A 68,135-nucleotide genomic window follows, 5' to 3' on the forward strand; every position below is an offset into this window, starting at 1 on the left:
GAGGACCAGGATCTCTTAGGGGGTGTTGAGGAGAACTTGGGGGGCTGGAGGGACCAAGATCTCTGGGGTGGTTGAGGAGAACTTGGGGGGCTGGAGGGACCAGGATCTCTTAGCGGCTGTTGAGGAGAACTTGGGGGGCTGGAGGGACCAGGATCTCTTAGGGGGTGTTGAGGAGAACTTGGGGGGCTGGAGGGACCTGGATCTCGGGGTGGTTGAGGAGAACTTGGGGGGCTGGAGGGACCAGGATCTCGGGGTGGTTGAGGAGAACTTGGGGGGCTGGAGGGCCAAAATTTTTAGGAGAACTTGGGGGGCTGGTTGCACCAGGATCTCTGTGGGTGGTTGAGGAGAACTTGGGGGGCTGGAGGGACCAAAATTTTTAGGAGAACTTGGGGGGCTGGAGGACCAGGATCTCTTAGGGGGTGTTGAGAACTTGGGGGGCTGGAGGACCAGGATCTCTGTGGGTGGTTGAGGAGAACTTGGGGGGCTGGAGGGACCAGGATCTCTTAGGGGGTGTTGAGGAGAACTTGGGGGGCTGGAGGGACCAGGATCTCTTAGGGGGTGTTGAGGAGAACTTGGGGGGCTGGAGGGACCAGGATCTCTTAGGGGGTGTTGAGGAGAACTTGGGGGGCTGGAGGGACCAGGATCTCGGGGTGGTTGAGGAGAACTTGGGGGTCTGGGGGGACCCCGGTCTCTGGGGAGGTTTTGGGGCCACCCCAGCCTCCAGGAGGGATGTTGGGGGTCCCCCGGTGCTGGGGTGGGGGCGCCCCCCCGGGTTGTCCGCGGGACCCAGGTGTTCTCTGTGGCAGTTGACCCCCATCGAGCGTTACGCCATGAACTTCCTGGAGGCGTCGCTGGAGGACGTCAGCCGGGAGGAGCTGAAGCAGGCCGAGGTGTGGGGGCGCGGGGCACCCATGGGTGGGGAGGAGTGGGGGGGCCACCCCGTTGTCGGGGGCACCCTGGCGACGGGGGTTGGGGAGGTTCTGCTCGGTGGTTGGGGGTTTCAGTGGGCCCCAGGGTGGGTTGGGGGGCACCTGGGGGTCCCAGGATGGGTTGGGGGGCACCCATGGGTGCTCCAGGATGGGTTGGGGGGGACCTGAGGGTCTCGCTATGGGGCAGGGGACACCTGGGGGTCCCGCTATGGGTTGGGGGGCACCCATGGGTGCTCCAGGATGGGTTGGGGGGGACCTGAGGGTCTCGCTATGGGGCAGGGGACACCTGGGGGTCCCAGGATGGGTTGGGGGGCACCCATGGGTGCTCCAGGATGGGTTGGGGGGGACCTGAGGGTCTCGCTATGGGGCAGGGGACACACATGGGTGCCCCAGGATGGGTTGGGGGGCACCTGGGGGTCCTGCTATGGGTTGGGGGCACCCATGGGTGCTCCAGGATGGGTTGGGGGGCACCTGGGTGTCCCAGTATGGGTTGGGGGGCACCCATGGGTCCCGCAGAGCGGGTTGGGGGGCACCTGGGGGTCCCGCTATGGGGCAGGGGACACCCATGGGTGCCCCGGGACGGGTTGTGGGGGCACCCGGGGGTCCCGCTATGGGTCAGCGGGTCCTCAGGGATGGGGGCGGTGTCTGGTTATGGGTCAGGGGCACCCATGGGTGCTGCTGCCCCCCCCCCCCCCAGGAGCAGGTGGAGGCGGCGCGGAAGGACATCGACCAGGCCAAGGGGGGGGGTCGCTTCCGCCTGCCCCCCCAGGAGGAAGAGGAGGAGGAAGCGGCCGCCACCCCGGGAGGGGACGAAGGCCCCGGGGGTCCCCGACGCCCCCGACGGGTGCGGGGTCCCCCCCGTCCCCTCCCGGAACGTCCCGGCACTCGCGCTAGCCAACGGCTACGAGCGGCCGGCACGGCCAACCGGGCGCCGCCGACGTCCCCGCGGGGGACGCCCCCGTCCCCCCGCGCCCCCCCCACCCCGACGTCCCCCCGGGTGACGCCGCCGTCCCCCCGCGTCACCCCCGCCTCCCCCCGCGTCACGCCGACGTCCCCCCGGACGCCGCCGACGTCCCCTCGGGCCGCCGCCACGTCCCCGCGCCCCTCCCCGACCCCCGCGGGGGCTCCGCCGGTGGTGACGACGTCACCGGTGACGTCCCAAGGTCACGCGGTGACGTCACCGGCGGCCCCGGTGACGTCACAAACCAACACGGTGACACCCAACACCCCCCCGGCGACGTCACCCGCCGCCACGCTTCCCCCCGCCGCACAACCGGCCCCGGTTGTCGCCGCCGCGTCGCCGCCGGCCCCGGTTGTCACCGCGTCGCAGCCGCCCCCGCTGACGACGTCGCAGCCACCCCCGGGGACGACGACGACGGTGACAACAACGTCCCCGGGAGCCGCGACGCAACCGCCGGCGGCCGCGGAGACGCCGCCGCCGCCGCAACCGCCGCCGGCACCCGCCACCCCGCCGCCGGTGACGCCGCCATCGCCGGTGACCGTCCCGCCTCCCCAGGTGACACCGGACGCGCCGCCGCCGTCGCCCCCCACGGAGGCGTCGCCGGTAACGCCGGAAGGGCCGGGCGGGGGGACGCCGCCCCCGACGGCGGCGGCGGCGGGAGGGGCGGGGGTCCCCCCCGCACGGGGTCCCCGTCGCCGCCGTAGCGCCGACGTGGAAATTCGGCAAAGTCGGGGGCCGGGACCGGCGGCCAAAGTCTTACGGCAACTCCCGGGGCGTTTGGTGACGGTGTTGGAAACCCCCGTCCCCGGGCGCCCCCGACGGCGGCGACACGACCCCCCCGGCGCCAGCCCCGGCGTCAGCCCCGGCCCCCCCAAACGGCGTCGGGGACGCCCCCCGAAACGTCGCGGCGCAGGGGGGCCGCCGCGGCGCCGTCACCATCACGACCCCCCCAGCAAACGGCGCCGGGGGAGGCCGGCTCGGGGCGGCGGCGGCGGCACCGTGGCCGCGGGGGGGCCCCAAAGCCCCGGGAAACGGCGCCGGGGGAGGCCCCCCAAAAGGGCGTCGCCCGACAGCAGCACCTCGCCCCCCCCGGCGCCCCGCAGCACCCGCCGGCACCCCGGGGCTCCCCTCATGGCCCCCCTGGAGCGGGAGCCGGGGCGGAGGCGGCGGCGTTCGCCGGCGCCTTCCTCGGAGGAAGGCGGGAGCGGGGACGAAGGCGGGGGGCGACGGCGGCCCCCCCCGGCCAAGCGGCGCCGGCGGGCGGGCGGGGGGGCTCCCCGGCATCGGCGGCGGCGCCCCCCGCCGCCGGCGCGGCGGGGACGGCAGCAGCAGCGGCGGCGGCAGCAGCCCCCCCGGCGTTGCGCGGCGCCCCCCGCCGCCAACACCCGTTCGGCTACCGCCGCCCCCACCCCACCCGGGGGTCCCCCGGCGCCCCCCGACACCCCTTCGGCGGCGGCGGCGGCCGTCCGCGGGCGCAAGGCCAAGACGTGACCCCCCCGGCCGCCCCCCTGCGGTCCGAGGGGGCCGGCAAGATGGCCGACCGGGGCCCTACGAAGGGCTGAGTGGGGCGGCGTGGCCGGGGCAGGGGGTGGGGAGGGGGGGGGGAGGGCGGGGTTGGGGGCGGGTCACAAGATGGCCGGCAGGGTGCTCCCGGAGTGTCTGGGTGGATGGGTCCAAAATGGCCGACGGGGAGCGCGCAAAATGGCCGATTGGGCGCCTGCAGGATGGTTGACCGTGCACCCACAAAATGGCCGACGGTGGGCCTGCAGGATGGTTGACCGTGCACCCACAAAATGGCCGACCGAGCCCTTACAAAATGGCCGACGGGGTGCCCCCCAACAAGAGCTGAGCAAGCACATAGCGACTTGCCAACGGGCCGCCCACAAAATGGCCGACGGGTGCGCAAAATGGCGGACTGGGCGATCCTAAAATGGCCGACCCGGCCTCCCCTCCAAATGGCCAATCCCGGCGCTTTTGAAGGAGCCCCCTCAAAATGGCCGACGGGAACCGCCTCAGCAGGGAAGAGCTGACCACGCCCTCAAGATGGCCGACCGGAGGGGAGCCCCCCCCCTCACCTCCCAACAGCCAAGATGGCCGACGAGCCCGTTCAAAATGGCCGACTGGAGCCGCTCCAAAATGGCCACTTGGGTGGCCCCAAGATGGCCGACCTGGCAGGTGGATGATGTCAGAGGTGGCGGCCATCTTGGACGCAGTGATGTCAGAGCTGGCGGCCATCTTGGACCCAGTGATGTCAAGAGGTGGCGGCCATCTTGAACGCAGGTGATGTCAGAACCGGCGGCCATCTTGACCACAGTGATGTCACCGGTGGCCATCTTGACCGCAGTGATGTCACCGGTGGCCATCTTGAGCAGTGAAGTCGGAACCAGCGGCCATCTTGAGCCAAATGATGTCACAGCAAGCAGCCATCTTGATCCCGGCAGGTGTTTTACAAGCCGGCAGCCATCTTGAACCAACTGATGTCGGAGCTGGTGGCCATCTTGTTCTCAGTGGATGTCAGAGCGGGTGGCCATGCTGACCGTGGCAGCCATCTTGACTCCAATGGATGTCGTAACCGGCGGCCATCTTGAAACACAGCGAATGTCGCAGCCAGTAGCCATCTTGGCCCCAGCAGATGTGAGACTCGCGTGGAAATCAAAGCCGGCGGCCATCTTGTTCCTGTCAGACTTGGCACCTGGCAGCCATCTTTGACTCCAGAAGACGCCAGCGCTGGCAGCCATCTTGACCCCGGCAGATGTAGGACCTGGCAGCCATCTTGATCCTGGCAGACCTCTCACCTGGCGGCCATCTTGATCCCGGCAGACCTCTCACCTGGCGGCCATCTTGCCTCCGCTAAACCTCTGACCTGGCGGCCATCTTGACTCCAGTTGACATCCGTGCCGGCGGCCATCTTGACTCCAGCGGACGTCGGAGCCAGCGGTCACCTCGACCCTGGCAGAGATGAAACCCGGCGGCCATTTGACTCCAGTGGCCGTCGGAGCCGGTGGCCATCTTGCCCCTGGCAGCTACACCACCCGGCAGCCCCCTCGCCACCCCTCCCCGCCCCGCGGCCATCCGAACCGGCGGCCATCTTGCAACGGGAGCTGGCAGCCTAGCAGAGTCGGAGGGCTCCAGGGGAAGGGGGGGGGGACCCCGGGGGGTGCCGGGGGGGCGTTTTTTACCCGTGTACATTGGCGGGGGCCCGACCCCCTGTACAGCCCCATGTAAAATAGGTTCCTTTTGAACACGATCTATGCAAAGGTGCTTTGTGCTGGGCTGGGGGGGGGGGGGGGGGGGGACGACACGCGGAGTTTGTGGGGAGGGGGCGTGGGGGGGTATGGTTGGGGAGGGTGGTTTTGGGGTGCCGGTGGTGGGAAGGGGGGAGTCACGGGGGACCCCCCCCACCACCACCCCATCACCCCCCCCCCCCCCAGCGTGGGGCACCGTGTACAGACGGCGGCTGTAAGCTTTCCTGCGGGAGAATGCGATGAATAAAGGGTTGAAAACGGAGAGTTTTGGGGACCCCCCCCCCACCCCACACCCCCCATGAGACGGGGAGGGGGGACACCCCCAGGTTTCTGGGGTGCCCGTGGGGTTAAGGGGGGGGGGGGGGGTATAGAGTTCAGGTGGGTCCCAAGGGGGTTGGGGGGTACCTAGGGGGGGCTGGGGAGGGGTGGGGGGGGGGGTCCGTATGGCATTGAGGGGTCCTCAGGGGGGTCCCCAATGGGTTGGGGGGGGGTCAGAGGAGGATTGGGGGGTCCCCGTGGGGCGGGGGGGGTCACTATAGGGTTTGGGGTGTCCTTTGGGGGAGAATCCCTGGGGTTTGGGGGCGTGGGGGTGTCCCTATGGCACTGAGGGGTGCTCAGGGGGGTCCCCAAGGGGTTGGGGGGGTCGGAGGAGATTTGGGGGGTCCCCGTGGGGCGGGGGGGGTCACTATAGGGTTTGGGGTGTCCTTTGGGGGGGAATCCGTGGGGTTTGGGGGGTCTCTATGGCATTGAGTGCGGCTTCAGGGGGGTCCCCAAGGGGTTGGGGGGGGGGTCAGAAGAGGTTTGGGGAGTCCCCGTGGTGCGGGGGGGGTCACTATAGGGTTTGGGGTGTCCTCTGGGGGGGAGTCCCTGGGGTATGGGGGGTCCCATGGGGCTGGGGGGCTCTTAAAAATTGTTGGGGTGCCCCCCATGGGGCTGAAGGAGCCCCCCTGGGTTGAAGGGGGACCCTAGGGGGGGTCCTAAGGGACTTGGGGGTCGCTATGGGTCTCTGAGAGACGCCCCCAGGGTGCGCGGGGGGGGGGCTCCCCGTGACGGGTTCCCTCGCAGCATCGCCCCTTTAAGAGCGCCCGGCCCCGCCCCCTCGGTTCCTACGGCAACGACGGCGGGGGCGTGTCCTGCGCGGGATCTGCGCCTGCGCGGGAGGCAAGGGGGCGGGGTCTGCGCCTGCGCAGTGGCGCGGGCCGGCGGCGGCGGCGGGTGCGGAAGGGGCTGGGGGGGGGGGCGCGTCCCGATAGAGCCTGGCGGCCCCGATGGGCCCCCCCGGGCCCCCATAGCCCCCCCCCAGCCCCCCCAGCCGCCTTTCCCGCCCCCTGAGCCCCGGTAACCGGCCTTCTCCCGCCGCCTTCCCCCCCCGCGGCCCCCCATATCCCCCCGCGGCCCCCCCGTATCCCTCCACCCCCCCATATCCCCCGGGGACCCCCCTGTGACCCCCCCGTATCCCCCCGCGGCCCCCCCGTATCCCTACACCCCCCATATCCCCCGGGGACCCCCCTGTGACCCCCCCGTATCCCCCCGCGGCCCCCCCGTATCCCTCCACCCCCCCCATATCCCCCGGGGACCCCCCTGTGACCCCCCCGTATCCCCCCGCGGCCCCCCCGTATCCCTCCACCCCCCCCATATCCCCCGGGGACCCCCCTGTGACCCCCCCGCGGCCCCCCCATATCTCCCTTTCACTCCCATATCCCCCCCCCCCTCCGCCGCCCCCCCGTATCCTTCCGCGGCCCCCCCGTATCCCCTCACTGCCCCCCCAATATCCTACCACCACCCCCATATCCCCCCCGTGGCCCCCCCATATCTCTCGTCTGACCCCCCCCCATATCCCCTCACGCCCCCCCATATCCTCCCACCACCCCCCCGTGGCCCCCCCCATATTTCTCCTCTGACCCCCCAATATCCTTCCGCCCCCCCATATCCCTCCGTGACCCCCCCATATCCCCTCACTGCCCCCCAATATCCCCTCCGCCCCCCCATATCCCCTCACTGCCCCCCAATATCCCCTCGTGCCCCCCATATCCCCCACTGCCCCCCCATATCCCTCCGCCCCCCCCCCAGCCCCTATTAAACCCTTTTACCCCCCCCCATAACCCTCACTCACTCCCCCCTCCCTTATTTTTCTCAGCACCCCCAGACCCGACCATGTCAGGAGCGGGGACAAAGCGGGGGGCCAGCGATAGCGGGGGGGGCCCCCCCTGAAAAAAAACCCCCCGCGAGGAGCAGCCCCCACCCACCCTCATCGAGCCCTTGCGCCTCGGCGGCATCTCCTCCACGGTAGTGTGACCCCCCCCCCTCTAAAAAAAAAAAAAAATATCTCTCATCCCACCCCAACAGCACCGAGATGTTGAGGTAGGGGAGACCGGGGGGGGGTTTTCCTAATTTCCTGAGCCCCCCGCCCCCCCCAAAATTGCCGTTTTTTACCCCAAACCAGGAAGAGATGGACCTGAAGGTGCTGCAGTTCAAAAACAAGAAGCTGGCGGAGCGCCTGGAGCAGCGCCAGGCCTGCGAGGACGAGCTCCGCGAGCGCATCGAGAAGCTGGAGAAGCGTCAGGCCACCGACGACGCCACCCTCCTGCTCGTCAACCGCTTCTGGGACAGGTGGGGACACCCCCAAACCCCCCCCCCGCACCCCAAAAACCCGGGGTCACCCCGAGCGCCGCACGGACCCTCCGGCCCACCCGCGACGAGAGGCGAAGGGCTGCCGTGGTTAAAAGGGGGGGAATTGGCTCAAAAATGGCCTTGGGGACCCCAAAAATGGCCTTGGGGACCCCGAAATTGGCCCCGGGGACCCCAAAATGGCCTTAGGGACCCCAAAATTGGTCCTTGGGGACCCCAGAATTGGTCTCAGCACCTAAAAGTTGCCTCGGGGACACTGAGGGGTCGTTTGGGGCGGCGTAGCGTGATAAATGGAGATTAAGTATCTAAAACTACTGAAACTGACCCAAAAATAGCCTCTAGGGACCCCAAAAATGGCCTTAGGGACCCCAAAATTGGTCCTTGGGGACCCCAGAATTGGTCTCAGCACCCTAAAGTTGCCTCGGGGACACTGAGGGGTCGTTTGGGGCGGCGTAGCGTGATAAATGGAGATTAAGTATCTAAAACTACTGAAACTGACCCAAAAATAGCCTTAGGGACCCCAAAAATGGCCTTAGGGACCCCAAAATTGGTCCTTGGGACCCCAGAATTGGTCTCAGCACCCTAAAAGTTGCCTCGGGGACACTGAGGGGTTGTTTGGGGCGGCGTAGTGTGATAAATGGAGATTAAGTATCTAAAACTACTGAAACTGACCCAAAAATAGCTTTAGGGACCCCAAAAATGGCCTTAGGGACCCCAATTGGTCCTTGGGGACCCCAGAATTGGTCTCAGCACCCTAAAAGTTGCCTCGGGGACACTGAGGGGTCGTTTGGGGTGGCGTAGCGTGATAAATGGAGATTAAGTATCTAAAACTAGTGAAACTGACCCAAAAATAGCTTTAGGGACCCCAAAAATGGCCTTGAGGACCCCAAAATTGGCCCCGGGGACCCCAAAATTGGTCCTTGGGGATCCCAAAATTGGTCCCAGCACCCTAGAAGTTGCCTCAGGGACATTGGGGGTTCGTTTGGGGCAGCGTAGCGTGATAAATGGAGATTAAATATCTAAAACTACTGAAAATGACCCAAAATTGGCCCCGGGGACCCCAAAATTGGCCCCAGGGACCCCAAATTGGTCCTTGGGGACCCCGAAATTTGCCTCAGACCCCTAAAAGTTGCCTCAGGGACACTGAGGGGTCGTTTGGGGCGGCGTAGCGTGATAAATGGAGATTAAGTATCTAAAACTACTGAAAATGACCCAAAAATGGCCCCGGGGACCCCAAAAATGGGTTTGGGGACCCCAGAGACCTGTCAGGGGACCCCAAAATCGGCCCCACCGCACCAAAAATGTTCTTGGGGCTGTTTTGGGGGATCCCTGTTCGTTAGATGTAGATGAAGCGTTTGAAAAATATTGAAAGTGCCCCCCCCCCCCAAAAAAATTATCTTCAGGAGCCCCAAAAGTGGGTCTGGAGACCCCAAAAAGTTACAAACGGACCCTAAAATTGAGCCCAGCACCCCAAAAATTGCCTGAGGGACTCTAGGAGCTGGTTTTTTTTTTTGGGGGGGGGGGGGGGGTGGTGTCTGGTGGGGTAGACGTGGGTGGATTGTCTAAAACCACTGGAAATGGCCCCAAAATGGCTCCGGGGACCCCAAAAATTGGCCTCAGAACCCCGAAAATCCTTTGGGGTTCTTTGGGTTCCTTTTTGGGGGGGGGTCCCGGTGTTTAAAAAAAATTGAAAGTTTCCCCCAAAAACGTACCCTGGGGACCCCAAAATCCCCCTGCGCTTCCTCAAGCTCCCTGGGGTGTCCCCCCCCCCCCCCGACCTCAGGGGCGCCCCCCAAATCTCTCCGGGGACCCCCACAAATCCCCCTTGGCCCCCCCCCTCTAGGATTTGGGGGTGTCTTGACCCTCCTGTTTCCTCCAAACCCCCTGGGGTCCCCCCCAAACTTCAAGGAGCCCCCTGTGACCCCCCCCCCGTGGGGTTTGGGGGTGCCCTGAACCCCATTTTTTTTTCTCTGTGTGTGCGTCCCCCCCCCAGCTGGATGCGGAGGTGCAGGCGCTGCTGCGGCGCTATGAGGGCGAGGGGGGGGCACCCCCTGCCCCCCCTGGGGACCCCCCCGAACCCCGACCTGAGGGACCTGACCCCCCCCCCGCCCCCCTTGGTGAGGCTGAAGGTCCTGATAGGAGGGGTGAGTGGCGGGGGGGGGGGGGGGGCAATTGGGGGTAATTTGGGGGTCCTGGGGGGTGATTTGGGGTCCTTAGAGCTATGTGGGGGCACTGGGGGCAGTTTGGGGGGGCAATCGGGGTCCTTAGAGTTATTTGGGGGTCCTGGGGGGCAGTTTGGGGGGGTCCGGGGGGGGCAATTTGAGTCCTTAGAGCTCTTAGGGGGCACTGGGGGCAGTTTGGGGGGGTGATTGGGGTCCTTAAAGTTATTTGGGGGTCCTGGGGGGCAGTTTGAGTCCTTAGAGCTCTTGGGGGGGCACTGCGGGAAATTTGGGGGGGCAATCGGGGTCCTTAGAGTTATTTGGGGGTCCTGGGGGCAGTTTGGGGGGTCCTGGGGGCAATTTGGGTCCTTAGAGCTCTTGGGGGGGGGCACTGGGGAAAATTTGGGGGGGGCAGTCGGGGTCCTTAGAGCTCTTGGGGGGGCACTGGGGGCAGTTTGGGGGGCAGTTGGGGTCCTTAGAGCTCTTGGGGGTGCACTGGGGGCAGTTTGGGGGGGCAGTTGGGGTCCTTAGAGCTCTTGGGGGGGCACTGGGGGCAGTTTGGGGGGCAGTTGGGGTCCTTAGAGCTCTTGGGGGGGCACTGGGGGCAGTTTGGGGGGGCAGTTGGGGTCCTTAGAGCTCTTGGGGGGGCACTTGGGGAAATTTGGGGGGGGCAGTCAGGGTCCTTAGAGTTATTTGGGGTGCTGGGGGCAGTTCGGGGAGTCCTGGGGGGGCAATTTGGGTCCTTAGAGCTACTGGGGGGGGGGCACTGGGGGCAGTTTGGGGGGGTGATTGGGGTCCTTAGAGCTCTTGGGGGGGCACTGGGGGCAGTTTGGGGGGGCAGTCGGGGTCCTTAAAGTTATTTGGGGGTCCTGGGGGGCAGTTTGAGTCCTTAGAGCTCTTGGGGGGGCACTGGGGGAAATTTGGGGGGGCAGTCGGGGTCCTTAGAGTTATTTGGGGGTCCTGGGGGCAGTTTGGGGGGTCCTGGGGGGCAATTTGGGTCCTTAGAGCTCTTGGGGGGGGGGGGCACTGGGGACAGTTTGGGGGGGCAGCTGGGGTCCCTAGAGCTCTTGGGGGGGCACTGGGGTCAGTTTTGGGGTGTCCCGCGGGGGGGGGAGGTCCCTGAGACCCTTCTATGTGTGCTGGCAATTGAGGGGGGGGGACAGCAGGGGGGGCGGGTGCCCCCCAATAAACCTCCATTTCGATTTCTTTTTCATTTCCCTTTTTTTTTTTTTTTCCCCCCGTTTCTCTCCCCTCCCAGAAACATGGGGGGGCCCTTCGGCACCCCCTCCTCCTCCTCCTCCTCCTCCTCCTCCCCTGCTCCGCCCCCCCCGGGAGTTCTCGGGGGGCGTTTGGGGGGGCCGGCGGCCGCTTTCGTGGCGGCGCTGAGCCGCAGCGGCCCCGAGGAGGGGGAGCTCCGCCTGCGCCCCCGCCTCGCCTTCGCCCCCGCCGCCGTCGCCCGCCTGGTCGAGGGCTTGGCGGGGGCCCATCGCCGCGCCCACGAGTTGGGGGCCCGCTTGGCCGCTCGCCGTGAGTCTTTTATTTTTTTCGGGGTGCTGGGGGGGGTCACGCACACACACACGCACGATCTGGGGGCTTTTACCGGGGGCATCTGGACCGCTGGGTTCGTATTGGGGGGGGCGGGGGGGGGGGGGGACTGGGATGCTTTGGGGTTGTCTTTGGGGTGTCGCTGGGTGATTGGGGGTCTTGGAACCCTTTTTTTGGGGGGTCGCTTGGACGTCTGGGACCGTTTTTGGGGTCACCCTGGGTGCCTGGGTCCTGTTTTGGGGGCACCCAAATGTCTAGATCCCGTTTTTGGGGGCACCCAAGTATCTGGATCGCTCTTTTGGGGTCCCCCGGGTCCTGTTTTGGGGCACCCAAGTATCTGGATCCCTATTTTGGGGTTCCCCTGGGTGCCTGGGTCCCGTTTTTGGGGGCACCCAAATGTCTAGATCCCGTTTTTGGGGGTCACTTGGACATCTGGGACCGTTTTTGGGGTCCCCCTGGGTGCCTGGGTCCTGTTTTGGGGCACCCAAATATCTGGATCCCTGTTTTGGGGTCCCCCTGGGTGCCTGGGTCCTGTTTTGGGGCACCCAAATATCTGGATCCCTGTTTTGGGGTCCCCCTGGGTGCCTGGGTCCTGTTTTGGGGGCACCCAAATGTCTAGATCCCGTTTTTGGGGGCACCCAAGTATCTGGATCGCTCTTTTGGGGTCCCCCGGGTCCTGTTTTGGGGCACCCAAATATCTGGATCCCTGTTTTGGGGTCCCCCTGGGTGCCTGGGTCCTGTTTTTTGGGGGCACCCAAATGTCTAGATCCCGTTTTTGGGGGTCACTTGGACATCTGGGACCGTTTTTGGGGTCCCCCTGGGTGCCTGGGTCCTGTTTTGGGGCACCCAAATGTCTAGATCCCGTTTTTGGGGGCACCCAAGTATCTGGATCGCTGTTTTGGGGTCCCCCTGGGTGCCTGGGTCCCGTTTTTGGGGGCACCCAAATGTCTAGATCCCATTTTTGGGGGTCACTTGGATACCTGGGACCCTTTTTTGGGCCCCCCCAGTACCCGAATCCTTTTTTGGGGCCCCCCCCAGTACCCAAATCCTTTTTTTGGGGCCCCCCCCAGTACCCAAATCCTTTTTTTGGGGCCCCCCCAGTACCCAAATCCTTTTTTGGGGCCCCCCCAGTACCCAAATCCTTTTTTGGGGCCCCCCCAGGTGCCCGAATCCTTTTTTGGGGCCCCCCCAGTACCCGAATCCTTTTTTTGGGGCCCCCCCCAGTACCCAAATCCTTTTTTTGGGGCCCCCCCAGGTGCCCGAATCCTTTTTTGGGGCCCCCCCAGTACCCAAATCCTTTTTTTTGGGGCCCCCCCCAGTACCCGAATCCTTTTTTTGGGGCCCCCCCCAGTACCCAAATCCTTTTTTTGGGGCCCCCCCAGTACCCAAATCCTTTTTTGGGGCCCCCCCAGGTGCCCGAATCCTTTTTTGGGGCCCCCCCAGTACCCGAATCCTTTTTTTGGGGCCCCCCCCAGTACCCAAATCCTTTTTTTGGGGCCCCCCCAGGTGCCCGAATCCTTATTTGGGGCCCCCCCCAGTACCCGAATCCTTTTTTTGCCCCCCAGGTGCCCGAATCCTTTTTTGGGGCCCCCCCAGTACCCAAATCCTTTTTTTTGGGGCCCCCCCCAGTACCACCCGAATCCTTTTTTTGGGGCCCCCCCCAGTACCCAAATCCTTTTTTTGGGGCCCCCCCAGTACCCAAATCCTTTTTTGGGGCCCCCCCAGGTGCCCGAATCCTTTTTTGGGGCCCCCCCAGTACCCGAATCCTTTTTTTGGGGCCCCCCCCAGTACCCAAATCCTTTTTTTGGGGCCCCCCCAGGTGCCCGAATCCTTTTTTGGGGCCCCCCCCAGTACCCGAATCCTTTTTTTGGGGCCCCCCCAGGTGCCCGAATCCTTTTTTTGGGGCCCCCCCAGGTGCCCGAATCCTTTTTTGGGGCCCCCCCAGTACCCAAATCCTTTTTTTTGGGGCCCCCCCCAGTACCCAAATCCTTTTTTGGGGCCCCCCCCAGTACCCGAATCCTTTTTTTGGGGCCCCCCCCAGTACCCAAATCCTTTTTTGGGGCCCCCCCCGGTACCCAAATCCTTTTTTTGGGGCCCCCCCCAGTACCCAAATCCTTTTTTGGGGCCCCCCAGTACCCGAATCCTTTTTTGGGGCCCCCCCAGTACCCAAATCCTTTTTTGGGGCCCCCCCAGGTGCCCGAATTCTTTTTTGGGGCCCCCCCAGTACCCAAATCCTTTTTTGGGGCCCCTCCAGTACCCAAATCCTTTTTTGGGGCCCCCCCAGGTGCCCAAATTCTTTTTTGGGACCCCCCGGTACCCAAATCCTTTTTTGGGGCCCCCCCCCAGTACCCAAATCCTTTTTTGGGGCCCCCCCAGGTGCCCGAATCCTTTTTTTGGGGCCCCCCCAGTACCCGAATCCTTTTTTTGGGACCCCCCGGTACCCGAATCCTTTTTTTGGGGCCCCCCCAGTACCCAAATCCTTTTTTGGAGCCCCCCCAGTACCCGAATCCTTTTTTTGGGGCCCCCCCAGTACCCGAATCCTTTTTTGGGGCCCCCCGGTACCCAAATTCTTTTTTGGGGCCCCCCAGTACCCGAATCTTTTTTTTGGGGGCCCCCCAGGTGCCTGGGGTTTTTTTTGGGGTCACCCAAATTTTTTTTTTGGGGGGGGGGGGGTGTCACCCCTTTTTTTTGACGGGGGGCATTTCCCCAACACCGGGGTCCCTGGCGAGGGGGATTAGGAGGGGGGTCATTGGGTTTTGGGGGGCTCAGGGTGCTGGGGGGTGTCAGTGGGTGCTGGGGGGTCCGAGGGGGTTTGGGGTGCCCCCCCCCGGCGCAGTGGGGGGGTCCCCAACGTCGGGGTGTCGCAGCGGAGCTGGCGGAGGCGGGACGGGCGCTGCTGCGGGAGCTGCTGCGGGAGCACCGGCGCCTGCAGGACCTCACCCTGCAGCTGCAGGAGAAACACCACCGCGTCTCCCTGGAGGTACTGGGAGCACTGGGAGGGGATTAGAGGCGACTGGGGGGCACTGGGAGGGGATTAGAGGCGACTGGGGGGCACTGGGAGGGGATTAGAGGCGACTGGGGGGCACTGGGAGGCGACTGGGGGGCACTGGGAGGCGACTGGGGGGCACTGGGAGATGATTGGGGCACTGGGAGGGGATTAGAGGCAACTGGGGGGCACTGGGAGGGATTAGAGGGCACTGGGAGGGGATTGGGGGGCACTGGGAGGGGTTTAGAGGTGACTGGGGGGCACTGGGAGGGGATTAGAGGCGACTGGGGGGCACTGGGAGGGGATTGGGGGCACTGGGAGGGGATTAGAGGTGACTGGGGGGCACTGGGAGGGGATTAGAGGCGACTGGGGGGCACTGGGAGGGGATTAGAGGCGACTGGGGGGCACTGGGAGGGGATTGGGGGCACTGGGAGGGGATTAGAGGCAACTGGGGGGCACTGGGAGGGGATTAGAGGGCACTGGGAGGGGATTGGGGGGCACTGGGAGGGGTTTAGAGGTGACTGGGGGGCACTGGGAGGGGATTAGAGGCGACTGGGGGGCACTGGGAGGGGATTGGGGGCACTGGGAGGGGATGAGAGGCGACTGGGGGGCACTGGGAGGGGATTAGAGGCGACTGGGGGGCACTGGGAGGGGATTGGGGGCACTGGGAGGGGATTAGAGGCAACTGGGGGGCACTGGGAGGGGATTGGGGGCACTGGGAGGGGATTAGAGGCGACTGGGGGGCACTGGGAGGGGATTAGAGGCGACTGGGGGGCACTGGGAGGGGATTAGAGGCGACTGGGGGGCACTGGGAGGGGATTAGAGGCGACTGGGGGGCACTGGGAGGGGATTAGAGGCGACTGGGGGGCACTGGGAGGCGACTGGGGGGCACTGGGAGATGATTGGGGGCACTGGGAGGGGATTAGAGGCAACTGGGGGGCACTGGGAGGGGATTAGAGGGCACTGGGAGGGGATTGGGGGGCACTGGGAGGGGATTAGAGGCGACTGGGGGGCACTGGGAGGGGATTGGGGGCACTGGGAGGGGATTAGAGGCGACTGGGGGGCACTGGGAGGGGATTAGAGGCGACTGGGGGGCACTGGGAGGGGATTGGGGGCACTGGGAGGGGATTAGAGGCGACTGGGGGGCACTGGGAGGGGATTAGAGGGCACTGGGAGGGGATTAGAGGGCACTGGGAGGGGATTGGGGGGCACTGGGAGGGGTTTAGAGGTGACTGGGGGGCACTGGGAGGGGATTAGAGGCGACTGGGGGGCACTGGGAGGGGATTGGGGGCACTGGGAGGGGATTAGAGGGCACTGGGAGGGGATTGGGGGCACTGGGAGGGGATTAGAGGGGACTGGGGAGCACTGGGAGAGGATTAGAGGCCACTGGGAGGCGACTGGGGGGCACTGGGAGGGGATTGGGGGGCACTGGGAGGGGATTAGAGGGGACTGGGGAGCACTGGGAGAGAATTAGAGGTGACTGGGGGGCACTGGGAGGGGATTAGAGGGGACTGGGGAGTACTGGGAGGGGTTTAGAGGCAACTGGGGGGCACTGGGAGGGTATTAGAGGGGACTGGGAGAGCATTGGGGGGCACTGGAAGGGGACTGGGGGGCACTGGGAGAGCATTGGGGGGCACTGGGAGGCCACTGGTGGCACTGGGATGGGACTGGGGGCCACTGCAATGGGACTGGAAGGTGACTGGGGGGCACTGGGAGGGCACTGGTGGCACTGGGTGTCCCCCCTCTGTCCCTGGGCTGTCCCCATGTCCCCAGCGGCGGGTGACAGGGCCCCTGTCCCCAAGGGGGGGGGCGGGGCCTGCGCAGGTGACATCCATGAGGTCCCCGTGGGGTGGGGGCGTGGCCATCGCCCCCAGGGGTGCCACCATGGCGTCCCCACGGGGGAGGTGGCCGATGTCCCCATGAGGTGACACAGTCACGGTCCCCAGGGGGTGACAAGGCCATCGTGTCCGTGGGGTGACATGGCCGATGTCCCCATGAGGTGACACAATGTCCCTATGGGGTCACGTGGCCGATGTCCCTATATGGTGACCCGGTGTCCCCATGGTGTCACGTGGCCGGTGTCCCCGCATGGTGACCCGGTGTCCCCACGGTGTCACGTGGCCGATGTCCCTATATGGTGACCCGGTGTCCCCATGGTGTCACGTGGCCGGTGTCCCTGTATGGTGACACGATGTCCCCACAGGGTCACATGGCCAATGTCCCATGGGGTGACACAATGTCCCCATGGTGTCACGTGGCCAATGTCCCTATATGGTGACCCGATGTCCCCACGTGGTCACGTGGCCGGTGTCCCCGTGGGATGACACAATGTCCTCACGGGTCACGTGGCTGATGTCCCTATATGGTGACACAATGTCCTCACGGGTCACGTGGCTGATGTCCCTACATGGTGACACGATGTCCCCATGGTGTCACGTGGCCGATGTCCCTATATGGTGACCCAGTGTCCCCACGGGGTCACGTGGCCGGTGTCCCCGCATGGTGACCCGGTGTCCCCACGGTGTCACGTGGCCGGTGTCCCCGCATGGTGACACGATGTCCCCACGGTGTCACGTGGCCGGTGTCCCCGCATGGTGACACGATGTCCCCACGGGGTCACGTGGCCGGTGTCCCCGCATGGTGACCCGGTGTCCCCACGGTGTCACGTGGCCGGTGTCCCCGCATGGTGACCCGTTGTCCCCATGATGTCACGTGGCCGGTGTCCCTATATGGTGACCCGTTGTCCCCATGATGTCACGTGGCCGGTGTCCCCGCATGGTGACCCGTTGTCCCCATGATGTCACGTGGCTGGTGTCCCCACGGTGTCACGTGGCCGGTGTCCCCGCATGGTGACCCGTTGTCCCCATGATGTCACGTGGCTGGTGTCCCCACGGTGTCACGTGGCCGGTGTCCCCGCAGCTGGCGGAGCTGCAGGACAAGGCCACCTCGGCCGAGACCAAGGTGCTGGAGATGGGGACGACGGTGGAGGGGCTGCAGTGGGACAGCGCCAAGCTGCGCAAGCGCGAGGGACGCCTCGACCGCCACCTGGCCGAGGCCCTCGAGCAGGTGACACCCCTGTCCCCAAACGTCCCCAAACGTCCCCAACTGTCCCCAGTCGTCCCCGACCATCCCCAGCTCCCCTCCTGTCCTGCTGCTGCGTTCTGAGGGGTGTGTCCCGGCCCCCCCACCCCGTGTCACTTGGGGGTCACCCCCGGTGTCACCTGGGGTCTCTTGATATCACTTGGGGTCCCCCTGTGTCACTTGGGGTCCCCCTGTGTCACTTTGGTGTCACTTGGGGTCTCCTCGTGTCACTTGGGGTCCCCTTGTGTCACTTGAGGTTTCTTTGTGTCCTTGGGGTCCCTTAATGTCACCTGGGGTCCCTTAATGTCACCTGGGGTCCCTTTATGTCACTTGGGGTCCCCCCGTGTCACTTTGGTGTCACTTGGGGTCCCCTTGTGTCACTTGAGGTTTCTTTGTGTCCCTTGGGGTCCCCCCGTGTCACTTTGGTGTTATTTGGGGTCCCTTAATGTCACTTGGGGTCCCTTGGTGTCACCTGGGGTCCCTTTATGTCACTTGGGGTCCCCCCATGTCACTTTGGTGTTATTTGGGGTCCCTTAATGTCACTTGGGGTCACGTAGGGTCCCTTGGTGTCACCTGGGGTCTCTTGATGTCACTTGGTGTCCCCCCGTGTCACTTTGGTGTCACTTGGGGTCTCCTCGTGTCACTTGAGGTTTCTTTGTGTCCCTTGGGGTCCCTTAATGTCACTTGGGGTCCCTTAATGTCACCTGGGGTCCCTTTATGTCACTTGGGGTCCCCCCGTGTCACTTTGGTGTCACTTGGGGTCCCCTTGTGTCACTTGAGGTTTCTTTGTGTCCCTTGGGGTCCCCCCATGTCACTTTGGTGTTATTTGGGGTCCCTTAATGTCACTTGGGGTCCCTTGGTGTCACCTGGGGTCCCTTTATGTCACTTGGGGTCCCCCCATGTCACTTTGGTGTTATTTGGGGTCCCTTAATGTCACTTGGGGTCACGTAGGGTCCCTTGGTGTCACCTGGGGTCTCTTGATGTCACTTGGTGTCCCCCCGTGTCACTTTGGTGTCACTTGGGGTCTCCTCGTGTCACTTGAGGTTTCTTTGTGTCCCTTGGGGTCCCCCCGTGTCACTTCGGTGTTATTTGGGGTCCCTTAATGTCACTTGGGGTCACGGGGTCCCTTGGTGTCACCTGGGGTCCCCTCGTGTCACTTTGGTGTCACTTGGGGTCCCCTCGTGTCAGTTAAGATTTCTTTGTGTCCCTTGGGGTCCCCTCGTGTCACTTTGGTGTTATTTGGCGTCCCTTAATGTCACTTGGGTGTCACTCAGGGTCCCTTTATGTCACCTGGGGTCCCCCCGTGTCACTTGAGGTTCTTCAGCATTACTTGGGGTCCCTTATCGTCACTTGAGGTGTCTCCATGTCACCTGGGGGTCACTTGAGGTCCCTGGGTGTCACCTGGGGTCCCCTCGTGTCACTTGGGTGATACTTGGCATCTCTTTATGTCACTTGGGGTCCCCCCATGTCACTTTGGTGTCACTTGACGTCCCCTGGTGTCACTTGAGATTCCTCTGTGTTACTTGAGATGTCCCCATGTCACTTTGGTGTCACTTTGGTGTCACTTGGGGTCCCCCCGTGTCAGTTGAGATTTCTTTGTGTCCCTTGTGGCCCCCCAGTGTCACTTTGGTGTTATTTGGGGTCCCTTTATGTCACTTGAAGTCCCTTTGTGTCATTTTGGGGTCCCCCCATGTCACTTGGGGTCCCTTTATGTCGCCTGGGATCGCCCCGTGTCACTTAGGTGTCACCTGGGGTCCCCCCATGTCACTTAAGGACCCCTCATGTCACTTTGGTGTCCCTTGGGGTCCCCCTGTGTCACTTTGGTGTCCCTTAGGGTCCCCCCCGTGTCACTTGAGGCTCCTCTGTGTCACTTAAGGTCCCCCCCCATCATTTGGGGTCCCTTTATGTCACTTCAGGTCCTTCCATGTTCCTTGGGGTCCCCCCTTGTCACTCGGGGGTTCACCCCCCCCCCGCCCCGTTGTCACTATGGGATCATTCCGTGTCGCTCAGGGTCACCTCGTGGCACCCCCAGTCACCCCACGTGGCACTTGGGGGTTGTCCCTGATACCCCCAGCGTGTCCCCAACATCTACGGTGACCCCGGGATGTCCCCAGTGTCACTGGTGACCCCCACATTTTCTCCACTGTCCCCAACGTCCCTGGGGGTGTCCCTAAGATCCCTGATGCCCCTGGGGTGTCCCCAACACCCCCCAACATCCTTGGGGTGTCCCCGGTGTCCCCCAACGTCCCCTATGTCCCCAGCTGACCTCGGGCTCCTACGGCTCCGGCAGCTCCGGGGGGTTCCAGGGGGGGCAGATCACCCTCAGCATGCAGAAGGTATTGGGGGGGGCCCTGGAGGAGTTTGGGGGTCCCATGGGGATGTTGGGGGACCCTTGGGGGGGGGAGGGAGGGGGGATGTGAGGGGATTTGGGTCACTGGGGGAAGTTTGGGGGTCCCTCAGGGGGTGGGAGAGGTTTGAGGGGGGGGTCTGGTGGAGGTTGGGGGACCCTGGGAGGGTCCTGAGGGAGTTTGGGGGACTCAAGGGGGTCCCTGGGGTGAGTTTGGGGGTCTCTGAGGGGGTTGGGGGACCCTGGGGGGGGATTTGGGGGACTCAAGGGGGTCCCTGGGGGGAGTTTGGGGGTCCCTGAGGGGGTTGGAGGGCCCTGGGGGGGAATTTGGGGGACTCAGGGGGGTCCCTGGGGGGAGTTTGGGGGTCCCTGAGGGGGTTGGGGGACACTAGGAGGGCCCTGGGGGGGGATTTGGGGGGTCCCTGAGGGAGTTGGGGGTCCCTGTGGGTGGGGGGGGGACATCAAAGAAGTTTGGGGGCTCCTGGGGGGAATTTAGGGGTGTCCTAAAAGTCTCGCGGGACCTTGGGGTGGTTTCGGGGGTCCCTAGGAAAGATTTGGGGGCACTTTGTGGAGGGAGTTGAGGGGGTGAGTGTATTTTGGGGCGTCCCCCGGATTTTGGGGGGGACACACCCCTCAAAAAAAAATTAAAAAAAAAAAAAAAAAAAGTTTGAGATGCTGAACGCGGAGCTGGAGGGGAACCAGGAGTTGGCCAACAGCCGGATGGCGGAGCTGGAGAAGCTGCAGCAGGAGCTCCAGCAGGCCGTGCGCGGGCACGAGCGCCTCAAGGTGACACTGGGGACATCGCCGGGGGGGGTACTGGGGACACTGGGGAGCGCTGGGGACATTGGGGGCGCTGGAGATATCGGGGGCGTTGGGGATGGGGGTGAGACGAGGGGTGTTGGGGACAGGAGGGACGTGGGGGGTGTCGGGGACGTTGGGGACATCGGGGATGTTGGGGACAGGAGGGATGTTGGGGACATTTGGGATGTTGCGGACGTTGGGGACAGGAGGGACGTTGGGGACAGGAGGGACGTTGGGGACAGGAGGGACGTTGGGGACATCGGGGACGTTGGGGACATCGGGGACAGGAGGGACATTCGGGGCATCAGGGACGTTGGGGACATCAGGGATGTTGGGGACATTTGGGGTGTTGGGGACGTTGGGGACAGGAGGAACATTGGGGACATCAGGGTCATTGGGGATGTCAGGGACATTGGGGACAAGTGGCATGTTGGGGACATCAGGGATGTTGGGGACAGGAGGAACATGGGGGACGTTGGGGACATTGGGGACAGGAGGGACGTTGGGGACAGGAGGGATGTTGGGGACGTTGGGGACAGGAGGGACATTGGGGAGGAGGGACATTGGGGACATCAGGGATGTTGGGGACATTGGGGACAGGAGGGACATTTGGGGCATCAGGGATGTTGAGGACATCAGGGATGTTGGGGATGTCAGGGACGTTGGGGACATCAGGGACGTTGGGGACAGGAGGGACATTGGGGACATCAGGGACATTGGGGACAGGAGGGACACGGGAAGGACACATGGAGAACCCTGAGGGACACGAGAGGTGACACTGTGGTGTGACACTGGGGACATTTGACGACAGGAGGGTGACACCCGTGACCCGACGCGACCGTAGAGGCGCAATAAGGGGCCCGTTTGGGGACCTAAAGAAACCGACGAGGACGTGTGGGAGCTCGGGGGCGGGGCGGGGAGGACGGGGACACTGGGGGACACGTTTGGGGACGGTCCCCGCAGGTGGCCCTGCGCTCGCTGCCGGAGGAGGCGGTGAAGGAGACGCTGGAGTACAAGGTGCTGCAGTCCCAGTTCTCCCTCCTCTACCACGAGAGCCTCCAGGTGAAGACGCAACTGGATGAGGCCCGCGCCCTCCTCCTGGCCACCAAGAACAGCCACCTGCGCCACATCGAGCACATGGAGGTGAGGGGACGCGGCCCCGAGGTGGCCCCGGCTGGCCCCGAGGCTCCTGGGGGCTCCCTGGGGTGTCCTGTTGGTGCTGGGGGTCATGGGACATCATGGCGTCCAACTCTTGGCCATCCAAGATGGCCGCCTCCATCGTGGTGAGAATATGGAGGCGGGTCTTGATGTCACCGAAGTGTCCCCGAGGCTCCTGGGGGCTCCCTGGGGTGTCCTGTTGGTGCTGGGGGTCATGGGACATCATGGCGTCCAACTGTTGGCCATCCAAGATGGCTGCCTCCATCGTGGTGAGAATATGGAGGCGGGTCTTGATGTCACCAAAGTGTCCCCGAGGCTCCTGGGGGCTCCCTGGGGTGTCCTGTTGGTGCTGGGGGTCATGGGACATCATGGTGTCCAACTCTTGGCCATCCAAGATGGCCGCCTCCATCGTGGTGAGAACATGGAGGCGGGTCTTGATGTCACCGAAGTGTCCCCGAGGGTCCCTGGGGTGTCCCCGGGGGTCATGGGGGTCATGGGACATCATGGCGTCCAAACTCTTGGCCATCCAAGATGGCCGCCTTCATTTTGTTGACAACATGGAGGCGGGTCTTGATGTCACCAAAGTGTCCCCGAGGCTCCTGGGGGCTCCCTGGGGTGTCCTGTCGGTGCTGGGGGTCATGGGACATCATGGCGTCCAACTGTTGGCCATCCAACATGGCCGCCTCCATCGTGGTGAGAATATGGAGGCGGGTCTTGATGTCACCGAAGTGTCCCCGGGGGTCATGGGACATCATGGCGTCCAAACTCTTGGCCATCCAAGATGGCCGCCTTCATTTTGTTGACAACATGGAGGCGGGTCTTGATGTCACCCAATTGTCCCCATTGGTCCTGGGAGTCACGAGCCATCATGGCGTCCAATCGTTTGCCCATCCAAGATGGCCGCCTCCATCCTGGTGACAACATGGCGGGGGCACTCGATGTCACCCCGGCGTCTCATTGGCTCTGGGGGGTCACATGATGTCACATGAGGGGCCCTGGGACCTCCCAGGCCGCCATCTTGTCCCTGGCGGCCATCTTGTCCCTGGCGGCCATCTTGTCCCTGGCGGCCATCTTGTCCCAGGCCGCCATCTTGTCCCAGGCCGCCATCTTCTCTTTTTTTCTCCCTGTCCTCCATCTTGTCCACATCCTCCATCTTGTCCACGTCCTCCATCTTGTCCACGTCCTCCATCTTGTCCACGTCCTCCATCTTGTCCTCCTTCTCCCTGGTCTCCATCTTCTCCATCTTCTTCCCATCCTCCATCTTGTCCACATCCTCCATCTTCTCTTTTTTCTTCCCATCCTCCATCTTCTCCCTGGCCTCCATCTTCTCCCTGGCCTCCATCTTGTCCACGTCCTCCATCTTCTCCTCCTTCTCCCTGACCTCCATCTTCTCCCCATCCTCCATCTTCTCTTTTTTCTCCCTGACCTCCATCTTCTCCCCGTCCTCCATCTTGTCCCCGTCCTCCATCTTGTCCCCGTCCTCCATCTTCTCTTTTTTTCTCCCTGTCCTCCATCTTGTCCACGTCCTCCATCTTGTCCACATCCTCCATCTTGTCCACGTCCTCCATCTTCTCCTCCTTCTCCCTGGTCTCCATCTTCTCCATCTTCTTCCCATTCTCCATCTTGTCCACATCCTCCATCTTGTCCACATCCTCCATCTTCTCTTTTTTCTTCCCATCCTCCATCTTCTCCCTGTCCTCCATCTTGTCCACGTCCTCCATCTTCTCTTTTTTCTCCCTGTCCTCCATCTTGTCCCCATCCTCCATCTTCTCTTTTTTCTCCCTGTCCTCCATCTTCTCCCTGTCCTCCATCTTCTCCCTGTCCTCCATCTTCTCCCTGTCCTCCATCTTCTCCTTGTCCTCCATCTTGTCCTCCATCTTCTCCCTGTCCTCCATCTTGTCCACGTCCTCCATCTTCTCCTCCTTCTCCCTGACCTCCATCTTCTCCCCGGCCTCCACCTTCCCCCCATCCCCCCCCTTCCGCCCACCCCCTTTCCCCTCACCTCCTCCATTTTCTCCCCGCCCCCCTCCCCCCGCCAGAGCGACGAGCTGGGGGTGCAGAAGCGCCTGCGGACGGAGGTCATCCAGCTGGAGGACACCCTGGCCCAGGTCCGCAAGGAGTACGAGATGCTGCGCATCGAGTTCGAGCAGAACCTGGCGGCCAATGAGCAGGCGGGTGAGCCCCCGGCACCGCCCCCGGCCAACAGACCCCGCCCCCTGCCCCGGGAGGACCTGCCGGGCCACGGGGCCATAGAGTGGGGGAGAGAGGGGCTGCAGGGAGGGGGGCTGGGGGTGCGGAGGAGGGGCTGGGATGGTCCTCCTGCATCTCTATGGTGCTCTGGGATGGTCCTCCTGCATCTCTGTGGTGGGTCTGGGATGGTCCTCCCACATCTCTATGGTGGGTCTGGGATGGTCCTCCCACATCTCTATGGTGGGTCTGGGATGGTCCTCCTGCATCTCTGTGGTGGGTCTGGGATGGTCCTCCTGCATCTCTGTGGTGGGTCTGGGATGGTCCTCCTGCATCTCTGTGGTGGGTCTGGGATGGTCCTCCCGCATCTCTGTGGTGGGTCTGGGATGGTCCTCCTGCATCTCTATGGTGGGTCTGGGATGGTCCTCCTGCATCTCTATGGTGGGTCTGGGATGGTCCTCCTGCATCTCTGTGGTGGGTCGGGGATGGTCCTCCTGCATCTCTATGGTGGGTCTGGGATGGTCCTCCTGCATCTCTGTGGTGGGTCTGGGATGGTCCTCCTGCATCTCTGTGGTGGGTCTGGGATGGTCCTCCCGCATCTCTGTGGTGGGTCTGGGATGGTCCTCCTGCATCTCTGTGGTGGGTCTGGGATGGTCCTCCTGCATCTCTGTGGTGGGTCTGGGATGGTCCTCCTGCATCTCTGTGGTGGGTCTGGGATGGTCCTCCTGCATCTCTGTGGTGGGTCAGGGATGGTCCTCCTGCATCTCTGTGGTGGGTCTGGGATGGTCCTCCTGCATCTCTGTGGTGGGTCAGGGATGGTCCTCCTGCATCTCTGTGGTGGGTCTGGGATGGTCCTCCTGCATCTCTGTGGTGGGTCTGGGATGGTCCTCCTGCATCTCTATGGTGGGTCTGGGATGGTCCTCCTGCATCTCTATGGTGCTCTGGGATGGTCCTCCTGCATCTCTGTGGTGGGTCTGGGATGGTCCTCCTGCATCTCTGTGGTGGGTCTGGGATGGTCCTCCTGCATCTCTGTGGTGGGTCTGGGATGGTCCTCCTGCATCTCTGTGGTGCTCTGGGATGGTCCTCCTGCATCTCTGTGGTGGGTCTAGGATGGTCCTCCTGCATCTCTGTGGTGGGTCTGGGATGGTCCTCCTGCATCTCTATGGTGGGTCTGGGATGGTCCTCCTGCATCTCTGTGGTGGGTCTGGGATGGTCCTCCTGCATCTCTGTGGTGGGTCTGGGATGGTCCTCCTGCATCTCTGTGGTGGGTCTGGGATGGTCCTCCTGCATCTCTATGGTGCTCTGGGATGGTCCTCCTGCATCTCTATGGTGCTGTGGGATGGTCCTCCTGCATCTCTGTGGTGGGTCTGGGATGGTCCTCCTGCATCTCTATGGTGGGTCTGGGATGGTCCTCCTGCATCTCTATGGTGCTCTGGGATGGTCCTCCTGCATCTCTATGGTGGGTCTAGGATGGTCCTCCTGCATCTCTGTGGTGCTGTGGGATGGTCCTCCCACATCTCTATGGTAGTTTGGATGCTCTGGGATGGTTCTCCTAGAGTTCTGTGATGGGTTGGACGCTCTGGCATGGTCCTCCCAGATTTCTATGGTGCTCAGGGATGGTCCTCCCAGATCTCTATGGTGCTTAGGGATGGTCCTCCCAGATCTCTATGGTATTTCGGACACCGTGGTGTGGTCCTAGATCTCTATGGTGGGTTTGTGGGTCTGGGGCTGCTCTGGACCACTCCCCCCCCCCCATCTCTATGGTGCTCCCATCCCCTCAACTCTACGGTCACAGCACCTTAGGTCGCCCTGCAACCCCCTTTCCCCCTGGTCTCTATGACCCTGCGTGAAACTGGAAGGGGTGGGGCTGGACACAAGGTCCCGCCCCCGACTCCCGAGCGTCACCTCCTCAGGACCAATCAACCGGGAGATGCGTCACCTGATCAGCAGCCTCCAGAACCACAACCACCAGCTCAAGGGCGACGTCCAGCGCTACAAGCGGAAGCTGCGGGAGGTGCAGGCGGAGATCAACAAGGTGGGCGGGGCCTCGGGGAAGAGGGCGTGGCCTCGGGGGAGGTGTGGCCTCTTTAAAACCGGGTGCAGCGTAACAACCTTAGCCCCACCCCATCGCTTTGTGAGGACGGGGCGGCGTTGCCCCTTTAAGAAGGCGAGGGCGGGGCCAGCCCCTGGGAGGAGGGGATTGGGCAGCGGTTTCCCGCCTTCCCCGGGAGGGGGCGGGGTCTTGGGGAGCTTTAAAGGGGCGGCGGTGATGGGTGAGCTGGCGGTCCCCACCCATAAGGGGTGTGGCCTTTTTAAGGGGGTGGAGCCACCGCTGCTGCTCGTGGGCTGGCAATTGGCTGTTGCTCCTTTAAGGTGTGAGGGTGGGGCCAGGCCTTAAAAGGGCAATGACAGCGTGCACTGGGATGGGTCTGACTTGGTGGGCGGGGCTTGGGCATTGTTCCCCCTTAAAGGGGCGGAGCCTTAGAAAATGGCCCCTGGGGTCTCTTAAAAGGGCGATGAAATGGCCCCGGGCGGAGGGGGGGGGTGTGTCTGTGTCTTAAAAGGGCAACGCCACCGCCCCCTCAGTAAACTCCGCCCTCCCTCCTCTAGCTCCGCCTCCAAGCCAGCGGCGCCCCGCCCCCTCCATCCAGCGCCCCGCCCCCTCCGCCCCCCCCAGCCGCCGCCACCGCCGCCCCCCCAGAAGACACCACGACCGCCGCCGCCGGGGGGCCGGGCCCCGCCCCTATCAAGGAAGAAGAAGGCGTGGCCCCACCAGGCCCCGCCCCCACAGAAACCAAGCGGGAGGCGGCCATGACACCCGCCCCGCCCGAGGCGGCGGCGCCTCCCCCCCGGCGAGCGGCTGAAGAGGAGGAGCCCCCCCCTCCCGCCGCCCCCCCGGCTCCCGCCGCGCCCCCCCCGGTCCAGCCTCCCCCTCCCCGCCTTAAGGAGCCCCCCCCGGTTCCCCCCCCCCGTCCCGGGGCATCTCGGGGGGGTCCCGAACGGGAACGGGAGCGTCTGCGGGAGCGGGAGCGCCCCAAGGGCCCCCCCGACGAGCCCAAGAAGAAGGACTCGGAGGTGCTGAAGCAGCTGCGGGGGGAGCTCAAGTGAGTGGGGCAATAAGGGGGGGGCGGGGGGGTCACCCCTTGATTTTGGGGGGGGGGGGGGGGCTGGGGCAGTTCTGGGGGGGTTTTGGGGAGGCTGGGGTGGAGCGGGAGGGGGTTTTGCGGGGGCTCGGGGGGGGTTTGGGGAGGGCTGGGGTGGAGTGGGGGGATTTTGGGGGGCTCAGGGGGGGTTGGGGGGCACTCGGGGGGGGTTGGGGGGGGGCCCTGGGGGCAGTTAAAGGGGTTTTGGGGACTCTTGGGGCCGGGGGGGGGGGCAGTTTGGGACACGCCGGAGGGGCAGTTAAAAGGGGTTTCGGGCGGTTATTGGGGCAGTTAGGCGGGGAGGGGGGGGGGGGCAAGTGGTGTCCAGGGGTGTTTTATGCAAATGAGATGCAAACGAGGCGGTGTCATGGCGGCCAGGAAGGCGCAGGAGAGCCAGAAGGAGATGAAGCTGCTGCTGGACATGTACAAGTCGGCGCCCAAGGAGCAGCGGGACAAGGTGCAGCTGATGGCGGCCGAGAGGAAGAGCAAGGCCGAGGTCAGGACACGCTAACGACACGCTAACGACACGCTAACGGCAGACTAATGACATGCTAATGGCAGGCTGACGACACGCTGATGACAGGCTCACGGTGTGCTAAAGGCACGCTGACGGCAGGGTAATGACAGGCTAACGGCACGCTAATGACAGGCTAACAACACGCTAATGACAGGCTAACGGCACGCTAATGACATGCTAACGACACGCTAATGACAGGCTAACGGCAGGTTAACAGCAGGCCAACAACACGCTAATGACACGCTAACAGCACGTGAACAACACGCTAATGACACACTAGTGACATGCTAACATCACGTAAACAGCATGCTAATGATAGGCTAATGACGTGTTAACGGCACATGAGTGACACGCTAATGAGACGACACGCTAACAGCAAGCTAACGACAGGCTAACAGCATGTGAATGACATGCTAATTACACGACATGCTAGCAACATGCTAATGACATGCTAACGACACGCTAACAGCACGTGTATGACACGCTAATGACACGACATGCTAATGACAGGCTGGCGACATGCTAACAACACGTGAACGACACGCTAACAACACGCTAACACATTGCATCACGTGATCGCTTCCTGCCGTCCCTCACATGACCGTTTCCCGCCGCTAGGTCACGTGATCGCTTCCTGCCGCTGTGTCACGTGATCCCCCAGCCCCTTGCGTCACGTGATCGATTTCTGCCATCCCTCACGTGATCGCTTCCCGCCGTCACGTCACGTGATCGCCACGGCCCCCACCCCCCATGTAATCATCACGTGATCGCTTCCCCCCATCGTGTCACATGATCCTCTCCCGCCATTACATCACGTGATCGCTTTCTGCCATTATGTCACGTGATCACTTCCCACTGTTACATCACGTGACCGCTTCCCGCCGTTGCGTCACGTGATCACTTCCTGCTGTTACATCACGTGACCACTTCCCGACATTACGTCACGTGATCCCGCCCCCCCCTTCCCTCATGCTTATTGTGTCCCACCGCCACCTCCCGCTCTTGTCACGTGATCACCTCGCGTGACCCTCCCCCGCCATCACCTCACCCAACCCCCTCGCGCCGTTAACATCACGTGATCTCCTCCCACCACGTGATCATCCCCCCGCCGCTAGGCCACGCCCTCCCACGTGACTTCCCCTCCCGCCCTTTACCTCACAGATTCCCCCCCCCCCCAGTTCCCCGTTCCCTCCCGCCGCCATCTTACCTCCTTCCCTCCCGCCGCGACGTCGCCCCACTGCCCCACCCCGTGACGTCACCGGCCACGCCCCCTCCCTCCCGGCAGGCGGAGGAGCTGCGCGGGCGGGCGCGGGAGCTGGAGGAGCGGGAGCGGCGGGAGAGCAAGAAGCTGGCGGACGAGGAGGCGCTGCGGCGCCTGCGCCAGGCCGAGGAGCAGATCGAGCACCTCCAGCGCAAGCTGGCGGCCACCAAGCAGGTGGGTGGGGCCTCCGCCGGGGAGGGGTGGGGCTTGGGGGCGTGGCCTGAGCTATTTCGGGGGGGCGTTAACGGGCTGGGGTGTGGCCTGGGTGCGGGTGACGGGGGGGTTAGCAGGTTGGTGGTGGGTCAGCGGTGGGTCAGGGGTGGGTCAAGAGGTCAACGGTGGGTCAACGAGTCAACTGTGGGTCAACGGTGGGTCAGGAGCTCAGTGGTGGGTCAGCAGTGGGTCAGCGAGTCAACGGTGGGTCAAGAGGTCAGCCGTGGGTCAATGGTGGGTCAACAATGGTCAATGGTGGGTCAACGAGTCAACAGTGGGTCAATGGTGGGTCAACAGTGGGTCAACGAGTCAACGGTGGGTCAATGGTGGGTCAACAGTGGGTCAACGAGTCAACGGTGGGTCAATGGTGGGTCAACAGTGGGTCAACGAGTCAACGGTGGGTCAATGGCGGGTCAATGGTGGGTCAGTGGTGGGTCAACGAGTCAACTGTGGGTCAATGGTGGGTCAACAGTGGGTCAACGAGTCAACGGTGGGTCAGTGGTGGGTCAAGAGGTCAGCAGTGGGTCAATGGTGGGTCAACGAGTCAACAGTGGGTCGATGGTGGGTCAACAGTGGGTCAACGAGTCAACTGTGGGTCAATGGTGGGTCAACAGTGGGTCAAGAGGTCAGTGGTGGGTCAAGAGTGGGTCAATGAGTCAATGGTGGGTCAACGGTGGGTCAAGAGGTCAACAGTAGGTCAACGGTGGGTCAACAGTGGGTCAGTGGGTCAATGGTGGGTCAACAAGTCAATGGTGGGTCAAAGGTGGGTCAAGAGGTCAACAGTGGGTCAGTGGTGGGTCAACAGTGGGTCAACGAGTCAGTGGTGGGTCAAGAGGTCAACGGTGGGTCAGTGGTGGGTCAGCAAGTCAACTGTGGGTCAACAGGTCAGTGGTGGGTCAGTGGGTCAATTGTGGGTCAGTCACGGGTCAATGGCGGTTCAACGGTAGATGATGAGGTCATGGAGTGCTAGGGCGTGGCCTCACGTCGGCCATCTTGCCCGCGGGGGGCGGGGCAGGAGGAGGAGGCGCTGCCGTCGGAGACGAACGCGACGGGTTCGGGTGAAGGCGGGTCAACGGTGGGCCATGAGATGCGGGGGGGCGGGGTGGGGGGGGGCTGGGGCGTGACCTCACGTCGGCCATCTTGCCCGCGGGGGCGGGGCAGGAGGAGGAGGCGCTGCTGTCGGAGATGGACGTGACGGGCCAGGCCTTCGAGGACATGCAGGAGCAGAACCTGCGCCTGCTGCAGCAGCTGCGGGAGAAGGACGACGCCAACTTCAAGCTGATGTCGGAGAGGATCAAAGCCAATCAGATCCACAAGCTGCTGCGGGAGGAGAAGGACGAGTTGGCCGAGCAGGTTCTCGCCCTCAAGGCTCAGGTGGGAGCCCCGGGGGTCCCCCGATAATCCAGGGGGGTTGGGGGTACCCCGATATTTGGGGTGTGGAGGGATCAAGATATCCGGAAGAAGAACAAGATGGCGGAGCAGGTTCTTGCTATCAAGGCCCAGGTGGGACCCAAGAGTTTGGGGAGGTCCCAGGGGTTCAAGGAGGTTCCAGGGATTCAGGGAGCTCCGGGGGTCCCCCGATAATCCAGGGGGGTTGGGGGTACCCCGATATTTTGGGGTGTGGAGGGACCAGGGTGTCCAGGAGAAGAACGAGATGGTGGAGGAGGTTCTCACCGTTGAGGTCCAAGGAAGAACTTGGGGGTTTGGGGAGCACCCAGAGGTTTGGGGAGCTCTGAGGGGTTTGGGGAGCTTCAGGGGTCCCCCGATAATTCAGGGGGGTTGGGGGTACCCCGATATTTTGGGGTCTGGAGGGATCAAGACGTCCAGAAGAAGAACGAGATGGTGGAGGAGGTTCTCACCGTTGAGGTCCAAGGAAGAACTTGGGGGTTTGGGGAGCACCCAGAGGTTTGGGGAGGTTTCAGGGGTGCAGGGAGCTCCGGGGGTCCCCCGATAATCCAGGGGGGTTGGGGGTACCCTGATATTTTGGGGTCTGGAGGGACCAAGATATCCGGAAGAAGAACAAGATGGCGGAGCAGGTTCTTGCTATCAAGGCCCAGGTGGGAGCCAAGAGTTTGGGGAGGTCCCAGGGGTTCAAGGAGGTTCCAGGGGTGCAGGGAGCTCTGGGGGTCCCCCGATAATCCAGGGGGGTTGGGGGTACCCCGATATTTTGGGGTCTGGAGGGATCAAGACGTCCAGAAGAAGAATGAGATGGTGGAGCAGGTTCTCACCGTTGAGGTCCAAGGAAGAACTTGGGGGTTTGGGGAGCACCCAGAGGTTTGGGGAGCTCTGAGGGGTTTGGGGAGCTCCGGGGGTCCCTCGATAATTCAGGGGGGTTGGGGGTACCCCGATATTTTGGGGTGTGAAGGAACCAAGGTGTCCAGAAGAAGAACGAGACGGTGGAGCAGGTTCTCCCCATCAAGTCCCAGTTTAAACCCAACTAACCGGGGAAGACGCCGGTTGTCCAGAGGAATCCTTAGCTATCTTAGACGGGGGGTTCCCCAAGAATTTTGGGGTGTCCCCATCCACGTCGGGTTGCGCGGGTCTTTATCTTTAGGTGGACGCCCAACTCCTGGTGGTGCAGAAGCTGGAGGAGAAGGAGCGGGGCCTGCAGAGCGGTCTGGCCGCGGTGGAGAAGGAGCTGGCGCTGCGCTCCCAGGCCTTGGAGCTCAACAAAAGGAAGGTGAGGCAAGGCGGGGGGGGGGGAATTTTTATTTTTTGGGGTGCCGTAGAGGATGGTTGGGGGACGCGAGGTGTCGTTCCGGCAGGCGGTGGAAGCGGCGCAGCTGGCGGAGGACCTGCGGGCCCAGGGGGAGCACGTCCAGGCCCGCCTGCGGGAGCTGCAGGCCTGCGCCGCCGAGAACAGGGCGGCCAAGGAGAAGGAGTCGCTCAGCCTCAAACGGGCCCAGGTAACGGCGGGGGGGGGGACACCCCCACACCCCCCCTATGGAATCCATAGGGGAAGGGGAGGGGTCTTGTAGCGGGCTGGGGCGCGGTTGGAAGACGGAAGGGTGTCTGGTGGGGGGGGGGGGGGGATATGGGGTGGTTTGGGGACTCGGTTGGGGGGATGTGGGGGCTGGAGGGGGTGTGTGGGGGGGGACGGGGGGGCTATAGGGGGGACGGGGGGGCTATAGGGGATGTGGGGGGGGACGTGGCAGCTGTAGGGGGTGTGGGGGGGAGATGTGGGGGCTGTAGGGGGTGTGGGGGGGAGATGTGGGGGCTGTAGGGGGTGAGGGGTGGACGGGGGGCCTATAGGGGGTGTGGGGGGGGACGTGGGGGCTGTAGGGGGTGTGGGGGGGGACGTGGGGGCTGGAGGGGGTGCGGGGGGGGACGTGGGGGCTATAGGGGATGTGGGGGGGGACGGGGGGGCTATAGGGGGTGCGGGGGGGGATGTGGGGGCTGTAGGGGGTGAGGGGGGGGACGTGGGGGCTGTAGGGGGTGCGGGGGGGGACGGGGGGGTTGTAGGGGATGTGGGGGGGGGACGGGGGGGCTGTAGGGGGTGCGGGGGGGGACGTGGGGGCTGTAGGGGGGGAGGGGGGGGACATGGGGGCTGTAGGGGGTGCAGGGGGGGACGGGGGGGTTGTAGGGGGTGCGGGGGGGGACGTGGGGGCTGTAGGGGGTGAGGGGGGGGATGTGGGGGCTGTAGGGGGTGCGGGGGGGGATGTGGGGGCTGTAGGGCGTGCGGGGGGGGGATGTGGGGGCTGTAGGGGGTGCGGGGGGGGACGGGGGGGCTGTAGGGGGTGCGGGGGGGGACGGGGGGGCTGTAGGGGGTGCGGGGGGGGGATGTGGGGGCTGTAGGGGGTGAGGGGGGGGATGTGGGGGCTATAGGGGGTGAGGGGGGGGACGTGGGGGCTGTAGGGGGTGAGGGGGGGGACGTGGGGGCTGTAGGGGGTGCGGGGGGGGGATGTGGGGGCTGTAGGGGGTGAGGGGGGGGATGTGGGGGCTATAGGGGGTGAGGGGGGGGACGTGGGGGCTGTAGGGGGTGAGGGGGGGGACGTGGGGGCTGTAGGGGGTGAGGGGGGGGACGTGGGGGCTGTAGGGGGTGAGGGGGGGGATGTGGGGGCTGTAGGGGGTGAGGGGGGGGACGTGGGGGCTGTAGGGGGTGCGGGGGGGGACGTGGGGGCTGTAGGGGGTGAGGGGGGGGATGTGGGGGCTGTAGGGGGTGAGGGGGGGGACGTGGGGGCTGTAGGGGATGTGTGGGGGGACGTGGGGGCTGTAGGGGGTGAGGGGGGGGATGTGGGGGCTGTAGGGGGTGAGGGGGGGGACGTGGGGGCTATAGGGGGTGAGGGGGGGGACGTGGGGGCTGTAGGGGGTGAGGGGGGGGACGTGGGGGCTGTAGGGGGTGAGGGGGGGGACGTGGGGGCTGTAGGGGGTGAGGGGGGGGATGTGGGGGCTGTAGGGGGTGAGGGGGGGGACGTGGGGGCTGTAGGGGGTGCGGGGGGGGACGTGGGGGCTGTAGGGGGTGAGGGGGGGGATGTGGGGGCTGTAGGGGGTGAGGGGGGGGACGTGGGGGCTGTAGGGGATGTGTGGGGGGACGTGGGGGCTGTAGGGGATGTGGGGGGAGATGTGGGGGCTATAGGGGGTGCGGGGGGGGATGGGGGGGGTGTGGGGGGATGGGGGGGCTCTAGGGTGGCTGCTGGGGCCTTTTAGGCTTCTCTGGGGGCTCTGAGGGGTGTTACGGGGGTGCTATAGGGGGTCTCTGAGGATTTATAGGGGATCTTTTACTTCTCATAAGGCGTCTACCTATAGGGGTCTTCAGGGACCTGTGGGGACTCTACGAGGATCCATAGGGGGTCCGTGGGGACCTATGGGGGCTCTGGGGGGATCTATAGAGGCTCTGTGGGGCCCTATAGGGGTTCTGGGGGATCTATAGGGGCTCTGTGGGGATCTATAGGGGTTCTGGGGGCCCTATAGGGGCTCTGTGGGGCCCTATAGGGGCTCTGTGGGGCCCTATAGGTGCTCTGTGGGGATCTATAGGGGTTCTGGGGGATCTATAGGGGCTCTGTGGGGATCTATAGGGGTTCTGGGGGATCTATAGGGGCTCTGTGGGGCCCTATAGGTGCTCTGTGAGGATCTATAGGGGTTCTGGGGGATCTATAGGGGTTCTGTGGGGACCTATAGGTGCTCTGTGGGGATCTATAGGGGTTCTGGGGGATCTATAGGGGCTCTGTGGGGCCCTATAGGTGCTCTGTGAGGATCTAGAGGGGTTCTGGGGGATCTATAGGGGCTCTGTGGGGGTCTATAGGTGCTCTGTGAGGATCTATAGGGGTTCTGGGGGATCTATAGGGGTTCTGTGGGGACCTATAGGTGCTCTGTGGGGATCTATAGGGGTTCTGGGGGATCTATAGGGGCTCTATGGGGCCCTATAGGTGCTCTGTGAGGATCTAGAGGGGTTCTGGGGGATCTATAGGGGCTCTGTGGGGGTCTATAGGGGTTCTGGGGGCCCTATAGGGGCTCTGTGGGGATCTATAGGGGTTCTGGGGGATCTATAGGGGCTCTGTGGGGCCCTATAGGTGCTCTGTGGGGATCTATAGGGGTTCTGGGGGATCTATAGGGGCTCTGTGGGGCCCTATAGGGGTTCTGGGGGATCTATAGGGGCTCTGTGGGGATCTATAGGGGTTCTGGGGGCCCTATAGGGGCTCTGTGGGGCCCTATAGGTGCTCTGTGGGGATCTATAGGGCTTCTGGGGGATCTATAGGGGCTCTGTGGGGATCTATAGGGGTTCTGGGGGATCTATAGGGGCTCTGTGGGGCCCTATAGGTGCTCTGTGAGGATCTATAGGGGTTCTGGGGGATCTATAGGGGTTCTGTGGGGACCTATAGGTGCTCTGTGGGGATCTATAGGGGTTCTGGGGGATCTATAGGGGCTCTGTGGGGCCCTATAGGTGCTCTGTGAGGATCTAGAGGGGTTCTGGGGGATCTATAGGGGCTCTGTGGGGGTCTATAGGTGCTCTGTGAGGATCTATAGGGGTTCTGGGGGATCTATAGGGGTTCTGTGGGGACCTATAGGTGCTCTGTGGGGATCTATAGGGGTTCTGGGGGATCTATAGGGGCTCTGTGGGGCCCTATAGGTGCTCTGTGAGGATCTAGAGGGGTTCTGGGGGATCTATAGGGGCTCTGTGGGGGTCTATAGGTGCTCTGTGAGGATCTATAGGGGTTCTGGGGGATCTATAGGGGTTCTGTGGGGACCTATAGGTGCTCTGTGGGGATCTATAGGGGTTCTGGGGGATCTATAGGGGCTCTGTGGGGCCCTATAGGTGCTCTGTGAGGATCTAGAGGGGTTCTGGGGGCCCTATAGGGGCTCTGTGGGGATCTATAGGGGTTCTGGGGGATCTATAGGGGCTCTGTGGGGCCCTATAGGTGCTCTGTGGGGATCTATAGGGGTTCTGGGGGATCTATAGGGGCTCTGTGGGGCCCTATAGGTGCTCTGTGAGGATCTAGAGGGGTTCTGGAGGATCTATAGGGGCTCTGTGGGGATCTATAGGGGTTTTCTGGGGGTCTATAGGGGTTCTGGGGGATCTATAGGGGCTCTGTGGTTCCCCATAAGCGGTCTACCCATAGGGGTCTTCAGGGACCCTTAGGGTGTGTACGAGGATCTATAGGGGGGGTCCGTGAGGATCTATAGGGGTCCGTGGGGACCTATAGGGGGTCTGTAGGGACCCAGGGGTCACCGCCCCCCCGCCACGGCCGCAGGAGGAGCTGTCGCGGCTGCGGCGGAAGCTGGAGAAGCAGCGGAAGGTGGAGGTTTACGCCGACGCCGACCAGATCCTCCAGGAGGAGATCAAGGAGTATCGGGTATGGGGGGGGGGGGCACCCATGGGTGCTGCAGGGGGTGGGCGGGGCTGCGGGGGGGGCACCCTCACCATCTCCCTGGGCTCCCGGTGGCGGGGCGAGGTGGCTGGAGGATTTTGGGTGGGGTTAGAGGACACTCGGGTGGGGTTGGAGAACCTCAATGGAGAGCTGGAGGACGTTGGGTGGGGTTGGAGGACCTTGGGTGGGTGCTGGAGGGCCTTGGGTGGGGTTGGAGGACCTTGGGCGGGTGCTGGAGGACTTTGGGTGGGGTTGGAAGACCCTTGGGTGACCTTGGAGGACCTTGGGTGGGTGCTGGAGGACTTTGGGTGGGGTTGGAAGACCCTTGGGTGACCTTGGAGGACCTTGGGTGGGTGCTGGAGGACCGTGGGTGGGGTTGGAAGACCCTTGGGTGACCTTGGAGGACCTTGGGTGGGTGCTGGAGGACTTTGGGTGGGGTTGGAAGACCCTTGGGTGACCTTGGAGGACCTTGGGTGGGTGCTGGAGGACTTTGGGTGGGGTTGGAAGACCCTTGGGTGACCTTGGAGGACCTTGGGTGGGGTTAGAAGACCCTTGGGTGGGGTTGGAGAACCTCAATGGAGAGCTGGAGGACGTTGGGTGGGGTTGGAGGACCTTGGGTGGGTGCTGGAGGGCCTTGGGTGGGGTTGGAGGACCTTGGGCGGGTGCTGGAGGACTTTGGGTGGGGTTGGAAGACCCTTGGGTGACCTTGGAGGACCTTGGGTGGGTGCTGGAGGACTTTGGGTGGGGTTGGAAGACCCTTGGGTGACCTTGGAGGACCTTGGGTGGGTGCTGGAGGACTTTGGGTGGGGTTGGAAGACCCTTGGGTGACCTTGGAGGACCTTGGGTGGGTGCTGGAGGACCTTGGGTGGGGTTGGAAGACCCTTGGGTGACCTTGGAGGACCTTGGGTGGGTGCTGGAGGACTTTGGGTGGGGTTGGAAGACCCTTGGGTGACCTTGGAGGACCTTGGGTGGGTGCTGGAGGACTTTGGGTGGGGTTGGAAGACCCTTGGGTGACCTTGGAGGACCTTGGGTGGGTGCTGGAGGACCTTGGGTGGGGTTGGAAGACCCTTGGGTGACCTTGGAGGACCTTGGGTGGGGTTAGAAGACCCTTGGGTGGGGTTGGAGAACCTCAATGGAGAGCTGGAGGACCTTGGGTGGGTGCTGGAGGGCCTTGGGTGGGGTTGGAGGACCTTGGGCGGGTGCTGGAGGACTTTGGGTGGGGTTGGAAGACCCTTGGGTGACCTTGGAGGACCTTGGGTGGGTGCTGGAGGACTTTGGGTGGGGTTGGAAGACCCTTGGGTGACCTTGGAGGACCTTGGGTGGGTGCTGGAGGACTTTGGGTGGGGTTGGAATACCCTTGGGTGACCTTGGAGGACCTTGGGTGGGTGCTGGAGGACTTTGGGTGGGGTTGGAGGACATTGGGTGGGGTTAGAAGACCCTTGGGTGGGGTTGGAGGACCCTTGGAACACCTTGGGCGGGTGCTGGAGGACTTTGGGTGACCTTGGAGGACCTTGGGTGGGTGCTGGAGGACTTTGGGTGACCTTGGAGGACTTTGGGTGACCTTGGAGGACCTTGGGTGACCTTGGAGGACCTTGGATGGGTGCTGGAGGACTTTGGGTGAACTTGGAGGACCTTGGGTGACCTTGGAGGACTTTGGGTGGGTGCTGGAGGACCTTGGATGACCTTGGAGGACCTTGGATGGGTGCTGGAGGACTTTGGGTGACCTTGGAGGACTTTGGGTGACCTTGGAGGACCTTGGGTGGGTGCTGGAGGACCTTGGGTGACTTTGGAGGACCTTGGGTGACTTTGGAGGACCTTGGGTGACCTTGGAGGACTTTGGGTGACCTTGGAGGACCTTGGATGGGTGCTGGAGGACTTTGGGTGACCTTGGAGGACTTTGGGTGACCTTGGAGGACCTTGGGTGACCTTGGAGGACCTTGGATGGGTGCTGGAGGACTTTGGGTGACCTTGGAGGACTTTGGATGACCTTGGAGGACCTTGGGTGACCTTGGAGGACTTTGGATGACCTTGGAGGACCTTGGGTGGGTGCTGGAGTACCTTGGGTGACCTTGGAGGACCTTGGGTGACCTTGGAGGACCTTGGGTGACCTTGGAGGACTTTGGGTGACCTTGGAGGACCTTGGGTGACCTTGGAGGACCTTGGATGGGTGCTGGAGGACCTTGGGTGACCTTGGAGGACCTTGGGTGACCTTGGAGGACTTTGGGTGACCTTGGAGGACCTTGTGTGGGTGCTGGAGGACTTCGCGTGACCTTGGATGACCTTGGGTGGGTGCTGGAGGACTTTGGAGGACCTTGGGTGACCTTGGAGGACCTTGGATGGGTGCTGGAGGACTTTGGGTGACCTTGGAGGACCTTGGGTGACCTTGGAGGACTTTGGGTGACCTTGGAGGACCTTGGGTGGGGTTAGAAGACCCTTAGGTGGGTGCTAGAGAACCTTGGGCGGGGCCAGAGCACCCATGGGTCCTACAGGTCACATGACAGGGCCAGCAGCCATCTTGTCCCACCGTCCCCCATCCCTCTCCACCACCTCCCACAGGGTTTGTAGCTCTTCAGCTCGGGCCTGGAGGACCACAGGTGCTCCTGGAGGACCACGGGTAGTCCCGGAGCACCCATGGGTGCTAGAAGGCGGTGGGGAGGGTGCTGACGGCCATCTTGTCCCGCCCCCTCAGGCCCGCCTGACCTGCCCGTGCTGCAACGCCCGCAAGAAGGACGCCGTCCTCACCAAGTGCTTCCACGTCTTCTGCTTCGAGTGCGTCAAGAGCCGCTACGACACCCGCCAGCGCAAGTGCCCCAAGTGCAACGCCGCCTTCGGCGCCCACGATTTCCACCGTGTCTACATCAGCTGAGCCCCCGCGGCACCCAAGGGTGCCCCGCGGCACCCACGGGTGCTCCTCGGCCGACGGCGGGCGCTGCTTTGCCCAACCGCGGGCCGTGGAAGTGGGTCAAGGCCGCCTCGGAGGACCGTCTTTTGCCCCTTGTGTTTGTGTTAGTTGAACCCCATGGTGATTCTGGGCCACCTGTGGGTGCCACGTGGCACCCATGGGTGCCCCACGGTCAAGCCTGGGTGCCCCATGGTCAACCATAGATGCCCCGTGGTCAACCCTGGGTCTTGGAGGTGGGTCAAGGCCGCCTTGGAGGACCACGTTTTGCCCTGTGTTTGTGTTAGTTGAACTCTATGGTGATCCTGGGCCACCCGTGGGTGCCCTACGAAACCTGCGGGTGCCCCACAGAGCCCCACAGCACCCATGGGTGCTCCTTGGCCAACGGTGGGGGCTTCTTTGACCAACCGTGGGTCTTGGAGGTGGGTCAAGGCCGCCTTGGAGGACCATGGTTTCCCCTGTGTTCGAGTTAGTTGAACCCCAGATTGATTCTGGGCCACCCATGGGTGCCCCACAGCGACCCATGGCTGCCCCACAGTCAACCCTGGGTGCCGCGCAGTCAACCCCAGGTCTTGGAGGTGGGTCAAGGCCGCCTTGGAGGACCACGTTTTGCCCTGTGTTTGTGTTAGTTGAACCCTACGGTGATCCTGGGCCACCCATGGGTGCCCCGTGAGACCCGTGGGTGCCCCATTGCGACCCACAGCACCCATGGGTGCTCCACGGTCAACCCCGGGTCTTGGAGGTGGGTCAAGGGCACCTTGGAGGACCACAGCTTGCTTCGCGTCTGCGTCGGCTGAACCCCGTGGTGACCCTGTGGGTGCCCTGTGACACCCGTGGGTGCCCCACAGCACCCAGGGGTGCCCCGTGGTGACCTGTGGGTGGCCCCGCCCCTCACCCAATAAAGTGCTTGGAGCTGTTGCCGTGGCTGCGTGTGACTGCTGGGAGCGGGCAAGGAGAGGTGGGACCATAGAGAGGAGGGGGGAAGAGGGTCCAGAAGTCCATGTGACCATAGAGACTGGGGGGGGGGCAGCTTGGAGGAGCCCCTCTTACCATGGAGAGGCAGGGAAGAGGCACCAGAGTGTCTGCATCACCTGCGGGGTCCTGGAGCGCACCATGGTACCATAGAGATGTGCCACCATGTTGGCAACCATGGAGTGCTGGAAGACACGTCTTCTAGAGGGCACCCGTGGGAGGCGAGTGAGTTGGAGGCCCTCTCTCCTAGACTGTCCCATTCAGAGACCATAGAGTCCTGGAGGACCTCCCTCCTAGCCCACCCCCACGGAGACCATAAAGTCCTGGAGGACCGTCCCCCCATCTTAGTTCACTGGACACCATAGAGCCATGGAGGACCTCCCGCAGACACCATAGAGTCCTGGAGGACTGCCTTCTCATCCTATTTCAATGGAGACCATAGAGCCCTGGAGGACCTCCCACCCAGCCCACCCCCAGAGAGACCATAGAGTCCTGGAGGACTGCCCTCCCACCCTTTCCCTGGACACCATAGAGCCGTGGAGGACCTTCCTTCTAGCCCACCCCCACAGACACCATAGAGTCCTGGAGAACCTCCCCCAGACACCATAGAGCCCTGGAGGACCGCCCTCTCATCCTATTTCAATGCAGACCATAGAGTCCTGGAGGACTGCCCTCCCACCCTTTCCCTGGACACCATAGAGCCGTGGAGGACCTTCCTTCTAGCCCACCCCCACAGACACCATAGAGTCCTGGAGAACCTCCCCCAGACACCATAGAGCCCTGGAGGACCTCCCGCCCAGCCCGCCCCCCTGGAGACCATAGAGTCCCGGCAGGCCGCACACCGGAAGTAGGCCCCGCGCCATGGAGCAACCGGACGGTACCAGGCCCGAAGGGGAGGGGGGGGGGGGGGCGTCACCTCCGAGCCCCCCCACGGGCCCCCCCTTTTTTCGTGACCCCCCCCCTTGACCCCCACAGGCCCCCCCGCGCCCCCCCCCCTCTGCCGGGAGTTGTGGGGTCCCCGCGAAGCCGCCCGTTACCATGGAAACCCCCGGGGGGGGCTCCAGCGCATCGTCCCCCCCGGCGCCTGCCCGCACTCCGGCCTGCGCCGCGCTGCCGCTGTGAGGGGGGGGGGGTGGTCTTGGGGGGGGAATATTGGGGGGCTGGAGGGGTTTGGGGGGGTTGTTGGGGTCCTGGGGGGATTATTGGGGGGCTGGAGGGGTTGGGGGGGGTTATTGGGGTCCTGGGGGGGGTCTAATGGGGTCCTGGGGGGGTCCTGGGGGGATTATTGGGGGGCTGGAGGGGTTTGGGGGGGTTGTTGGGGTCCTGGGGGGGGTTTTGGGGTCCTGGGGGGGTCTAGGGGGGATTATTGGGGGGCTGGAGGGGTTGGGGGGGGTTATTGGGGTCCTGGGGGGGGTCTAATGGGGTCCTGGGGGGGTCCTGGGAGGATTATTGGGGGGCTGGAGGGGTTTGGGGGGGTTGTTGGGGTCCTGGGGGGGTTATTGGGGTCCTGGGGGGATTATTGGGGGGCTGGAGGGGTTGGGGGGGTTATTGGGATGTGGGAGGGGGCTTAATGGGGGTTGGGGGGGTCACAGGGGGATTTGGGGGTGCCTGGGGGTACCTGACCCCCCCCCCCCCATGTGTCCCCCCCTTTTCAGCGGGTGCTGCTGCCCCAGGGGTACCCCGAGAGCGTCAGCCCCGACTACCTCCAGTACCAGTGCTGGGATGCCCTGCAGGTGCTACTGGGAGCACTGGGAGGGGACTGGGGGGCACTGGGAGGGGACTGGGAGGGATTGGGGAGCAGTGGGAGGGCACTGGGGGGCACTGGGAGGGGATTGGGGGGCACTGGGAGGGGACTGGGAGGGATTGGGGAGCAGTGGGAGGGCACTGGAGGGCACTGGGAGGGGATTGGGGGGCACTGGGAGGGGACTGGGAGGGATTGGGGAGCAGTGGGAGGGCACTGGGGGGCACTGGGAGGGGATTGGGGGGCACTGGGAGGGGACTGGGAGGGATTGGGGAGCACTGGGAGGGCACTGGAGGGCACTGGGAGGGGATTGGGGGGCACTGGGGGGGACTGGGAGGGATTGGGGAGCAGTGGGAGGGCACTGGGGGGCACTGGGAGGGGATTGGGGGGCACTTGGGGGGACTGGGAGGGATTGGGGGGCACTGGGAGGGGACTGGAGGGCACTGGGAGGGGATTGGGGGGCACTGGGAGGCACTGGGAGGGGACTGGGAGGCACTGGGAGGGGCCTGGGGGTTACTGGGAGGTCATTGGGAGGGAGGTGGGGTGGGCAGGGGTCAGTGGGAGGTCACTGGGAGGTCACTGGGAGTAACTGGGGGGTCACTGGGAGTAACTGGGAGTTAACTGGGAGTAACTGGGAGTTAACTGGGAGTAACTGGGAGCACTGGGCAGGCGCTGTGCAGCACCCTGACGGGCGCCCTGGCCACGCGGGCGGTGCTCCAGGCCGTGGGGGTGGGGGACGGCGCCGCCACCGTCACCGGGGCCACCCTCACCTGGGTGCTGCGCGGTGAGTCCCCCGACCCCAAAACCGCCCCTTTTCACCCCAAAACCGCCCTCGGCCCCCAGGGGCGTGGCTGACCCCAAATCCCCCGGATTTACCCCAAACTTCCGGCTGAGCCTCCGATCCGCCACTTTCAGCCCAAAAGTTTCAACTTTGACCCCAAAATCACCCTCGGCAACCCCACAAATCCCGTTTTTCACCTCAAAAATCTGTCGTGAATCTCAAAATCCCTCGTTTTGACCCCAAAATTTTCCCGCTTGACCCAAAATTCTCCATTTTGACCCAAAATTTCCTATTTGACCCCAAAATCTCCTGTTTTGACCCCAAAATAGGTGAATTTGACCCCAAATCACCCTCGGCACCCCCAAAAATCCCGTTTTTCACCTCAAAAATCTGTCTTGAATCTCAAAAACGCCCAGTTTGACCCCAAAATTCTCCGTTGACCCCAAAATCTCCCATTTTGACCCCAAAACTTCCCCTTTGACCCCAAAATCACCCTTGGCAACCCCAAAAATCCCGTTTTTCACCTCAAAAATCTGTCGTGAATCTCAAAATCTCCCGGTTTGACCCCAAAATTTTCCCGTTTGACCCAAAATTCTCCATTTTGACCCAAAATTTCCTATTTGACCCCAAAATCCCCCATTTTGACCCCAAAATAGGTGAATTTGACCCCAAATCACCCTCGGCACCCCCAAAAATCCCGCTTTTCACCTCAAAAATCTGTCGTGAATCTCAAAATCGCCCAGTTTGACCCCAAAATTCTCCGTTGACCCCAAAATCTCCCATTTTGACCCCAAAACTTCCCCTTTGACCCCAAAATCACCCTTGGCAACCCCAAAAATCCCGTTTTTCACCTCAAAAATCTGTCGTGAATCTCAAAATCTCCTGGTTTGACCCCAAAATTTTCCCGCTTGACCCAAAATTCTCCATTTTGACCCAAAATTTCCTATTTGACCCCAAAATCTCCTGTTTTGACCCCAAAATAGGTGAATTTGACCCCAAATCACCCTCGGCACCCCCAAAAATCCCGTTTTTCACCTCAAAAATCTGTCGTGAATCTCAAAATCTCCCGGTTTGACCCCAAAATTTCCCCATTTGACCCAAAAATTTCCATTTGGACCCAAAAATCGCCTGTTTTGACCCCAAAATATCTGAATTTGACCCCAAATCAGCCTCACCCCCAAAAATCCCGTTTTTCACCTCAAAAATCTGTCGTGAATCTCAAAATCCCTCGTTTTGACCCCAAAATTTTCCCGTTTGACCCAAAATTCTCCATTTTGACCCAAAATTTCCTGTTTGACCCCAAAATCTCCTGTTTTGACCCCAAAATAGGTGAATTTGACCCCAAATCACCCTCGGCACCCCCAAAAATCCCGTTTTTCACCTCAAAAATCTGTCTTGAATCTCAAAATCGCCCAGTTTGACCCCAAAATTCTCCGTTGACCCCAAAATCTCCCATTTTGACCGCAAAATTTCCCCTTTGACCCCAAAATCACCCTCGGCACCCCCAAAAATCTCGTTTTTCACCTCAAAAATCTGTCGTGAATCTCAAAATCCCTCGTTTTGACCCCAAAATTTTCCCGCTTGACCCAAAATTCTCCATTTTGACCCAAAATTTCCTATTTGACTCCAAAATCCCCCATTTTGACCCCAAAATATGTGAATTTGACCCCAAATCAGCCTCACCCCCAAAAATCCCGTTTTTCACCTCAAAAATCTGTCGTGAATCTCAAAATCCCTTGGTTTGACCCCAAAATTTTCCCGTTTGACCCAAAAATCTCCATTTTGACCCAAAATTTCCTATTTGACCCCAAAATCGCCTGTTTTGACCCCAAAATATGTGAATTTGACCCCAAATCAGCCTCACCCCCAAAAATCCCGTTTTTCACCTCAAAAATTTGTCTTGAATCTCAAAATCGCCCAGTTTGACCCCAAAATTCTCCGTTGACCCCAAAATCTCCCATTTTGACCCCAAAATTTCCCCTTTGACCCCAAAATCACCCTTGGCAACCCCAAAAATCTCATTTTTCACCTCAAAAATCTGTCGTGAATCTCAAAATCCCCCGGTTTGACCCCAAAATTTTCCCGTTTGACCCCAAAATCCCCCATTTTGACCCCAAAATATGTGAATTTGACCCCAAATCAGCCTCACCCGCAAAAATCCCGTTTTTCACCTCAAAAATCTGTCGTGAATCTCAAAATCCCTCGTTTTGACCCCAAAATTTTCCCGTTTGACCCAAAATTCTCCATTTTGACCCAAAATTTCCTATTTGACCCCAAAATCCCCCATTTTGACCCCAAAATATGTGAATTTGACCCCAAATCAGCCTCACCCCCAAAAATCCCATTTTTCACCTCAAAAATTTGTCTTGAATCTCAAAATCCCTCGTTTTGACCCCAAAATTTTCCCGTTTGACCCAAAATTCTCCATTTTGACCCCAAAATCTCCTGTTTTGACCCCAAAATAGGTGAATTTGACCCCAAATCACCCTCGGCACCCCCAAAAATCCCGTTTTTCACCTCAAAAATTTGTCTTGAATCTCAAAATCGCCCATTTTGACCCCAAAATTCTCCGTTGACCCCAAAATCTCCCAGTTTGACCCCAAAATTTTCCCGTTTGACCCAAAAATCTCCATTTTGACCCAAAATTTCCTATTTGACCCCAAAATCCCCCATTTTGACCCCAAAATATGTGAATTTGACCCCAAATCAGCCTCACCCCCAAAAATCCCGTTTTTCACCTCAAAAATCTGTCTTGAATCTCAAAATCCCCCAGTTTGACCCCAAAATTCTCCGTTGACCCCAAAATCTCCCATTTTGACCCCAAAATTTCCCCTTTGACCCCAAAATCACCCTCGGCAACCCCAAAAATCTCGTTTTTCACCTCAAAAATCTGTCGTGAATCTCAAAATCTCCCGGTTTGACCCCAAAATTTCCCCATTTGACCCAAAAATTTCCATTTGGACCCAAAAATCGCCTGTTTTGACCCCAAAATATCTGAATTTGACCCCAAATCACCCTCGGCACCCCCAAAAATCCCGTTTTTCACCTCAAAAATCTGTCGTGAATCTCAAAATCCCTCGTTTTGACCCCAGAATTTTCCCGTTTGACCCAAAATTCTCCATTTTGACCCAAAATTTCCTATTTGACCCCAAAATCCCCATTTTGACCCCAAAATATGTGAATTTGACCCCAAATCAGCCTCACCCCCAAAAATCCCGTTTTTCACTTCAAAAATTTGTCTTGAATCTCAAAATCCCCCAGTTTGACCCCAAAATTTTCCCGTTTGACCCAAAATTCTCCATTTTGACCCAAAATTTCCTATTTGACCCCAAAATCTCCTGTTTTGACCCCAAAATAGGTGAATTTGACCCCAAATCACCCTCGGCACCCCCAAAAATCCCGTTTTTCACCTCAAAAATTTGTCTTGAATCTCAAAATCGCCCAGTTTGACCCCAAAATTCTCCGTTGACCCCAAAATCTCCCGTTTTGACCCCAAAATATCTGAATTTGACCCCAAATCAGCCTCACCCCCAAAAATCCTGTTTTTCACCTCAAAAATCTGTCGTGAATCTCAAAATCCCCCGGTTTGACCCCAAAATTCCCCCGTTTGACCCAAAAATTTCCATTTGGACCCAAAAATCGCCTGTTTTGACCCCAAAATATCTGAATTTGACCCCAAATCACCCTCGGCACACCCAAAAATCCCGTTTTTCACCTCAAAAATCTGTCGTGAATCTCAAAATCTCCCAGTTTGACCCCAAAATTTTCCCATTTGACCCAAAAATCTCCATTTTGACCCAAAATTTCCTCTTTGACCCCAAAATCCCCCATTTTGACCCCAAAATTCTCCCGTTTGACCTTAAAATCCCCCATTTTGACCCAAAATTTCTTCTTTGACTCCAAAATCACCCTCAGTGCCCCCAAAAATCCCATTTTTCACCCCAAAAATCTGCCACGAATCTCAAAATCCCCCATTTTGACCCCAAAATTCCCCCATTTGACCCAAAAATCTCCATTTTGACCCCAAAATCACCCTCAACGCCCCCAAAAATCCCGTTTTTCACCCCAAAACCTTTAGCTCCAAAATCCCCCGATTTCACCCCAAAATTCCCCAATTTCACCCCAAAAATCAGCTCCAACGCCCCCAAAAATCTCCAGTTTCACCCCAAAATCCCCCTTGGGATCCCAAAATCTCCCAATTTCACCCCAAAATTCTCCCCGTACCCAAAATCCTTTAATTTCACCCCAAAATTCTTTTTTACTCAAAAATCACCATTTTTCACCTTAAAATTCTCCTGCCCCCAAAACCCCCCAATTTCACCCCAAAATCTTTTGTACCCAAAATCCCCTTTTTTCACCCCAAAACCTCTTTGACCCCAAAATCCCCTTTTTTCACCCCAAAATCTTTTGTACCCAAAATCCCCTTTTTTCACCCCAAATTCTCTTTGACCCCAAAATCCCCTTTTTTCACCCCAAAATCTTTTGTACCCAAAATCCCCTTTTTTCACCCCAAAACCTCTTTGACCCCAAAATCCCCTTTTTTCACCCCAAAATCCCTCTGTACCCAAAATCCCCTTTTTTCACCCCAAATCCTCTTTGACCCCCAAATCCCCTTTTTTCACCCCAAAATCTTTTGTACCCAAAATCCCCTTTTTTCACCCCAAAATCTCTCTGTACCCAAAATCGCCCGTTTTCACCCCAAATCCTCTTTGACCCCAAAATCCCCTTTTTTCACCCCAAAATCTTTTGTACCCAAAATCCCCTTTTTTCACCCCAAAACCTCTTTGACCCCAAAATCCCCTTTTTTCACCCCAAAATCTTTTGTACCCAAAATCCCCTTTTTTCACCCCAAAATCTCTCTGTACCCAAAATCGCCCGTTTTCACCCCAAATCCTCTTTGACCCCAAAATCCCCTTTTTTCACCCCAAAATCTTTTGTACCCAAAATCCCCTTTTTTCACCCCAAAATCTTTTGTACCCAAAATCTCCTTTTTTCACCCCAAAACCTCTTTGACCCCAAAATCCCCTTTTTTCACCCCAAAATCTTTTGTACCCAAAATCGCCCGTTTTCACCCCAAACCGCTGCCCGCAGACGGGGTGGGGATGGTCACGCGCATCGCCTTCGCCTGGCTCCAGGGGTGAGCACTGGGAGCTACTGGGAGTTGCTGGGAGCACTGGGAGGTGGCACTGGGAGGTACTGGGAGCTACTGGGAGTTACTGGGAGCACTGGGAGGTGGCACTGGGAGCGACTGGGAGCGACTGGGAGTTACTGGGAGCACTGGGAGGTGGCACTTGGAGCGACTGGGAGTTACTGGGAGCACTGGGAGGTGGCACTGGGAGCAACTGGGAGTTACTGGGAGCACTGGGAGGTGGCACTGGGAGCGACTGGGAGTTACTGGGAGCACTGGGAGGGGGCATTGGGAGTCACTGGGAGCTACTGGAGCCTACTGGGAGTTACTGGGAGCGCTGGGAGGTGGCACTGGGAGCGACTGGGAGTTACTGGGAGCACTGGGAGGGGGCATTGGGAGCGACTGGGAGTTACTGGGAGCACTGGGAGGGGGCATTGGGAGTCACTGGGAGCTACTGGAGCCTACTGGGAGTTACTGGGAGCGCTGGGAGGTGGCACTGGGAGCGGCTGGGAGTTACTGGGAGCACTGGGAGGGGGCATTGGGAGCGACTGGGAGTTACTGGGAGCACTGGGAGCGGCTGGAAGTTACTGGGAGCACTGGGAGGTGGCACTGGGAGCTACTGGGAGTCACTGGGAACACTGGGAGGTGGTACTGGGATTTACTGGGAGCTACTGGGAGTCATTGGGAGTTACTGGGAACACTGGGAGGTGGCACTGGGAGCTACTGGGGCTTACTGGGAGGTGGCACTGGGTCGTACTGGGAGCTACTGGGACTTACTGGGATCCGCCCCCCCCCCCCCGCAGGAGCCGCCTGGACTGCGAGGCCAAGCAGTGGCGGTGAGTCCCCGCCCCCTCTAGGCCACGCCCCCAACACACGCCCCCTCTTCCCTTTTCCGGCGGGAGGCCGCGCCCTCACCCCAAGCCACGCCCCTTCCTTTCCCTTTTCCGGCGGGAGGCCGCGCCCTTACCGCAAGCCACGCCCCTTCCTTTCCCTTTTCCGGCGGGAGGCCGCGCCCTCACCGCAAGCCGCGCCCCCTCCCTTCCCTTTTTTGGCGCTGGCCCCGCCCAGGCTGGCGGCGGACGTGCTGAATGACGCGGCGCTGGCGCTCGAGCTGCTGGCGCCGGCCTGGCCCCGCGCAGGCCCCGCCCTCCTCACCATGGCGGCCGCTGCCAAGGTAACGCCCCGCCCCCTGCGCGTGACGTCAGCGGCTGGGGGGAGGCGGGAGCGGGCCGGCGGGGATGGGGAGGACTGGGAGGCGCTGGCGGGGACTGGGCGATACTGGGAGGAGGTGGGGGGGACTGGGAGGCGGTGGAGGGGTGACTGGAGGGGACTGGGAGGCACTGGGGGATACTGGGAGGCGGGGGAGGGTGGACTGGGAGGCGGGGGGGGGGCACTGGGGGTATTGGGAGATGCTGGGGGGGGGGACTGGGAGGCGCTGGGGGATACTGGGAGGCACTGGGAGGGTACCAGGTGGCACTAGGAGTGGCACTGCGGGGTACTGGGTGACACTAGGAGTGGCACTGGGGGATACTGGGAGGCGGGGGGGGCACTGGGGCTATTGGGAGATGCTGGGGGGGGGGACTGGGGGGTACTGGGAGGCGCTGGGTGGTACTGGGGGGGACTGGGAGGCGCTGGGGGATACTGGGAGGCACTGGGAGGGTACCAGGTGGCTCTAGGAGTGGCACTGGGGGGTACTGGGTGACACTAGGAGTGGCACTGGGGGATACTGGGGGGTACTGGGATGCACTAGGAGTGGCACTGGGGGATATTGGGGGGTACTGGGAGGCACTGGGGGGTACTGGATGACACTAGGAGTGGCACTGGGGGATATTGGGAGGCACTGGGGGGTATACTGGTTGGCACTAGGAGTGGCACTGGGGGATACTGGGGGGTACTGGGAGGCACTGGGGGGTACTGGATGGCACTAGGAGTGGCACTGGGGGATACTGGAAGGCACTGGGGGGTATACTGGGTGGCACTAGGAGTGGTACTGGGGGATACTGGGAGGCACTGGGATGCACTAGGAGTGGCACTGGGGGATACTGGGGGGTACTGGGTGGCACTAGGAGTGGCAGTGGGGGATACTGGGAGGCACTGGGGGGTACTGGGTGGCACTAGGAGTGGCACTGGGGGATACTGGGAGGCACTGGGGGGTACTGGGTGGCACTAGGAGTGGCACTGGGGGATACTGGGAGGCACTGGGGGGTACTGGGTGGCACTAGGAGTGGCACTGGGGGATACTGGGAGGCACTGGGGGGTACTGGGTGGCACTAGGAGTGGCACTGGGGGATACTGGGGGGCACTGGGGGGTACTGGGTGGCACTAGGAGTGGCACTGGGGGATACTGGGAGGCACTGGGGGGTACTGGGTGGCACTAGGAGTGGCACTGGGGGATACTGGGGGATACTGGGAGGCACTGGGATGCACTAGGAGTGGCACTGGGGGATACTGGGGGGCACTGGGGGGTACTGGGTGGCACTAGGAGTGGCACTGGGGGATACTGGGGGGCACTGGGGGGTACTGGGTGGCACTAGGAGTGGCACTGGGGGATACTGGGAGGCACTGGGGGGTACTGGGTGGCACTAGGAGTGGCACTGGGGGATACTGGGAGGCACTGGGGGGTACTGGGTGGCACTAGGAGTGGCACTGGGGGATACTGGGGGATACTGGGAGGCACTGGGATGCACTAGGAGTGGCACTGGGGGATACTGGGTGAGAGGGGTGGCCCCGCCCCAGTGCATTGTGGGTGTGGCGGGCGGGGCCACGCGGGCGGCGCTGGCCGTGCACCAGGCGCGAAGGGACAACATGGCCGACGTGGCCGCCAAGGACAGCAGCCAGGTGAGGGACTGGGAGGGCAACTGGGAGCACTGGGAAGGGACTGGGAGGGACTGGGGCATCACTGGGGGTCACTGGGAGGGACTGGGGGGTGATGGGGAGGGACTGGGAGGGCAACTGGGAGCACTGGGAAGGGACTGGGAGGGACTGGGACATCACTGGGGGCACTGGGAGGGACTGGGGGGTGATGGGGAGGGACTGGGAGGACAACTGGGAGCACTGGGAGGGACTGGGGCATCACTGGGGGTCACTGGAAGGGACTGGGGGGTGATGGGGAGGGACTGGGAGGGCAACTGGGAGCACTGGGAAGGGACTGGGACATCACTGGGGGCACTGGGAGGGACTGGGGGGTGATGGGGAGGGACTGGGAGGACAACTGGGAGCACTGGGAGGGACTGGGACATCACTGGGGGTCACTGGGAGGGACTGGGGGGCGATGGGGAGGGACTGGGAGGGCAACTGGGAGCACTGGGAGTGCAACTGGGAGGGACTGGGGCGTCACTGGGGGTCACTGGGAGGGACTGGGGGGTGATGGGGAGGGACTGGAGGACAAGTGGGAGCACTGGGAAGGGACTGGGAGGGACTGGGACATCACTGGGGGCACTGGGAGGGACTGGGGGGTGATGGGGAGGGACTGGGAGGACAACTGGGAGCACTGGGAGGGACTGGGGCATCACTGGGGGTCACTGGGAGGGACTGGGGGGTGATGGGGAGGGACTGGGAGGGCAACTGGGAGCACTGGGAAGGGACTGGGAGGGACTGGGACATCACTGGGGGCACTGGGAGGGACTGGGGGGTGATGGGGAGGGACTGGGAGGACAACTGGGAGCACTGGGAGGGACTGGGGCATCACTGGGGGTCACTGGAAGGGACTGGGGGGTGATGGGGAGGGACTGGGAGGGCAACGGGGAGCACTGGGAAGGGACTGGGAGGGACTGGGACATCACTGGGGGCACTGGGAGGGACTGGGGGGTGATGGGGAGGGACTGGGAGGGCAACTGGGAGCACTGGGAGTGCAACTGGGAGGGACTGGGGCGTCACTGGGGGTCACTGGGAGGGACTGGGGGGTGATGGGGAGGGACTGGGAGGACAACTGGGAGCACTGGGAAGGGACTGGGAGGGACTGGGACATCACTGGGGGCCACTGGAAGGGACTGGGGGGTGATGGGGAGGGACTGGGAGGGCAACTGGGAGCACTGGGAAGGGACTGGGAGGGACTGGGACATCACTGGGGGCACTGGGAGGGACTGGGGGGTGATGGGGAGGGACTGGGAGGTCACTGGGAGCACTGGGAAGGGACTGAGAGGTCACAGGGGGCTCTGGGAGGGCAACTGGGAGCACTGGGGTGCACTGGGAGGGTAACTGGGAACACTGGGAAGGGACTGGGTGGGGCTGGGTCATCACTGGGAGCGCCTGGGAGGTCATGGGGCACTGGGAGGGCAACTGGGGGCACTGGGAAGGGACTGGGAGGTCACTGGGAGCACTGGGAATGGACTGAGAGCCCCGGGCGGGGGGTTACTGGTCCATACTGGTGTGAACTGGGCAGGAGACGCTGGTGAACGGGGTGGGGCTGCTGCTGGCGCTGGGGCTGCTGCCGCTGCTGGAGGGGCGGCCATGGTGAGCCCCGGGGCATGCTGGGAAAGGGGCGGGGCCTGTGGGGTGAGGGGCGGGGCTTGTGGGGCGAGGGGCGGGGCCTGTGGGGCGAGGGGCGGGGCTTGGGGTGAGGGAGGGAGCTGGGGAAGGGGTGGGTGGGGGCGTGGCCTGGGGGTGGGGGCTCAGGGAGGGGGTGTGGCCTATGGGAAGGGGGTGTGGCTTGTGGGCCGGGGTGGGGGCGTGGCCTGTGGGGAGGGGAGGGGCTTGGGAGTGGTACTGGGGGATACTGGGAGGCACAGGGAGTGGTACTGGGAGGCACTGGGGGTGGTGCTGGGGGTACTGGGAGGCAGTGGGAGTGGTACTGGGAGATACTGGGGGATACTAGGAGGCACTGGGCGGATACTGGGACGCACTGGGAGTGGCACTGGGGGATTCTGGGAGGCACTGGGAGTGGTACTGGGGCATACTGGGAAGCACTGGGGTGACACTGGGGGATACTGGGAGGCATCGGGAATGGTACTGGGAGGTGCTGGGGGATACTGGGAGGCACTGGGGGATACTGGGAGGCACTAGGGTGGCACTGGGACATACTGGGAGGCACTGGGGGATACTGGGGGATAACTGGGAGGTACTGGGGCATACTGGGAGGCACTGGGGGGTACTGGGAGGCACTGGGAGTGGCACTGGGGAATACTGGGAGGCACTGGGGGATACTGGGAGGCACTAGGGTGGTACTGGGGCATACTGGGAGGCACTGGGGGGGTAGTAGGAGGCACTGGGAGTGGCACTGGGGGATACTGGGAGGCACTGGGGGATACTGGGAGGCACTGGGAGTGGTACTGGGGCATACTGGGAGGCACTGGGGGATACTGGGATGGACAAGGGCCTGTGGGCATGTTGTAGGGGAGGAGGCGTGGCCTCAAGGGAAGGGGCGGAGCCAATTTCCCCTCTTGGGCCCTTTTGGGGGTGTGGTGGGTGTGGCTTGTGGAGGCCACGCCCCCTCTCTGATTGACTGGCGGGGTGGGCGGGGCCCAGGCTGACGTGGGGGGTGGTGACGCTGCTGCTGGGGACCCACCTGGGGGCCAACGTGGGGGCGGTGGGGGCCCTGCGCCTGCCCACCCTCAACAGGCCCCGCCTCCGGCTGGCCCTGGGCGGGGCCTTGAGAGGTGGGGCCACCGGAAGGGGCGGGGCTAAGCCACCCCGGTCAGCCAATGAGGGCGCAGATGAGCTCAGCGTCCCCGGGCCTGAGGAGGTCAACCCCCGCGAGCCGCTGCTGCCCGGTGAGGGCCCGGGGTCACCCCAGTGTCACCCAGTGTCACCCAGTGTCACCCAGTGTCACCCGGGGTCACCCCAGTGTCACCCGGGGTCACCCGGGGTCACCCAGTGTCACCCAGTGTCACCCAGTGTCACCCAGTGTCATCCCAGTGTCACCCCAGTGTCATCCCAGTGTCATCCCAGTGTCACCCAGTGTCACCCAGTGTCACCCCAGTGTCACCCCAGTGTCACCCGGTGTCACCCGGTGTCACCCAGTGTCACCCGGTGTCACCCCAGTGTCATCCCAGTGTCACCCAGTGTCACCCGGGGTCACCCCAGTGTCATCCCAGTGTCATCCCAGTGTCACCCAGTGTCACCCGGGGTCACCCGGGGTCACCCAGTGTCACCCAGTGTCATCCCAGTGTCACCCAGTGTCACCCGGGGTCACCCAGGGTCACCCCAGTGTCACCCACTGTCACCCCAGTGTCACCCGGTGTCACCCAGTGTCACCCAGTGTCATCCGGGGTCACCCCAGTGTCACCCCAGTGTCACCCAGTGTCACCCCAGTGTCACCCCAGTGTCACCCTCATGTCACCCCGCGTCACCCCAGTGTCACCCGGTGTCACCCCAGCGTCACCCCAATGTCACTCTCATGTCATTCTCGTGTCACCCCAACGTCACCCCTTGTCCCCACAGGCTTCAGCACCCGCCTCACCCTCCACCTGGGGGCCCCCCTGCACCGCCTGGTCCGTAGGTGGGTGCAGGGTGACACGGGGACAACCCCCCCCCACCCCCACGGGGTGTCCCCTGGTGTCCCCAAAACTCCTGGGTGACATTTGGGGGTGTCCCCCGTCCCCCCCCCCCCCCCCCCCCCCTATTTTCAGCGAGGCTGAGTTCAAGAAGGCGCTGGAGTGCGGCACCGACGATTACGTCATCGTGCTCCGCCCCTCCCAAGGTGACAGGGTGGGGTGGGGGGGTCCCCAAATTTTTAGGGGGGGGTCCCCAATATCCCCATGGACCCCTGGGGGGGACACACCCCCCCCAGATGTCTTAGGGGGGTGGTTTGTTGGGGGGGGGGGGGGGGGTGTGTGTCATGCGGAAAGGACGCGGGTGTTTGGGTGCCGCCGCTCCCCCCCCCCCCCCCCCCCCCCTTAAAAAAAAAAATAAATTTTTAGGGTGGGTGGGGGTCGGTCTGCGTCGGGGGGCCCCCCCGACACCCCGCTCCGAGCCTGCGCCCAGGCGCTGCTGCTGGAGGAGCTGCTGGGCCCCGATTTACCCCCGGGGGCACCCATGGGTGCTGCCCTGCGCCCGCTCCAGCGCCGCCTGCGCCGCTGCCGTGAGTCCTCGGGGGGGGTTTGGGGGTGTCTGGGGGGGTTTGGGGGCGTCTGGGGGAGGTTTGGGGGTGTCTGGGGTCGGGTTTGGGGGTGTCTGGGGTAGGTTTGGGGGTGTCTGGGGGGGTTTGGGGGTGTCTGGGGGGGTTTGGGGGCCTCTGGGGGGGTTTGGGGGCGTCTGGGGGGGGTTTGGGGGTGTCTGGGGGGGGTTTGGGGGTGTCTGGGGGGGTTTGGGGGCACCTGGGGTGGTTTGGGGGAACCCTGGGGGGTTTGGGGGTGTCTGGGGTCGGTGTTGGGGGTGTCTGGGGGGGGTTTGGGGGTGTCTGGGGTCGGTTTGGGGGAACCCTGGGGGGTTTGGGGGTCCCTGGGGGGGGTTTGGGGGCCTCTGGGGGGGGTTTGGGGGCGTCTGGGGGGGGTTTGGGGGTGTCTGGGGTCGGTTTGGGGGTGTCTGGGGGAGGTTTGGGGGCGTCTGGGGGGGGTTTGGGGGTGTCTGGGTCGGTTTGGGGTGTCTGGGGGGGGTTTGGGGGTGTCTGGGGGGGGTTTGGGGGTGTCTGGGGTCGGTTTGGGGGTGTCTGGGGGGGGTTTGGGGGCGTCTGGGGTCGGTTTGGGGGTGTCTGGGGGGGTTTGGGGGTCTCTGGGGGGGGTTTGGGGGTGTCTGGGGGGGGTTTGGGGGTGTCTGGGGGGGGTTTGGGGGTCTCTGGGGGGGGTTTGGGGGCGTCTGGGGGAGGTTTGGGGGTGTCTGGGGGGGTTTGGGGGTGTCTGGGGTCCTTTGGGGGGCCCTTGGGGGGTTTTGGGGACATTGGGGGAGTTCGGGGGACCCTGGGGTCGTTTCGGGGGCGTCTGGGGGCTTTGGGGGGGCCCTGGGGGGTTTGGGGGCACCTGGGGTCGTTTTGGGGTGAATTGGGGGGATTTGGGGTCCCTGGGGTCATTTTTGGGGGTCGGGGGCATTTTGGGGGTCCCTGGGGCAAATTCGGGGTCCCCATGTGTGTGTGTCCCCCCCCCAGCACCAGGGACGGTGCCCTGGGGGGTCGTCGCCGAGAGCTCCCGCCTCTGGCGCACGCTGGGCCCCGCCTTCCTGCGCGGTACGTGACGTCACGCGTGTGATCGCGTGTTACCGCGTGTCGTCACGCGTCATCATGCGTCGCCGCGTGTGGGGTCACGTGTCAATCCTGGGGTCCCCCCATCCCCCTCCCACAGTCCCTTTATGTCGTCATGTGTTGTCACGTGTCATCACGTGTTGTCGCATGTCGTGGCGTGTCACGGAGTGTTGTCGCGTGTCATCACGTGTCGTCATGTGTGGTGTCACGTGTCAGCTTTTTTGGGTCACGACGCCCCAACCCGACCCCCCGTGTTCATCCAGAGTCGTCACGTGTCGCCGCGCGTCCTCGCGTGTAGTCACGTGTCATCGCACGTCATCGCGTGTTACGGCGTGTCATCGCGTGTCACCTCCCATAAGCCCCTCCCCGGGTCGCCACGTGTGTCCCTCGGGGTCCCGTGTCCTCACACGTGAGGCCCTTGTGACGTCACGTGACGCCGCCTCGGCGACGTCACGCGTGTCGCTGCGCGGTGTCACGTGTCGTGGGACGCCGCCCCGTCCCGTCACACACGTGTCATCGCGTGTCCGACCCTCACGACCTCCCCCACCACCCCGCGGCGTCACATGACCTCACATGACGTCGCGTGACGTCACACGACATCACGCGTGACGTCACACGACATCACGCGTGACGTCACGTGTTGTCCCCAGGGCTGGCGGCCGCCGGTTGGGAGACGCAGCGACACCTCCTGGCCCCCGATGATTGGCAGCTCGACTGGGCGGAGCCAGTGGGTGGGGCCTCACCCGACAAGCCCCACCCTCACTAACAGGCTCCGCCCCTCCCTCTCCAGTTTGACCCAATTCCGCCCCAAAACGGGGCCGGAAAGGGCCTAAAAATCCCGTTTTTGACAACGGGTCCAAAACCCACCATTTTGGGGCCATTTGTAAAAAACGCTGTTTTCGGACAAAGCCATTTCGCCGCGTTTTTGGGGGAGTTTCAGCCCTTTTGGAGGGTTTGGGGGAGATTTGAGGCGTTTTGGTGGAATTTTTACGGCTTTTTGGGGAATTTTGGGGGGTTTTGAGGCATTTTTGGAGGGTTTTGGGGTTTTTTTCCGGAATTTTGGAGTTTTCGGGATGATTTGGAGGAATTTTGGGTTGATTTGGGGCGTTTTGGTTCACGTTTGTCTCGATTTGGGTCATTTTGGGGTTTATTTGAGGGCGGTTTGATTTTGACCCGATTTGGGGGTTTTTTTGGGGGGGACGTTTCAGCAATTTTGAGATTTTTTCAGGCTCATTTTGGGGCGTTTTGAGGCGTTTTGGGGCTCATTTGGGGGCATTTTGTCTCATTTTGGGGCATTTTCGTCTCATTTTGGGCCTGTTTTTCCTGATTTTGGGGCATTTTTGGGCCTATTTTGGAGCATTTCGGGTGATTCTTGTGACATTTTGGGCCTTTTACTCATTTTCTGTTATTTCTGGCCCATTTTGGGGCATTTTCGTCTCATTTTGGGCCCGTTTTTCCTGACTTTGAGGCATTTTTGGGCCTATTTTGGAGCATTTCAGGTGATTGTGGCAACATTTTTGGGTCTTTTAGTCTCATTTTAGTCCTTTTAGTCTTTTTTTTAGACATTTTTGGGGCCTTTTAGTTTAATTTTCTGTTTTTTCTGGCCCATTTTGGGGCATTTTCGTCTCTTTTTGGGGCATTTTCATCTCATTTTAGGCCTGTTTTTCCTGATTTTGGGGCATTTTTGGGCCTATTTTGGAGCATTTCAGGAGATTCTTGTGACATTTTGGGGCCTTTTCCTCTCATTTTCTGTTATTTCTGACCCATTTTGGGGCATTTTTGTCTAATTTTGGGGCATTTCCATCTCATTTTGGGCATTTTTGTCTCATTTTGGGCCTGTTTTTCCTGATTTTGGGGCATTTTGGGGCCTATTTTGGAGCATTCCAGGTGATTCTTGTGACATTTTTGGGTCTTTTAGTCTCATTTTAGTCCTTTTAGTCATTTTTTTAGACATTTTTGGGGCCTTTTTGTTTAACTTTCTGTTTTTTCTGGCCCATTTTGGGGCATTTTCGTCTCATTTTGGGGCATTTTCATCTCATTTTGGGCCTGTTTTTCCTGATTTTGGGGCATTTTTGGGCCTATTTTGGAGCATTTCAGGAGATTCTTGTGACATTTTGGGGCCTTTTCCTCTCATTTTCTGTTATTTCTGACCCATTTTGGGGCATTTTTGTCTAATTTTGGGGCATTTCCATCTCATTTTGGGCATTTTTGTCTCATTTTGGGCCTGTTTTTCCTGATTTTGGGGCATTTTGGGGCCTATTTTGGAGCATTCCAGGTGATTCTTGTGACATTTTTGGGTCTTTTAGTCTCATTTTAGTCCTTTTAGTCATTTTTTTAGACATTTTTGGGGCCTTTTTGTTTAACTTTCTGTTTTTTCTGGCCCATTTTGGGGCATTTTCGTCTCATTTTGGGGCATTTTCATCTCATTTTGGGCCTGTTTTTCCTGATTTTGGGGCATTTTTGGGCCTATTTTGGAGCATTTCAGGTGATTGTGGCGACATTTTTGGGCCTTTTCCTCTCATTTTCTGTTATTTCTGGCCCATTTTGGGGCATTTTAGGCTCATTTTGGGACATTTTGGGCTCATTTTCACTCTTTTCAAGTTCATTTTGGGGAGGTTTGCCACGGTTTTAGTTCATTTTGAGGCATTTTAGTCTCACTTTGGGCCTGTTATTTTTTTTTTTTGAGGCATTTTGGGCTCATTTTGGGGTGTTTCAGGTGATTTTTGTGTGATCTGGGGGCATTTTAGTCTCATTTTTTGGTTTTCTTTGGCTCATTTTGAGGCGTTTGAGGCTCTTTTTGGGGCATTTTCGTTTCATTTTGGGGCATTTTCATCTCATTTTGGGCCTGTTTTTCCTGACTTTGGGGCATTTTGGGCTCATTTTGGAGCATTTCAGGTGATTCTTGTGTCATTTTTCAGCGTTTCAGTCTCATTTTCTGTTATTTCTGGCCCATTTTGGGACATTTTAGGCTCACTTTCACTCTTTTCAAGTTCATTTTGGGGAGTTTTGCCACGGTTTTAGTTCGTTTTGAGGCATTTCAGTATCGCTTTGGGCTGGTTATGCCTTTTTTTGCTGAGTTTCGGGCTCATTTTGGAGGATTTCAGCTTATTTTCATGTCGTTTTGGGGCATTTTGGTCTCATTTTCTGTTCTTTCGAGCCCGTTTTGGGGCATTTTGGGCTCATCAGCTTAAGTTTTGGGGCCGTTTATTCCCGTTTTGGGCCATTTCGCGGCGTTTGGGGCTCATTTTGGGGGATTTTAGTCTCATTTTGGGCTTCTTTTGACTGACTTTGGGGCATTTCGACATCATTTGAAGAGCCCGGGGCGCGTTTGGGCTCATTTTCGCTCTTCTGAAATTAATTTTCGCGAGTTTTGATGTGGTTTGGCCTCATTTTGAGGCGTTTTACTCTTGATTTTGGTCCAGGTTTGGGCGATTCGGGGCGATTCGGGGCTCGCTTTGGCATTCTGGTCTCATTTTTGGGGGCGTTTCGTTGCGTTTTGGGGCGGATTCGGGGCTCTCAGGCAAAGTACCCCCAAAGGAAGACGGCGACGGCCATCAGGATCAGAGCGTTGACGTCCACCACGCGCTTCCACACGGGCTCCTTGGAGGGCGGGGCCTGGATCTCAGCCCCACCCCCTTCCCTAGATGTCCCCTCCCCATCAAGCTCCACCCCCTGACCAACAGGCCCCGCCTCCTGACCAACAGCCTCCACATCTGGGAAAAAAAAAAATGGTGGAAGGGTCAACTCTACGCTCTTCCCCCAACGCCGCCGTCGCCCCTTTGGACACCCAAGTCGCCCTCCTTGAGTTTCTGGGGGTCTGTGTTGAATTTTTGGGGTCCCCCCGATCTTTGTGGACCCCCCCCCTTGAAACACGGGGGTCCCCTTACCCTGGAGTTGGACCCCGCCATCTTCATCCTTGGGCGGTTGTTGGTCAAGGTCAACGCGGGGCTCCCGACTGTGGCGGAGGCTGAAGACCAACCGGTGGAGCTGCGACAAATGGGATGTTGGGGGCGGGGCCTCTAAAATATTTGGGGGTCCCCAAGTCGTCGTGTCCCCCCCCCGCCCCAAAAAAAAAAGCTTCGACTCACGTGTCGGCGGGGGATAGGGGGGTAGCAGAAGGAAACGGCGACGACGATGAGGCCGGTGGCGAGGAAGAGGAGGACGGCGAAGTGGAGGTAATGGAGGCCGCAAACGAAGGGGGGGCAACGCCCCGGGGTCTCGCAGGTCCCCGCCCCCAAAATAAATTCGGGGACCAATCGGGCCAGGCCTAAGGCCAACCCCCCCAGCAAGCCCCAAAACGCCCCCTGGGGAGGGGAGAGGGTTGAGGGGGGAGGAGTTAACCCCCCCCCTGCGGATTTTGATTTGGGGTGGGGGTGTGTGGAAAAAAGGGGGTGTGGCCCCCCCCCCCCCTTTTAATCAACTCACAGGCTCGTTAACGCGGGGGACGAAGACGGCGAGGAAAAAAACGGCGGCTACCGGGGGGGCCAAATAACTAGCCACGGCTTGGATGTAGTCGAAGAGTTGCCCCCCCCGCGCCGCCTCCACCACCGGCAGCCAGGCCAGGCTCAGCCCCACCATCGCCAGCACCCACAGCCTGCGCGGGGAAAAATGGGGGGGGGGGGGGGTCGGGGGGGGCAGGGGGGGCCCCCCCGAACTCTCCGGGGGTCCCTCGCTAAACGCCGAGGTCGCCTCTAGCCACTGGGGCCCAGTTAAACCAGTTGGTTTGGGGGCCCCCCCCCCCCCGTAACTACCACCGCTGAGTGGTGCTTTGGGTGGGTTGACCTGATGGCCTGAATTTGGGGGGGGCCCTTTGACACCCCCCCCCCCCCCCCCCCCCCAAAAATTCTTGGGTCTCACTTGACCCCCCCCCCCAAACTGCCACCCCCATTTTGACCCCCCCAAACTCCTGCCCCCCCTTTAACCCCCCCCAAAAATTCTTGTGTCCCCCAAACTCCCACCCCCGCCCCCCCCCCCAAAAAAATTCTTGTGTACCCCCTCGCCCCCCCCAAAAAAAAAATCCCACCCCCCTTTTGACCCCCCCAAAATACTAACCCCCCCCTTTACCCCCCCAAAATTCTTGGGTCCCCCTCACCCCCCCAAAACTCCCCCCCCTCCCCCAAAACTCCCACCCGCGCCCCCCAAAAATTCTTGGGTCCCCCCCCAAAACTCCCACCCCCCTTTTGACCCCCCCAAACTCCTGCCCCCCCCTTTAACCCCCCCCAAAAATTCTTGTCTCCCCCTCACCCCCCCGAATCCCCCCTCCCCTTTGCCCCCCCACTTTTTGCCCCCCCCCCCCCTTAACTCCCCCGTCCCCCCAAACACCCACACGTGTCCCACCCCCCCTTTTATTTTCGGGGTGCCCCCCCCTCATTTCCATATTGCCCCTCCCTCATTTCCATATTGCCCCTCCCTCATTTCCACGTTGCCCCTCCCTCATTTCCATATTGCCCCTCCCTCATTTCCACATTGCCCCTCCCTCATTTCCACATTGCCCCTCCCTCATTTCCACATTGCCCCTCCCTCATTTCCATATTGCCCCTCCCTCATTTCCATATTGCCCCTCCCTCATTTCCACATTGCCCCTCCCTCATTTCCATATTGCCCCTCCCTCATTTCCACATTGCCCCTCCCTCATTTCCACATTGCCCCTCCCTCATTTCCATATTGCCCCTCCCTCATTTCCATATTGCCCCCCCCTCATTTCCATATTGCCCCTCCCTCATTTCCACGTTGCCCCTCCCTCATTTCCATATTGCCCCTCCCTCATTTCCATATTGCCCCTCCCTCATTTCCATATTGCCCCTCCCTCATTTCCATATTGCCCTCCCTCATTTCCATATTGCCCCTCCCTCATTTCCATATTGCCCTCCCTCATTTCCATATTGCCCCTCCCTCATTTCCACATTGCCCCTCCCTCATTTCCACATTGCCCCGCCCTCATTTCCATATTGCCCCTCCCTCATTTCCATATTGCCCCTCCCTCATTTCCACGTTGCCCCTCCCTCATTTCCATATTGCCCCTCCCTCATTTCCACATTGCCCCTCCCTCATTTCCATATTGCCCCTCCCTCATTTCCATATTGCCCCTCCCTCATTTCCACGTTGCCCCTCCCTCATTTCCACATTGCCCCTCCCTCATTTCCATATTGCCCCTCCCTCATTTCCATATTGCCCCTCCCTCATTTCCACATTGCCCCTCCCTCATTTCCATATTGCCCCTCCCTCATTTCCACGTTGCCCCTCCCTCATTTCCATATTGCCCCTCCCTCATTTCCATATTGCCCCTCCCTCATTTCCACGTTGCCCCTCCCTCATTTCCATATTGCCCCTCCCTCATTTCCACATTGCCCCTCCCTCATTTCCATATTGCCCCTCCCTCATTTCCATATTGCCCCTCCCTCATTTCCACATTGCCCCTCCCTCATTTCCATATTGCCCCTCCCTCATTTCCATATTGCCCCTCCCTCATTTCCACATTGCCCCTCCCTCATTTCCATATTGCCCCTCCCTCATTTCCATATTGCCCCTCCCTCATTTCCACGTTGCCCCTCCCTCATTTCCACATTGCCCCTCCCTCATTTCCATATTGCCCCTCCCTCATTTCCACATTGCCCCTCCCTCATTTCCATATTGCCCCTCCCTCATTTCCATATTGCCCCTCCCTCATTTCCACATTGCCCCTCCCTCATTTCCATATTGCCCCTCCCTCATTTCCATATTGCCCCTCCCTCATTTCCACATTGCCCCTCCCTCATTTCCATATTGCCCCTCCCTCATTTCCACGTTGCCCCTCCCTCATTTCCATATTGCCCCTCCCTCATTTCCACATTGCCCCTCCCTCATTTCCATATTGCCCCTCCCTCATTTCCACGTTGCCCCTCCCTCATTTCCATATTGCCCCTCCCTCATTTCCACGTTGCCCCTCCCTCATTTCCATATTGCCCCTCCCTCATTTCCATATTGCCCCTCCCTCATTTCCATATTGCCCCTCCCTCATTTCCACATTGCCCCTCCCTCATTTCCATATTGCCCCTCCCTCATTTCCACGTTGCCCCTCCCTCATTTCCATATTGCCCCTCCCTCATTTCCATATTGCCCCTCCCTCATTTCCACATTGCCCCTCCCTCATTTCCATATTGCCCCTCCCTCATTTCCATATTGCCCCTCCCTCATTTCCACGTTGCCCTCCCTCATTTCCACATTGCCCCTCCCTCATTTCCATATTGCCCCTCCCTCATTTCCATATTGCCCCTCCCTCATTTCCACGTTGCCCCTCCCTCATTTCCATATTGCCCCGCCCTCATTTCCATATTGCCCCTCCCTCATTTCCATATTGCCCCTCCCTCATTTCCATATTGCCCCTCCCTCATTTCCACATTGCCCCTCCCTCATTTCCATATTGCCCTCCCTCATTTCCATATTGCCCCTCCCTCATTTCCACGTTGCCCCTCCCTCATTTCCATATTGCCCCTCCCTCATTTCCACGTTGCCCCTCCCTCATTTCCATATTGCCCCTCCCTCATTTCCACGTTGCCCCTCCCTCATTTCCATATTGCCCCTCCCTCATTTCCACATTGCCCCTCCCTCATTTCCATATTGCCCCTCCCTCATTTCCATATTGCCCCTCCCTCATTTCCACGTTGCCCCTCCCTCATTTCCATATTGCCCCTCCCTCATTTCCACGTTGCCCCTCCCTCATTTCCATATTGCCCCTCCCTCATTTCCACGTTGCCCTCCCTCATTTCCACATTGCCCCTCCCTCATTTCCATATTGCCCCTCCCTCATTTCCATATTGCCCCTCCCTCATTTCCATATTGCCCCGCCCTCATTTCCATATTGCCCCTCCCTCATTTCCACGTTGCCCTCCCTCATTTCCACATTGCCCCTCCCTCATTTCCATATTGCCCCTCCCTCATTTCCATATTGCCCCTCCCTCATTTCCACATTGCCCCTCCCTCATTTCCATATTGCCCCTCCCTCATTTCCATATTGCCCCGCCCTCATTTCCACATTGCCCCTCCCTCATTTCCACATTGCCCCTCCCTCATTTCCATATTGCCCCTCCCTCATTTCCACATTGCCCCTCCCTCATTTCCACATTGCCCCTCCCTCATTTCCATATTGCCCCTCCCTCATTTCCACATTGCCCCTCCCTCATTTCCACATTGCCCCTCCCTCATTTCCATATTGCCCCTCCCTCATTTCCACATTGCCCCTCCCTCATTTCCACGTTGCCCTCCCTCATTTCCATATTGCCCCTCCCTCATTTCCACGTTGCCCCTCCCTCATTTCCATATTGCCCCTCCCTCATTTCCATATTGCCCCTCCCTCATTTCCATATTGCCCCTCCCTCATTTCCATATTGCCCCTCCCTCATTTCCACATTGCCCCTCCCTCATTTCCATATTGCCCCTCCCTCATTTCCATATTGCCCTCCCTCATTTCCACATTGCCCCTCCCTCATTTCCACGTTGCCCTCCCTCATTTCCATATTGCCCCTCCCTCATTTCCACGTTGCCCCTCCCTCATTTCCATATTGCCCCTCCCTCATTTCCATATTGCCCCTCCCTCATTTCCACATTGCCCCTCCCTCATTTCCACATTGCCCCTCCCTCATTTCCACATTGCCCCTCCCTCATTTCCATATTGCCCCTCCCTCATTTCCATATTGCCCCTCCCTCATTTCCACATTGCCCCTCCCTCATTTCCACATTGCCCCTCCCTCATTTCCACGTTGCCCCTCCCTCATTTCCACATTGCCCCTCCCTCATTTCCATATTGCCCTCCCTCATTTCCATATTGCCCCTCCCTCATTTCCATATTGCCCCTCCCTCATTTCCATATTGCCCCTCCCTCATTTCCACGTTGCCCTCCCTCATTTCCACATTGCCCCTCCCTCATTTCCACGTTGCCCCTCCCTCATTTCCACATTGCCCCTCCCTCATTTCCACATTGCCCCTCCCTCATTTCCATATTGCCCCGCCCTCATTTCCATATTGCCCCCGCCCCCACCTGCCGGCTACCAGGAGGTGCCGGGGGCCAGCGCGGGGCCGCAGGCGCCGATACACGTCGAGGGTGAAGAGGGCCCCGGCGCTGGCGAAGATGGAGGCCAGCGAGGACATGAGCGCGGCTAGCACCACGGCCAGCATTAGCCCACGGAGCCCTGCGGGCCACCGGGGGGGGCGAGGCGGTGGTCAGACCCCCCCTCAGCACCCCCAGCACCCCCAGCGTGGGCTAATGGCCCCCCCCCCCCCGCTAGAACGGCTTGGTAGCCACCCAAGGGATGGACTAGCCGCTCTTCCCCCGCCCCGGCTCTGGTGGGGTGGGGGGAGAGGGTGTTGGTAGCCCGCTAAGAGCCCCTGGTAGCCCACCTGCGTGTGGTAGTTGTAATAGTGCCCGCAAGTAGCCGCTAAAAAGGCCACAGTAGCCCCAACAGGCCTACTAGCCACCCAGTAGCCACTAATAATGGGCTAGTAGCCCCCAATAGCCCTACTAGCCACCCAGTAGCCACTAATAATGGGCTAGTAGCCCCCAATAGCCCTACTAGCCACCTAGTAGCCACTAATAATGGGCTAGTAGCCCCCAATAGCCCTACTAGCCACCTAGTAGCCACTAATAATGGGCTAGTAGCCCCCAATAGCCCTACTAGCCACCCAGTAGCCACTAATAATGGGCTAGTAGCCCCCAATAGCCCTACTAGCCACCCAGTAGCCACTAATAATGGGCTAGTAGCCCCCAATAGCCCTACTAGCCACCTAGTAGCCACTAATAATGGGCTAGTAGCCCCCAATAGCCCTACTAGCCACCCAGTAGCCACTAATAATGGGCTAGTAGCCCCCAACAGGCCTACTAGCCCCCCAGTAGCCAGTTATAATGGGCTACTAGCCACTAAGCATGCCCTGGTAGCCCAGTAGCCACTAATAATGGGCTAGTGGCCCCCAATAGTGCCTTAGTAGCCACTCAAAATGCCCCAGTAGCCCCCAATAGCCCTACTAGCCCCCCAGTAGCCACTTATAATGGGCTAGTAGCCCCCAATAACCCCCAAGTAGCCACTAATAGTGCCCAGTAGCCTCTTGATAGCTCTAATGGCCCCTAATAACCCTGATGTCAGTAGCCATGAGGCGTGTCAGTAGCCATGAGGTGTGTCAGTAGCCATGAGGGCGTGTCAGTAGCCATGAGGCGTGTCATAGCCATGGGGGCGTGTCAGTAGCCAGGGGGCGTGTCAGTAGCCATGAGGGCGTGTCAGTAGCCATGAAGGCGTGTCTGTAGCCATGAGGGCGTGTCTGTAGCCATGGGGGCGTGTCAGTAGCCAGGGGGCGTGTCAGTAGCCATGAAGGCGTGTCAGTAGCCATGGGGGCGTGTCAGTAGCCATGAGGGCGTGTCAGTAGCCAGGGGGCGTGTCAGTAGCCATGGGGGCGTGTCAGTAGCCATGAGGCGTGTCAGTAGCCAGGGGGCGTGTCAGTAGCCAGGGGGCGTGTCAGTAGCCATGGGGGCGTGTCAGTAGCCATGAGGGCGTGTCAGTAGCCATGGGGCGTGTCGGTAGCCATGAGGCGTGTCAGTAGCCAGGGGGCGTGTCGGTAGCCATGGGGGCGTGTCAGTAGCCATGAGGCGTGTCAGTAGCCATGGGGGCGTGTCAGTAGCCATGGGGGCGTGTCAGTAGCCATGAGGGCGTGTCAGTAGCCATGAGGCGTGTCAGTAGCCATGAAGGTGTGTCAGTAGCCATGAGGGCGTGTCAGTAGCCATGAAGGTGTGTCAGTAGCCATGAAGGCGTGTCAGTAGCCATGGGGGCGTGTCAGTAGCCAGGGGGCGTGTCAGTAGCCATGAGGCGTGTCAGTAGCCAGGGGGCGTGTCAGTAGCCATGAGGCGTGTCAGTAGCCATGAGGGCGTGTCAGTAGCCATGAAGGCGTGTCAGTAGCCATGAAGGCGTGTCTGTAGCCATGAGGGCGTGTCAGTAGCCAGGGGGCGTGTCAGTAGCCATGAGGCGTGTCAGTAGCCAGGGGGCGTGTCAGTAGCCATGAAGGCGTGTCAGTAGCCATGGGGGCGTGTCAGTAGCCATGAGGGTGTGTCAGTAGCCATGAGGCGTGTCAGTAGCCATGAGGGCGTGTCAGTAGCCATGAGGCGTGTCAGTAGCCATGAGGGCGTGTCAGTAGCCATGAGGGCGTGTCAGTAGCCATGAGGCGTGTCAGTAGCCATGAAGGTGTGTCAGTAGCCATGAGGTGTGTCAGTAGCCAGGGGGCGTGTCAGTAGCCATGAAGGCGTGTCAGTAGCCATGAGGCGTGTCAGTAGCCATGAAGGTGTGTCAGTAGCCATGAGGTGTGTCAGTAGCCAGGGGGCGTGTCAGTAGCCATGAAGGTGTGTCAGTAGCCAGGGGGCGTGTCGGTAGCCCGGGGCGAGTCCGTACCGCGCGGCAGCAGCGCCAGCACGAGGCGGGGGTAGGCCAGGTTGGAGCAGCCGGCGGCGACCCCGCAGGCCCGGCGGCACCCGCGCGGCCCCGCGCAGCCAACGAGCTCTGGCGGCACAGAGCGGCCCCGCGCGGGGCATTGTGGGATACCGGCGGGACAGGGCGGGGGATTGTGGGATAGAGGAGGGTCGGGGGGGGGGATTGTGGGATATGGGGGGGGTCCGGGGGGGGGATTGGCAGATAGAGGAGGGTCGAGGAGGGGGGGGTAGGGGGAATTATGGGATATAGGGGGTCGTTAAGGGGAATTATGGGATATGGGGGGGCATTAGGGGGGATTATGGGATATTGGGGGTCGGTAGGGGGAATTGTGGGATATGGGGGGGGTCTGGGGGGGCATTAGGGGGGAATTATGGGATATGGGGGGTCATTAGGGGGGAATGTGGGATATGGGGGGGCATTGGGGGGCATTATGGGATATAGGGGGTGCTGGGGGGGGGATTGTGGGATATGGGGGGTGTCTGGGGGGGTTAAGGGGGAATTATGGGATATGGGGGGGCATTAGGGGGGATTATGGGATATTGGGGGTCGGTAGGGGGAATTGTCAGATATGGGGGGGGTCTGGGGGGTCATTAGGGGGGAATTATGGGATATGGGGGGGCATTGGGGGGCATTATGGGATATAGGGGGTGCTGGGGGGGGATTGTGGGATATGGGGGGTGTCTGGGGGGGGTTAAGGGGGAATTATGGGATATGGGGGGTCATTAGGGGGGAATTATGGGATATGGGGGGGCATTGGGGGGCATTATGGGATATAGGGGGTGCTGGGGGGGGATTGTGGGATATAGGGGGTGCTGGGGGGGGGTTAAGGGGGAATTATGGGATATGGGGGGCATTAGGGGGCATTGTGGGATAAGGGGGGGTCTGGGGGGGCATTAGGGGGGATTATGGGATATAGGGGGTGCTGGGGGGGGGATTGTGGGATAGAGGAGGGTCTGGGGGGGTTAAAAGGGAATGATGGGATATGGGGGGTTTGTTGCAGGGGATTGTGGGATCTGGGGGGTCATTAGGGGGAATTATGGGATGCGGGTGGTCCTTGGGGGGGATTATGGGATAGAGGAGGGTCTGGGGGGGGATT

The 68,135-nt window shown here is 61.2% G+C and overlaps 4 protein-coding genes and 1 pseudogene across 5 annotated transcripts in view; 4 read left to right on the forward strand and 1 right to left on the reverse strand.

Annotated features, from left to right (window-relative positions):
* Positions 1–5,154, forward strand: part of SRCAP (Snf2 related CREBBP activator protein) — a 57,080-nt gene extending 51,926 nt beyond the window's left edge. Inside the window, 3 exon segments of the mRNA XM_074930958.1 lie at positions 807–890; positions 1,627–2,606; positions 2,777–5,154. Coding sequence (XP_074787059.1) covers positions 807–890; positions 1,627–2,606; positions 2,777–3,452 — 1,740 coding nt within the window. The 3' untranslated portion in view covers positions 3,453–5,154.
* A 2,128-nt stretch (positions 5,155–7,282) lies between these two features.
* LOC141972903 (E3 ubiquitin-protein ligase BRE1B-like) lies at positions 7,283–10,176 on the forward strand (annotated as a pseudogene).
* On the forward strand, positions 9,768–39,784 carry RNF40 (ring finger protein 40). Its single transcript, XM_074930973.1, has 17 exons — positions 9,768–9,907; positions 11,181–11,449; positions 14,335–14,447; positions 17,373–17,519; positions 19,796–19,870; positions 20,548–20,667; positions 21,646–21,825; positions 23,880–24,015; positions 25,941–26,062; positions 26,638–27,131; positions 27,549–27,666; positions 28,973–29,122; positions 30,323–30,535; positions 31,716–31,841; positions 31,927–32,067; positions 35,851–35,952; positions 38,657–39,784. Exons 2-17 carry the CDS (start codon positions 11,185–11,187, stop codon positions 38,831–38,833), a joined length of 2,679 nt encoding a protein of 892 aa, XP_074787074.1. The 5' UTR covers positions 9,768–9,907; positions 11,181–11,184; the 3' UTR covers positions 38,834–39,784.
* A 745-nt stretch (positions 39,785–40,529) lies between these two features.
* Positions 40,530–56,497, forward strand: RUSF1 (RUS family member 1). Its single transcript, XM_074930974.1, is given in 16 exon segments — positions 40,530–40,715; positions 40,814–40,956; positions 41,494–41,571; positions 42,249–42,363; positions 47,452–47,497; positions 48,292–48,324; positions 48,557–48,662; positions 50,225–50,326; positions 51,870–51,940; positions 52,952–53,196; positions 53,867–53,924; positions 54,055–54,125; positions 54,346–54,366; positions 54,369–54,506; positions 55,506–55,583; positions 56,249–56,497. Coding segments are annotated over 16 exon segments (1,437 nt in total). The 5' UTR covers positions 40,530–40,699; the 3' UTR covers positions 56,365–56,497.
* A 2,617-nt stretch (positions 56,498–59,114) lies between these two features.
* The window catches only part of LOC141972946 (sodium/glucose cotransporter 2-like), a 14,372-nt gene continuing 5,351 nt past the window's right edge, over positions 59,115–68,135 (reverse strand). The window contains exons 6-11 of one of the 2 annotated variants that reach the window (XM_074931013.1): positions 67,001–67,108; positions 64,612–64,762; positions 60,024–60,192; positions 59,687–59,902; positions 59,499–59,585; positions 59,115–59,219 (exon numbers count right to left, since the gene is read on the reverse strand). In XM_074931013.1, the coding sequence (XP_074787114.1) occupies positions 59,115–59,219; positions 59,499–59,585; positions 59,687–59,902; positions 60,024–60,192; positions 64,612–64,762; positions 67,001–67,108 (836 nt within the window). Of the gene's footprint in view, positions 59,312–59,485; positions 59,586–59,686; positions 59,903–60,023; positions 60,193–64,611; positions 64,763–67,000; positions 67,109–68,135 lie in introns of both variants that reach the window. The other variant, XM_074931012.1, reaches the window with a different exon arrangement.

This window comes from Athene noctua, chromosome 37 (assembly GCF_965140245.1).
Source record: "Athene noctua chromosome 37, bAthNoc1.hap1.1, whole genome shotgun sequence".
Classification (NCBI taxonomy): Eukaryota; Metazoa; Chordata; class Aves; order Strigiformes; family Strigidae; genus Athene; species Athene noctua.

What these genes read in the sequence shown, in the direction of transcription:
- RNF40 (XM_074930973.1), top strand. Translation starts at nt 11,185, where the DNA reads ATGGGGGGGCCCTTCGGCACCCCCTCCTCCTCCTCCTCCTCCTCCTCC. An exon ending in GCCACATCGAGCACATGGAG is followed by an intron (nt 21,826 to 23,879) that starts GTGAGGGGACGC and finishes TCCCCCCGCCAG; the next exon opens with AGCGACGAGCTGGGGGTGCA. An exon ending in AGCTGGCGGCCACCAAGCAG is followed by an intron (nt 29,123 to 30,322) that starts GTGGGTGGGGCC and finishes GGGGCGGGGCAG; the next exon opens with GAGGAGGAGGCGCTGCTGTC.